This window comes from Lathyrus oleraceus, chromosome 7 (assembly GCF_024323335.1).
Source record: "Lathyrus oleraceus cultivar Zhongwan6 chromosome 7, CAAS_Psat_ZW6_1.0, whole genome shotgun sequence".
NCBI lineage: Eukaryota > Viridiplantae > Streptophyta > Magnoliopsida > Fabales > Fabaceae > Lathyrus > Lathyrus oleraceus.
The window spans coordinates 277,241,897-277,313,985 of record NC_066585.1 but is presented as its reverse complement, the minus strand read 5'-3'; positions in this window follow the sequence as shown (position 1 = coordinate 277,313,985).

Genomic DNA, 72,089 nt, shown 5'->3' with positions numbered 1-72,089 from the left:
AGGAACGTTATTGTTAGGTGTAGATGGGGTCGGCTTTTGATATCCAGGTGGTACAGCAGGAGCTTGACTGGGATCTTGACCTGGTGCGTATAAAGCGTTGTTACTTTTATACGAGAAATTAGGATGGTTCTTCCAGTTTGAGTTATAGGTATGCGAGTAAGGATTTCCTTGAACATAGTTCACCTGAAAGCCATCTTCTAGCTTTATCTCTTAACGAGAAAGGAAAGAGACGAAGTCGAATTGCCTTTGAAGTGACACCATTAGCTTTAACAGTGTCAGCATATTGGACAAATACGGATAAATGAAGGTTTGGATCCTCGGTAGGATTTCCAGAAAATTGATTCTGTTGCACTGCCTGCAACAGCGAAGGTTTAAGTTCGAAGTTGTTCGCTTCGATTGCGGGTGGAGCAATACTCGAATGCGGCTCATCCTGTGATGGAGCAGCGTAATCTCGAAGAGCACGAGCTGGTTCGGCCATCGCTGGTATCATCAAAGGGAGGAGATTTTTGAGATCAGGAACTTCGATTGGAGGAAGATTGTTTCTAGCACGATACTCTCGAATTCGTCGTAATAATCGGAGATATCGTTCAACGTCGTTGATTCGTAAGTAGTACGGCTCGCCTTGTGAGCGAGTGTGTGGCATACAAATCAACGAAAAAGGGAAAAAATAAAAATTGCCTTAGTCTCTACAGCGTAACAGAAGAGTTACGATATCGACTAAATAAAAGTCCCCGACAACGGCGCCAAAAACTTAATCGCGACTTTATGAGTCTATCGGGGTACTAACTGCAAGTGCACAGTCTAATCGCGTAGTTTTAAAAGATATCGATCCCACAGGGACTTAATGAATCGATCTACCATTTTTCTAGGGTTACTGCATAAAGCTAAGGCGGATGATACTTTAATGATTAGGGGAAAAAATAAAACTAAATTTGGATCTAGATAAAATATCAAATAACATGGATATCAGTATGTAGTTCTTCGTAATTGGGGAATCAAATCTTCGTTGGTCTTTTTCTTAATTTTAAAATAAGTCTTTTCAGTAGACACTATTAATTAAAAGTCTTTTCCTCAAACTCTCGCTCTGTTGAATTAGACTATGACTTTATATTTTAACGTCCGCTCTCACTATTTCGTTAAATCTAAAATCACTTTTGAAAATAATAGAATCTATGGAAACTCCTTTTGAGAAAATACTAACCGTTTAAACGCCCTCGTCTCAAACTCTCGCTCTGTTGACTTAGACTATATGATTAAACTTAAATGCTTAACTCTCGTCCTCACATTTAACTTTTAAAAATAATTTTTGAAAATAATTAGAATTCAATTAACCTTAAAAATTGCTTTCGCCCTGATTTAAAGTTAATGTTCAATTTACACTGTCCAGTTAAAAACTCAAACCGTCGTTCTATTGATTTTAACTTCTTTATGTCTTTTACTCTCGTACAAAAACCTTGGTATTAACTTTGTAAATTGAGACCAGAAAAAGAGTGACTATATTCTGAAATAAATTTAAACCAACTCAATTTTGATTCCTTTATTCCGCTTACTTTACATACCGATATCAAAATTAATTAGCCAGACATGATAAACATGCATAAACAATAATCATGCATAAATACGACCATATCTAACAAACAATATGTATAAACAGCGGAACAAAGCATATGTAAATTAAAACAATAAATCAATTAATTAATGAACTTGGAAAAATACTAGAAATCTGTGGTTCTATCTCCTAAGCTTCGGTGCTCGAACACTCCATCACAAGTCGGTTGAATTTGTTCTTCACAATTCTCGATCAGATAGGAAAATAAAAACAAGGAAATAAAATACTATGATCTAACGTAAGGTAAGATCTAGAAAAAATTACACAATAATTTCCGGTGTAGAAACTACCGTGAGAAAATAAATTGTATGCTTCGGAAATTAAACTAGAAAAGAAAAGAAAATAAATTGCTTGAAAAATTAGAATGCTGGAAAAATAATGCTGGAAAAATTGTACGGAGAAGAGAGAGCCCAAATTGGCTTTTGGGAGGTTTATTTATATTAACCTCCCAAGATAACCGTTTCCTCGAATGGATCTTCAGTGTGGTTCAAAACGTCTACGAGTGCAGGAGAGAATTTAGGGGAAACCGTCCACTCCGTTACGCACGTAAAGCCTAAAATATAGGATGGAATGTGTGACGTCCGTCACACTATGTGTTACGGTCGTAACACTAGGTTTTAGGACGTGACGATCGGCACGTGCTTGTTGCGGTCGTGACAGCAAATCTTTTTTTGTTCCAAGCGTGGGCTGGGCTTTGGTGCTTCAGCTTGCTGCTTTTCCTAGAAAATCCTCTTTTTGCACCCCTCTTCTTTCTTTTTCACACGTGCTTTAAATAATGATACCTGAAATAAATAATAAGAAAATACCGAGTAATATCGAACAATATAAAATAAATTGAATCAAATAACGATATAATTTAATTAAATCAAGTCTAAAAATGTGATATAGTTTCATGTTATCAAACTCCCCCACACTTAGACTTTTGCTTGTCCTCAAGCAAGATGAAATTTCCAAACACACATCAATTCGTAATAGGTTGCAAGTAAATCTCGTTTAGAAATAACCTGAGTTTAATCTTAACATCAAAACTACCGTAACAACACTAGATAACCCCACCTTATGCAAACTAGTTCGAGTCATGCTATTATAGCTCAGCCTAGTTCTTCAACTCTTATTTCACCCGTTTTCATTCGAGCGAAATCACATTAAGCCCTTTATCTTTTCACGCACATAGTGGAGTAACCGGTTAGCGATTCTGATCCCCTTTTAGTTAGAAGTTCTAGTACATAAGTTGGATAACTTCTTTATTTAGTCTATTGCAAATTGCGGGGGATCGGACCGTAGTCCGCCCTACCAAGTTCAGCACCAGAAACCGCTGAACCAACTCACAATGGATCGTTCATACCATGTTTTCGTAGGGTCCGCAACCTTTGGATTAAATGATCGGGTAAGGATCACCTAACTTAATTAGTGCATTTCCTGATTTTTAATATGTTGTTTTGGGAATCATTCACTTGTATTCATCGGCTCTCCACGTAGTTTGCTATTAAGATGGTGCCGACTTCTCGTATAAACTACTTGGGGTTACTATAAAACTAAAAGTTCAAGGAATTGGTATATAGGTACTTAAACTGATCTAACATGCTGAGGTTTTTAGAGTGTTGGGGCGGTAATAATTTTGTCTTAATTTCACTCAAGTTTTATAAAATAAGCAACCTTTATACTTATTGAGTGTGTTGAATTTTGTTATGGCTCAAGAAAATTGAGGAGAATAGATAGTAAAAATTTTCACACTAGGGACTTGACTTAAGAAGAAAAATTTTATTATTGAAACGGAAATAACATACTTGAATTGAAAGGGAAATAACATACTTGAAAGGGAAATAAACATACTGATAGGAAATCTTAACATGAATGAAACAAAGTTATCCCCCATACACTTAAATGAAACATTGTCCCCAATGTTTCAAAAAAGCGAAAAAAAAAGGAAAAGATGGTACGTAAACTGAATTCTGCCTGCGTCCTCTTGTTCTCGGACCCGGTGATCGTTCATGTACTGCCAAGTCATCAAACCTGTTAAGCAAGTCAGTGAACCTCTGGTCGGTTATTGCATTCCTCTCTTGTTGTTGTTGTTGCATCTGGCGCATCAGTTGCATTACTTCGTTATTCTGCGCATGCATGGCATCAAGCCGTTGGCCTTGATGTTCAATAGCATCCATGATGTCATCATTTGTTGCAGGCCTTCTTCTTCGACGACGTCGAGAGGATGGACCATCTACATTATCGGAAGGATTATGTGGGACAGAATGTTATTCAGGACCTTGATCACCTTGCTCCATTTCATCAAACTCGTCTGGGGGCGGGTTTGCTTGTGTAGGCATGGTAGGTTCAGGAGCATTCAAATCGTAGATGAATCTGTTGGGGTTAGTAACATCGGTGAGTGCAATGTTGGGCATAACGACGCTTGGGATTTCTTGGTTATTCACCATAAGATAATAATTTCCGCCTACCCTATTTTTGATTAAGCGGCAGGAGCGACAATAGCTGATATCCATAAACAGGGGTGGCAAAGATTGCAAATTCTGAAGTCGGCCCCCTAAATTTAAACCGAGTGCGATGGTGGTTATTAATCCTCCAATCACAAAAGGTTGATTGCCTCGAGCACAAAGGGTACGGATATGGTGAAGTAAGAAAGAGGCGGCGTTTACCTTTGTATTTGCTGAAAAGATGCAGTGTAGGAAGAATAATTCTTTCGCGTTAACTTTGCTGTTGTTGGTTCTTCCAAAGATGGTGTTTTGCAAAATACAGATAAAATACCGGATAGTGGGGTTGTGTATGTGTGAAACAAGTAATGCATCCCAATTGGTGGTTACCACACCGGATATTTTTCCAAAAAGGTCGAATGCGTTCGTGTTCCATTCTGAGTTTGGAGGATTCTTGGATGGACGCCGTCTCCTTCAGGAAAACGTAGCATGGCACTCAATTGTTCTTGAGATAGTGCGTACTCAGTGTTGAACATACAGAATTTTGCGACACCGGTTAAGTACTCGTCCTCACCGGTTGGAGTGGTGTATGAATAAGAGCTTAAAAACTCCAAGGTGAGTGATGGGTATGTTGGATGATTTTGTGTGCACAGAAAAGTTAAATCGGATAGCCTAAGCAGCCATTGCACACCTTGATGTAATCCTAATTCTTGTAAGCAATTGAAATCTGGGTACCTGGTAGATGTGACACCGCGTTGCTGGAACCGAACAAACTGCTCCCGTTGATAGTTACTATCTTCAGTTCGGAAAATAATATTTCCAAATTGCATTTCTTGATGTTGGTTCTCCGCCATTTTGATTGGTAGGTAGAGAAAAAAGGAGAAAGGAAAAGAGGATAATTTTTTTTTTGTATAGAATGGTTTTTGGAATGATGTGGTGAAGGAAGAAATGTAGTGAAGGTATTTAAAGAAAGAGTTTTGAAATTGGGAGGAGATGTTGGTGAGGAAAAAAAATTAATGGGGATAAAGAGGTGAGTTGAATGGGGATAAAGAGGTGAGATGAATAGGAGTAACGGTCATGACAACGGTCAAAAACATTTACGAGGAAGCAAGTTGTCACGTTCGTGACAGCATGCGTGACGGGCGTCATGGGGGTGTTGCGACCGTGACAGCATGCGTTACGCTCGTCACATCTTTGATCATGCAACGGTCAAAACGTTCGTGACAGCATGCGTGTTTAATTATTATTATTATTATTTTATTATTATTTTATTTATTTATTTATTTATTTATTTTTATTTTTTTGAATTGCCATGACCATAAATATCAATGCTACTTTGACTTTATAAATTGTGTCATGGATGCTACTTTACTACACCATACAATATATATATTTTTCTCTAATAAGCAAAAGTACAGGTGGTAGTATATAATATTAGGAGTAGTGTATACTTGTACGTGATCAGAAATTTAGCATGTAAGTAGTAGCATACAATATATATATCAGCATTGGTAATTTTAGACAGTGCATAAATCAAAATGAAATTTAATTTAACCAATAATGCCAGTAGCTTCATAAAAGTAAACATAATGTAATATTTGACTGAAGATAAAATAAAACATGCGAAAGAAAATCCTAAGATTAAGAATATTGTCAAACGAAACTATAAATTTCCTAAGACTAAAACTAGTTAACTGCAATTCTTCTAGCCACTTGTAGAATCTCTCGTCGGAGGAGCAAAGGAATTGACACGGTGTAGCAACTCGTGAAATTAATTTGTCATTCTACTCATGTGTTTCATAAATTCATGTCCCATCATAGTTAACTCTTCTCTAATGGCATCTTGTTCTGACATTAAAGCTTGAATAACGGTATTATAATCAGTTCCGGGCATATGATGTCTAAGATCAGGTACTGCCGATTCTGCGGACGGGATAGGATGAGGTGGAGAGGCAGCATCATGGTAACCAGTTGGTGTCTGCGGATCAGACTCAGCATTAGGAATCTGGTTGTCAAGAATCTCATAATCTTGGATGGTTTCAACAGATCTAACAGGAGAAGGTATTCCATCCAGGTTGTAGATCCAATTATTTCGTTAATGGACACTAGTCATCGGGCTAGGCATGGTGAATAGGTTAAAAGCTTGGTTGTTAATTAATAGTTCAAACTCTTCAGGTCCAAGGTTTCCTATGAACATAGTGTTGAAAAGGAAGTTTATATTCATAGGCTGAACACCGCAAAAAGGGTTCAAATCAAGCATGGGTTGGCGCAATCCAATGGCATTAGCAATCATAGTTATCAATCCCCCTATTTGAATCGGTGCACGGTCATCTTGAATAAGGAGGTCAAAACTTGCCAACATATAAGTGGCACCATTCACTGGACGATTCTGGGAAGCACAAAATATTATGAAAAGTTCATCACGTGATACTGTGGTAATGTTTGATCTTTTCCCAAAAAGAGTGTGTGCTAGGATCTTGTGGAAATAACGAAAAGCTGGGTTATGTATGTTTCCGGAAAGAAACTCATGTTCCTCAGGTTCGTCATTTCCCGTCAAACTTCCCCAAAAATGCTCAAGCTCTCGATATTCAAAGAGGTCCTCTTGGTTCATGGTGAATGTGTCAAAAGAAGTAGGGAACCCTAAGAGGTTAGTAAATTCTCTAATGTTATACTGATACTCCATATTGAACATCCTGAATTGAATGAAACCTCGGTTTATTTCTTTCCCATGGTTCGGTAAATAAATCAGGGAGCTAAGGAATTCTAGAGTTAGCCTCCGGTAAGTAACAAATTGTCTCCGAATAGGAGTGGTTTCCCACCCTATTTGATTCAGCAGATATAGGACACTATCTCTTAGCCCAAGTACGGTCATTGCACAATCATCAGCATAAAAATTTGGGTGCATCTCTCTCTCAGCAAGTTCTTCAAATTTTTGTCTCTGAGCTCTCCCTCGGAAATTAATACCCATGTGATCAATATGTGCCATCAGGTCAGTGTTAACTAAAGAAAAGAAAAACAAGAATTTTAGTCAGGATTTGGCCAGATGCCGAAAGAAGAAAAGAAGAAAAATTTAATAAACTAAAGAAAATGAAGAATGAAAACTGAATAAAATCAAAAGAATAATCAAAGAAAAATAAAAATTTGTGGGTTGCCTCCCACGAAGCGCTTTGTTTAATGTTGCAAGCTCGACAGAAAACTATTAAATGTTAATCTATTAATTTTGGAGACAATACGTCTAAGTGCAGGACTTGCGAGTCTTCATTGTTTTCAGCATAATGATAATGTTTTAGACGCTGCCCGTTTACGATAAATGATTCAATAGATTTTCCTTTAATTTCTACAACCCCACTAGTAAAGACATTAGTGACTTTGAAAGGGCCAGACCACCTAGAGCGTAGTTTTCCTGGGAATAACTTAAGTCTAGAGTTAAACAATAGGACTACATCGCCTTGTTTGAAAGTTTTCCTTGATATACGTTTATCATGCCATTTTTTCGTTCTTTCCTTGTAGATTTTGGCATTTTCGTATGCGTCTCGTCTAAGTTCCTCTAATTCGTTTATATCTAGAATTCGCTTTTCACCGGCGGCCTTATAGTTTAAATTTAAATTTTTAATAGCCCAATAGGCCTTATGTTCTAACTCCACCGGGAGGTGACACGATTTACCATAAATAAGCTTAAATGGGGTTGTTCCTATGGGAGTTTTATAAGCGGTTCGATATGCCCATAAAGCTTCGGGTAATTTTGATGACCAGTCTTTCCTCGATGTAGCGACTGTTTTTTCTAATATCTGTTTAATTTCTCTATTAGACACTTCCACTTGTCCACTAGTTTGAGGATGGTAAGGTGTTGCTACTCGATGTTTTACACCATACTTAAACAATAATTTTTCGAGTATTTTAGATATGAAATGAGATCCACCGTCACTGATGACTATTCTTGGGACACCAAATCTTGGAAAGATTATATTCTTAAAGAGTTTAATTACTACTCGTGTGTCGTTTGTTGGAGAAGCTATAGCCTCAATCCATTTTGATACGTAGTCAACCGCTACGAGTATGTACTTGTTACCAAAAGAAGGTGGAAAAGATCCCATGAAATCTATTCCCCACACATCGAAAGGGACTCTAACCCACTTAGGTGTCCACCTTTCCCCCATTTCCGCCATGGTTAGGGCTCAAACCCAATTGAGGCTTGAATCATTAGTCCCACATCCCAATGCTTATTCATCTAAGCATACCAATAGAGATGTGTACCACCACATAAAACACATATTCTGAATACATGATCGGTTCCACAATCATCGGTTCCACGAACCATGACAAATTCATCAATCATAGGTGACTTCATTCGCCATGATACACAAATAATAACATGGCATGTTCCATACAATGCGTCTCATTCTCAATCATGGCAACAATTCGTCCACGACCTCACATAAGCGTCGTACGAATGAATACCGTATTCTCATACATATATCACATATGTTCCATAACCTAGATCATATTTCTAAGTTATTAATCACGTTATTCTCCTAGGTTTCCTCACTCATCTTTGTAAAGTTTTAATCATGTTACTTCACCTTTCACATAACAACAATATTTAATTTTCATCATGATAAAATTCATGGCATTTATAAATCACATAATATTTTATAACATGGAACAATAATAATAGCCCTTTACGTTATCTTTCTAACGCATCCGTCCGTATTCAAAACGGAGACATACCATTCAATTAATTCATTAATCTATCTTAATCAAGGTTTAGATTAATATTTATTCATTGCATAAGCATTTAACAACAACCTCTCTAGCCTAGTGGTAAGGCATGTACAGTTTCAAGGAGGTTCTCGGTTCGAACCCCCTTGGTGATAAATTCTGTACAGAAATTAAATTCTTCTTTCCTTCTCTTTCTTTTCCTTTCTGATAACTCTTTCTCTCTTCTTATCCTCAATGTTACCAAAAATGTCCTCTCTTCTACTTATTAATATTGGTTTGTCTCTTTTATTAATAATTAATATCTTTAGAGTTCACTGGTTACTCTATTGGTCCCAATTGACAACATTTAGAGCACATAGGAGCTCCAATTGTTACAAATGATAATAGATAATTTACATAGGAACTCAATTGATCTCAACTGACAACTAATTGAGCATTTAAGGGAATATGGGATATTACATTCTCCCCCCCTTAAATTGAAATTCGCCCCCGAATTTCCTTCACTCAACAAACAAACAAACCTTGCATCAACATCTTAGACCAACATTTGACTTCTCTTTGATTTCAAGTCTCTGACATACTCATCCTGCTAACTTGTCTTGCTGACAAATTTCTTTCTTCATGAACTCTTGAAACTTCTTGATTTCCATCACAATCTCATTCTGATATTGGATTAACATTTAAACTTGCTTCCACTTAATTTATCTGATACACTGCTCAACATCAGTTGGTCGCTTTCCTCCCGGAAACCACAATTTCCCTTCCTTGCACTAAGTTACACAAAACATAATTACGACATCTTATCTCGACTTGGTTAATCAATACTCATTTATCCTTCATAAGAAAATTTATTGATTCCTTGACCACAAACAATATTGACTACTCTTTCCTTATTATTCCTTCAACAAGTGCGACAAACTTGTAATCCATCTATCGGTAATCTTATAAACTTCACTTGATCTAATAATGTATGCTGCAAGTCTCTACTCATATTGTTTCCCTCCTCTCGTACTACTCCAATGAGATAGCACCATTAGCGTGAGATTGTCTTACTGTCATCCTTACCTCCATCCTTACGAGTAACTATCTCCCTGATCCCCATAGACTTGATTGAGCTCTTTCTTCCATCACCTTCGATTATGCTACTCTGACTCCAACAGTGGAACACCTGGGATTCCTAGGCACTACTGTTTAGCTAACAATCTTCAAAGAAACACACTTACCCTCAGAGTGCCTATTGTCCAAAATGGTACTAGAACCTTACCGACTTCCATTAGTAGAATAACTTCCTTGATGACTCACAAAAGTGTAGAATAAAACCAACACTCTTCAGAAGGTAGGTATCCAGGAGTTACATTGCTACAACCATAAAACATATAACATCCAAATTCATCATGTGTTCGATGCAGCTAAACCAAATTAGTTTGACAACATCCGTTTCTGGTTACTATATTCCATATCAAATCCTCTTGTAGGGCTTTGATTCATTCAAGATTTCTCTCGACACATAATCTCGGCCAATAACAAGGTAACACCATCAAGGAACTTTAAATCATCAACAAAACACCACTTCTAAGGAACTTAAGCAATCTAGAACATAACTATGAGTGTCCATACACCTCATAGAGTCACACACAATACTTCACACATATCTAGAGACAACATTTCACTTCGTATCCAAAATCATTCATCTCAATCGTCTTGTCCCGTCTTCCATGATCTTAGCTCATGCTCTTACTAACATACCATCCGAGTTACATGTTTAACTTTAGGAATAAATGATTCTTGTTCCTCCTGGGAAGTATAACTCATGAATCCTTCCAATAGGGTAGAGTATCATCGTACACATCCATTACCACTCTCAGGGAGTCTACATCTAAGGCTATGAATCCAAATGAATCAATCAATTTCATACCATGACCAACCACTTCACACCTTATCAATTTATACCACATGCTTAGCTAATCTCTTCCAGATCACCACTTAGTAGGTCTCTTCCAAGTCTGTTCCGTATAGTTATTCATAATCATAATAGTGGTACTTACCAGACTTACTTAAACTGAGCATGGTCTACCAGGTTGGTTTTCCCACGCGCCTGACTTCCATGATATCTCCTCAGATGACCAACTACGCACTACACCTTCAGAAATCCCAATTTCAAAACTACCAATCTGACTTGTGGTGACTTGCAACTCCATCCTTAATTTGTACATCCGCAACGGTACACTTATGACATTTAAGACATCCTTAGCTCCAACACGGTGTGAATGTTTATACTCTGCGATTAACCAACCAACCAAATACTTCTCAAGAAGATAAATAACATTCAGACTTCCAATAAGCCAATATTACTCTTGTAATTCAAAAAATGCACTTAAGATGAACCTTATCATTGCCACACACTTATGACTGGAATTTTCTTCTAAACCAATACCTACTACACCCTTCATCATACCGGGGTTACTTGTCTCTATAACTTCCCACGAATAATCCTCATTGCCTCCCAATAAACTCTTGCAACATAAAATATTCCACATTCTACACTTAGTCCATATGCTCTAGCTTAGCTTATCATTCATTGTCTATCATCAACTCAACTTCTTAGAATACAAGACTCACTACTCAATAAAATGTGTGTTACTTCGCATCCATCTCAAGACAAGGAATCCATTACACTTACTTGTGACCATAATGCTGCTATCACATACTTCTCTTAATACCAAGGTTTAACTTCCTCCATTCCACTACATACTCTAGAAATCCTTGATGTGAACAATCATCAACTACACGCCTATAACTTCGTCTCAATGAATCTCAATGGTCCCATTGTACCTTTATCTAAAATGTACCCCATTACAACAGTTGTATTGCAACATCCACACTACTTCCACACTCGGTGTTCACTTGTCTTCCCATGGTAATTCTCCCGGTTCCAATTACAAAACCATTCTACTAGAAGTCCTTAAATCCAACTTAATTGCTCTTGTCCTCAACCAGTTCTCATACAACCAAATCCCACTGGAGCTTCCATTACTATATAATGTGTGTTATCTGTCTCCAATACAAACTCTTATAATTGATCTTTAGGTAACTCATCATTCCATAATGGTCTTTTACTAACACTGAACCGCTGACGAGCTATCTCAAATCCGATCTCCCTTCTAAGATTGCACATACTTGGTTTATCTTTTAGCTTCCATTTGGTCCATACATGTTTCACTTGGAACAGACAACCATGTCCTCGAGTCTCTCCTTAGACTTCACCACTACCTTAGGCTCCCAAAAAAACTGAACGTCCTTATCCCTCAAGTCTTTAACCACTTGCAAAATACAATTCCAAATATATATACTCTCTGAAGTTTTCTCGTTCTTCCAAAATATTTTAGTGGCCTTAGAAACTGAAACACTAGTACACTGCCTCACTTCCAGACCTTATGACTTATGCGTAACATAACCATCCTTTCTCCTTTACCATACGAAATTACTCACCGTACTATTCCATATTAGTGAGTGTATCTTATTCCACTAGCAAATTCACTCATCCCTCAAAATTCTGACAAACTCATCTGATAGAATTCCCCAATTTCTCAACTCCGTTAACACTGCAGAATCACTTGAACGATACACTACTCTTCAATTCCATAATACCCAAATCATAACGCCTCTGAAACTTCAACTAGGCCATCTAGTTCTCCTTACTTTCTAACTCTTGGCTTGAGCCTACTCTCAAAGCACAAGTTCAACCCACACTTCAGAGTCCTCGTGGTCGCTCAACCATGATCCTACCTACCATGCACATAGTATTAGGTTGATCAGGCCCAATACTACATACAGTGATATTAAGAATCATGTTGGCTAAACACACATATGAGGCAGGAATAGATTTACTTATGATGTTTCAAGGCTAGGTCGAGAATCTACCTGCTCTGATACCAACTGTAAAAACCCGTATAATATATATCTAGAATAATATCATACAAGTGTTAAATTTTGGTACTGTCACAACATAAGTGCCTAATGGCATCAATATATATATACATGTCCAAACTAAAAACATCAATGGAACATGTTATACAATAACGCCTAAACAATAAAAATCTAAGAACTATGTACAATATCTTCATTGCACACAACTCCACAACGGAAGATCATAATCAGCAGCAACCCTTGAAACATCCATAACAGTTTCTCTTAGATTCAACCTGTAAAGAATACCTGAAAAATAACAACAATAATGGGATGAGATAATAATCTCAGTGAGTTCTCATATCCTATGGGTCCACTCATCTCTACAGGGTATTCTAATCGATATTCAACTCATATCCAACTCAAGTCAACAAGGGAAAGAAGACTTGAGCGATGGGGAAACTATCTCGCAATTGTATGGCAACATGCACCTGAGTTCTCATAACTCAACCACGATCATTATTCAGATCACGACGCATGAATTCCCGGACGGACTTACGTCTAAGCCAGGCCCGGTTCATGCATGCTCGTATGATTCGACTTTCCCGGTGGATATCGGGTCCTCTATGAGGCTTAATCCCCAGTTCAAGCGACCGTCACCCGTATGGGACTCTAACCCACTTAAGGTATCTTTCACCATATGGGACTCTAACCCACTTAGGTGTCCACCTTTCCCCCATGTCCGCCATGGTTGGGGCTCAAACCCAATGGAAGCTCGAATCATTGGTCCCACATCCCAATGCTTACTTATCTAAGCATACCAATAGAGATGTGTACCACCACATAAAACACATATTCTGAATACATGATCGGTTCCACAATCATCGGTTCCACGAACCATGACAAATTCATCAATCATAGGTGACTTCATTCACCATGATACGCAAATAATAACATGGCATGTTCCAGACAATGCGTCTCATTCTCAATCATGGCAACAATTCATCCACGACCTCACATAAGCGTCGTACGAATGAATACCGTATTCTCATACATATATCACATATGTTCCATAACCTAGATCATATTTCTAAGTTATTAATCACGTTATTCTCCTAGGTTTCCTCACTCATCTTTGTAAAGTTTTAATCATGTTACTTCACCTTTCACATAACAACAATATTTAATTTTCATCATGATAAAATTCATGGCATTTATAAATCACATAATATTTTATAACATGGAACAATAATAATAGCCCTTTACGTTATCTTTCTAACGCATCCGTCCGTATTCAAAACGGAGACATACCACTCAATTAATTCATTAATCTATCTTAATCAAGGTTTAGATTAATATTTATTCATTGCATAAGCATTCAACAACAACCTCTCTAGCCTAGTGGTAAGGCATGTACAGTTTCAAGGAGGTCTTGGGTTTGAACCCCCTTGGTGACAAATTCTGTACAGAAATTAAATTTTGTTAAACTAAAAATTCCAATTTCCATCAATTCTCAGTAACTTCTTTCCTTAAATAACTCCTCTTTTATGTTCCTTTCCATCTACCATTTTCACATAACATGATTTTTCAACAACAACCAACATGATATCAACACATAGCATGGACAGGGAGTATGAACACAACAAGTTCATCACAATTTACACCGACCCTAACCCCACAAATATAGATTATTTTCCCCCAAATGCTAAAACTATCTAAGAACTCACCTAGTAGAAGAAGGAGATGAAGTTGGTGATGATGAAGATGACATGATGATGGTGGTGATGAACATGATTTCCCATCTTCTTCCTTCCTCTTCTTCCTCTTTCTTCTTTCCTTCTCTTTCTTTTCCTTTTCCTTTCTGATAACTCTTTCTCTCTTCTTATCCTTTTCTTCTTCTTTCAACCCCCACCACACAATATATATATAATATATATATATATATATATATATATATATATATATATATATATATATATATATATCAAGTAATAATAAAAATATCTCAATTGATATTTTATCTTCCAGTACCAATTGACCAATTATTAATGTTACCAAAAATGTCCTCTCTTCTACTTATTAATATTGGTCTGTCTATTTTATTAATAATTAATATCTTTAGAGTTCACTGGTTACTCTATTGGTCCCAATTGACAACATTTAGAGGACATAGGAGCTCCAATTGTTACAAATGATAATAGATAATTCACATAGGAACTCAATTGATCTCAACTGACAACTAATTGAGCATTTAAGGGAATATGGGATATTACAGATAATATTTAATACATGACTTTACCTTTATCTTAAAAGTTTTTACAATAAACTATATACGAGATAAATCAAAAACTACAATTCCTTAAATTTTTCAATTAACAAAAAAAAGTCTTCCTTGAATGTTTTAGAATACCCTACAAATATTCCTTAAATATTTCACAACATATAACAAACTTTATTTTCTTATATAAATATAGTTGTTGTGCTTACACCCAACACATTATTTTTCTAAGTTATCATATTTTATAAATCCAAAACCTTTTGCAATCCATATATAAAAATAAATAAATGTAGTGAGATTTCAAAAGGTTTGGATTTATAAAGTGTTTGACCTAGATGATTATAAATGTATTGTTGAGGATAAAAATGAGTCATGGTTTGTAAGTTATTATTTGCAAAATTTGTACTTTTTTATTGTTTATTTATGCACCATTTTTGCTATATTTTTTTGAAAGTGTATGTTCAGAAACTAAATCTAAACTAATTATGGTTTTTACCATAAGTTAAAATAGAAAAGATAATTATAATTGCACAGTTATTAATTATAATGGCTTAACTAGAAGAAATCGATATATAAATATTAATATCTAAATTAATATGTACCATGTATTCATTTCTACATTAAAAATATAAAAATTTACAAAATGTATATGCATGATGCATTGATGGTTATTTTTAAGTTCTTAATTCTTAAAGTTATGTGTTAAATTTTCTTTTTGATTCAACCACAGTCCTATGTTAAACTTAATACTTTGATTATAACAATAAATACCTTATAACCATGTTTCTAAGTTGTTTCCTTGTAAATGTGCTCAACAAAAAAAATCGCTTTTGTTTTCTTTTTCCATACACACTCAAGTATCTAAAATCAAAGCCTATGTTTCCATTGACTCTATGTAACTCCGAAGATATTAACAGTGCAATAACCTTGCCTAACTAAATAAGTTTATGAATCCAATCATTGCTTGTATCCACTAACCTTTGTTTCTTCATAATGCACCGATCATTCCTATAGAATCTCATCAAACATCACAAAATCCTTGGACACACATCCCTTGACATCTAATTCTAATCCATTTTAAAGGTGTACTCAATTCATATTTTTTAAAATTTTATTAACTTTAAATTCTAGAATTATATAAATTAAATTGTTTTTAAAATTGCTTTAGAAATGGATGATTTTTTTAATACTGTTTATTAATTGGAATATTTTTTGAATAATGATTATTAAGATAATAATAATTTTTTCTTTTGAGGGATTTCAAACAAAAAAATTAATTAGGAGAATTTCGTGAAGATGACACATTAGTATGAAGCTAGGATTTTGTTTAGGGTTACCATCATGACAACCTTAAATTTATATTAAGTAGATAATATTTAATATATGTGAAGGCAAGCCTCTAAATGGTTTTGATGAAGACAACATTATTCATTCAAGATGTTATGCATGCTCAAAAAGGAAATGGATCAAGACATTGAAGCAAGAACAAGATTTCATATTTTTTAAAGTCTTGAAGATTTATCTTGGATTGATCAAAGAAAAGAGCTTCAAAGATAATTCAAGCATCAAAGTGATCAAGCCACATATGCATGAGGAACTTTTGATCAAGCTTCATTTTCAAGTCAACCGTTTGCAAGATTGTTGATTCACTTCTTAGGTATATCTAACTCACTCGTAGATTAGTATACAAGTGTTCAACAATCATGATCTGCATTTGCATTTTTAAACATAACCATTTGTTAACAGATTGAAATGCAAGACACAATTTTCTTAAAGTATTTTTCTGCATTTCAACAGTGTTAACCGGTTAACCATATGGGTTAACCGGTTAACAGCCCAGTTTTTAAAATTCCCTGTTAACGTTAATATGCGTTAATCGGTTAACCCATTTGGTTAACCGGTTAACATTGTTCATTACAGTGAAAATGTTTTTGAAAAATTATATCTTTTCATCAATGTTTATGGATAAAATGATACCTCTTTGAAAAGGTGTTTTGGCAATATAAATTCTTAATTTTTCAAAATGAATTTTCACCTCCAAGAATTTTCATACAAACTTCAAATAATCACTCTCTCATATTTTCCTTCAATATTTTTCAAAAGTGTTCATAATAAAACTTTCATCTCATTCTATTTTTGAACACTTGTATATTATCTTTTGAGTGAATTATTTATCTAAGGAGAAGATCAATCAAGAGAAGATTGATAATACTACACTTTGTTAAAATCATTCATAGGAATTATTTCTGTTTGACTTGTGATCCAGGACTGTTGGACACAAGGGTTGGTGTTGAAGAGGATTGTTCTTCATACACTTGTTTACCTATAGGTTAGATAGTAGGCATCACCGTGTGTGTGAATAGGCTGTACCATAACTCTAACTATAGTGAAATCTCTTTCGTGTGGAACGGGGAGTGGATGTACCTTCGGATTGTGAAGGGAACCACTATAATTTCCGGTGTCTTTTTACTTTCCGCAATTTATCTTTCCGCACTTAAACGTAAAATAACCCAAAAACGGAAACAAGTTCGAAGAATTTTTAACCACCTAATTCACCCCCCCCCCCCCCTCTTAGGCGCATTTACAACTTACAATATATGTATTTACCTTTAACTTAAAAGTTATAACAATAAACTATATACGAGATAAATCAAAAACTACAATTCCTTAAATTTTTCATTAACACAAAAAAGTCTTCCTTGAATGTTTCAAAATACCCTACAAATATTCCTTAAATACTTCACAACATATAACAAACTTTATTTTCTTAAATAAATATAGTTGTTGTGCTTACACCCAACACATTCTTTTTCTAAGTTATCATATTTTATAAATCCAAAACCTTTTGCAATCCATATATAAAAATAAATAAATGTAGTGAGATTTCAAAAGGTTTGGATCTATAAAGTATTTGACCTAGATGATTATAAATGTATTGTTGAGGATACAAATGAGTCACGGTTTGTAAGTTATTTTTTGCAAAATTTGTACTTTTTTATTGTTTATTTATGCACCATTTTTGCTCTATTTTTTCGAAAGTGTATGTTCAGAAACTAAATCTACATTAATTATGGTTTTTACCATAAGTTAAAATAGAAAAGATAATTATAATTGCACAGTTATTAATTATAATGGCTTAACTAGAAGAAATCGATATATAAATATTAATATCTAAATTAATATGTACCATGTATTCATTTCTACATTAAAAATATAAAAATTTACAAAATGTATATGCATGATGCATTGATGGTTATTTTTAAGTTCTTAATTCTTAAAGTTATGTGTTAAATTTTCTTTTTGATTCAACCGCAGTCCTATGTTATACTTAATACCTTGATTATAACAATAAATACCTTATAACCATGTTTCTAAGTTGTTTCCTTGTAAATGTGCTCAACAAAAAAAATCGCTTTTGTTTTCTTTTTCCATACACACTCAAGTATCTAAAATCAAAGCCTATGTTTCCATTGACTCTATGTAACTCCGAAGATATTAACAGTGCAATAACCTTGCCTAACTAAATAAGTTTATGAATCCAATCATTGCTTGTATCCACTAACCTTTGTTTCTTCATAATGCACCGATCATTCCTATAGAATCTCATCAAACATCACAAAATCCTTGGACACACATCCCTTGACATCTAATTCTAATCCATTTTAAAGGTGTACTCAATCCATATTTTTTAAAATTTTATTAATTTTAAATTCTAGAATTATATAAATTAAATTGCTTTTAAAATTGTTTTAGAAATGGATGATTTTTTTAATATTGTTTATTAATTGGAATATTTTTTGAATAATGATTATTAAGATAATAATAATTTTTTCTTTTGAGAGATTTCAAACAAAAAAATTAATTAGGAGAATTTCGTGAAGATGACACATTAGTATGAAGCTAGGATTTTGTTTAGGGTTACCATCTTGACAACCTTAAATTTATATTAAGTAGATAATATTTAATATATGTATTTACCTTTAACTTAAAAGTTATAACAATAAACTATATACGAGATAAATCAAAAACTACAATTCCTTAAATTTTTCAATTAACACAAAAAAGTCTTCCTTGAATGTTTCAAAATACCCTACAAATATTCCTTAAATATTTCACAGCATATAACAAACTTTATTTTCTTATATAAATATAGTTGTTGTGCTTACACCCAACACATTCTTTTTCAAAGTTATCATATTTTAAAATCCAAAACCTTTTGCAATCCATATATTAAAATAAATAAATGTAGTGAGATTTCAAAAGGTTTGGATCTATAAAGTATTTGACCTAGATGATTATAAATGTATTGTTGAGGATACAAATGAGTCACGGTTTGTAAATTATTTTTTGCAAAATTTGTACTTTTTTATTGTTTATTTATGCACCATTTTTGCTCTATTTTTTCGAAAGTGTATGTTCAGAAACTAAATCTACATTAATTATGGTTTTTACCATAAGTTAAAATAGAAAAGATAATTATAATTGCACAGTTATTAATTATAATGGCTTAACTAGAAGAAATCGATATATAAATATTAATATCTAAATTAATATGTACCATGTATTCATTTCTACATTAAAAATATAAAAATTTACAAAATGTATATGCATGATGCATTGATGGTTATTTTTAAGTTCTTAATTCTTAAAGTTATGTGTTAAATTTTCTTTTTGATTCAACCGCAGTCCTATGTTATACTTAATACCTTGATTATAACAATAAATACCTTATAACCATGTTTCTAAGTTGTTTCCTTGTAAATGTGCTCAACAAAAAAAATCGCTTTTGTTTTCTTTTTCCATACACACTCAAGTATCTAAAATCAAAGCCTATGTTTCCATTGACTCTATGTAACTCCGAAGATATTAACAGTGCAATAACCTTGCCTAACTAAATAAGTTTATGAATCCAATCATTGCTTGTATCCACTAACCTTTGTTTCTTCATAATGCACCGATCATTCCTATAGAATCTCATCAAACATCACAAAATCCTTGGACACACATCCCTTGACATCTAATTCTAATCCATTATAAAGGTGTACTCAATCCATATTTTTTAAAATTTTATTAATTTTAAATTCTAGAATTATATAAATTAAATTGCTTTTAAAATTGTTTTAGAAATGGATGATTTTTTTAATATTGTTTATTAATTGGAATATTTTTTGAATAATGATTATTAAGATAATAATAATTTTTTCTTTTGAGAGATTTCAAACAAAAAAATTAATTAGGAGAATTTCGTGAAGATGACACATTAGTATGAAGCTAGGATTTTGTTTAGGGTTACCATCTTGACAACCTTAAATTTATATTAAGTAGATAATATTTAATATATGTATTTACCTTTAACTTAAAAGTTATAACAATAAACTATATACGAGATAAATCAAAAACTACAATTCCTTAAATTTTTCAATTAACACAAAAAAGTCTTCCTTGAATGTTTCAAAATACCCTACAAATATTCCTTAAATATTTCACAGCATATAACAAACTTTATTTTCTTATATAAATATAGTTGTTGTGCTTACACCCAACACATTCTTTTTCAAAGTTATCATATTTTAAAATCCAAAACCTTTTGCAATCCATATATTAAAATAAATAAATGTAGTGAGATTTCAAAAGGTTTGGATCTATAAAGTATTTGACCTAGATGATTATAAATGTATTGTTGAGGATACAAATGAGTCACGGTTTGTAAATTATTTTTTGCAAAATTTGTACTTTTTTATTGTTTATTTATGCACCATTTTTGCTCTATTTTTTCGAAAGTGTATGTTCAGAAACTAAATCTACATTAATTATGGTTTTTACCATAAGTTAAAATAGAAAAGATAATTATAATTGCACAGTTATTAATTATAATGGCTTAACTAGAAGAAATCGATATATAAATATTAATATCCAAATTAATATGTACCATGTATTCATTTCTACATTAAAAATATAAAAATTTACAAAATGTATATGCATGATGCATTGATGGTTATTTTTAAGTTCTTAATTATTAAAGTTATGTGTCAAATTTTCTTTTTGATTCAACCGTAGTCCTATGTTAAACTTAATACCTTGATTATAACAATAAATACCTTATAACCATGTTTCTAAGTTGTTTCCTTGTAAATGTGCTCAACAAAAAAATCGCTTTTGTTTTCTTTTTCCATACACACTCAAGTATCTAAAATCGAAGCCTATGTTTCCATTGACTCTATGTAACTCCGAAGATATTAACAGTGCAATAACCTTGATTAGCTAAATAAGTTTATGAATCCAATCATTGCTTGTATCCACTAACCTTTGTTTCTTCATCATGCACCGATCATTCCTATAGAATCTCATCAAACATCACAAAATCCTTGGACACACATCCCTTGACATCTAATTCTAATCCATTTTGAAGGTGTACTCAATTCATATTTTTTAAAATTTTATTAATTTTAAATTCTAGAATTATATAAATTAAATTGTTTTTAAAATTGTTTTAGACATGGATGATTTTTTTAATATTGTTTATTAATTGGAATATTTTTTCAATAATTACTATTAAGATAATTATAATTTTTTCTATTGAGAGATTTCAAACAAAAAAATTAATTAGGAGAATTTCGTGAAGATGACACATTAGTATAATGCTAGGATTTTGTTTAGGGTTACCATCATGACAACCTTAAATTTATATTAAGTAGATAATATTTAATATATGTATTTACCTTTAACTTAAAAGTTATAATAAATAAACTATATACGAGATAAATCAAAAACTACAACTCCTTAAATTTTTCAATTAACACAAAAAAGTCTTCCTTGAATGTTTCAAAATACCCTACAAATATTCCTTAAATATTTCACAACATATAACAAACTTTATATTCTTATATAAGTATAGTTGTTGTGCTTACACCCAACACATTCATTTTCTAAGTTATCATATTTTATAAATCCAAAACCTTTTGCAATCCATATATAAAAATAAATAAATGTAGTGAGATTTCAAAAGGTTTCGATTTATAAAGTGTTTGACCTAGATGATTATAAATGTATTGTTGAGGATACAAATGAGTCATGGTTTGTAAGTTATTTTTTGCAAAATTTGTACTTTTTTATTGTTTATTTATGCACCATTTTTGCTCTAGTTTTTTGAAAGTGTATGTTCAGAAACTAAATCTACATTAATTATGGCTTTTACCATAAGTTAAAATAGAAAAGATAATTATAATTGCATAGTTATTAATTATAATGGATTAACTAGAAGAAATTGATATATAAATAATAATATCTAAATTAATATGAACCATGTATTCATTTCTACATTAAAAATATAAAAATTTACAAAATGTATATGCATGATGCATAGATGGTTATTTTTAAGTTCTTAATTCTTAAAGTTGTGTGTTAAATTTTCTTTTTGCTTCAACCGCAGTCCTATGTTAAACTTAATACCTTGATTTTAACAATAAATACGTTATAACCATGTTTCTAAGTTGTTTCTTTGCAAATGTGCTCAACAAAAAAAATAGCTTTTGTTTTCTTTTTCCATACACACTCAAGTATCTAAAATCAAAGCCTATGTTTCCATTGACTCTATGTTACTCCGAAGATATAAACAGTGCAATAACCTTGCTTAACTAAATAAGTTTATGAATCCAATCATTGCTTGTATCCACTAACCTTTGTTTCTTCATCATTCACCGATCATTCCTATAGAATCTCATCAAACATCACAAAATCCTTGGACACACATCCCTTGACATCTAATTTTAATCCATTTTGAAGGTGTATTCAATTCATATTTTTTAAAATTTTATTAATTTTAAATTCTAGAATTATATAAATTAAAGTGTTTTTAAAATTGTTTTAGAAATGGATGATTTTTTTAATATTGTTTGTTTATTAATTGGAATATTTTTTCAATAATGATTATTAAGATAATAATAATTTTTTCTATTGAGAGATTTCAAACAAAAAAATTAATTAGGAGAATTTCGTGAAGATGACACATTAGTATGAAGCTAGGATTTTGTTTAGGGTTACCATCATGACAACCTTAAATTTATATTAAGTAGATAATGTAACAACCCGTATAATATATATCTAGAAAAATATCATACAAGTGTTAAATTTTGGTACTGTCACAACATAAGTGCCTAATGGCATCAATATATATACATGTCCAAACTAAAAACATCAATGGAACATGTTATACAATAACGCCTAAACAATAAAAATCTAAGAACTGATCGCGACTTTATGAGTATATCGGGGTACTAACTGCAAGTGCACAGTCTAATCGTGTAGTTTTAAAATATATTGATCCCACAGGGACTTAATGAATCGATCTACCGTTTTTCTAGGGTTACTGCGTAAAGCTAAGGCGGATGATACTTTAATGATTAGGGGAAAAAATAAAACTAAATTTGGATCTAGATAAAATATCAAATAACATGGATATCAGTATGTAGTTCATCGTAATTGGGGAATCAAATCTTCGTTGGTCTTTTTCTTAATTTTAAAATAAGTCTTTTCAGTAAACACTATTAATTAAAAGTCTTTTCCTCAAACTCTCGCTCTGTTGAATTAGACTATGACTTTATATTTTAACGTACGCTCTCACTATTTCGTTAAATCTAATATCACTTTTGAAAATAATAGTATCTATGGAAACTCCTTTTGAGAAAATACTAACCGTTTAAACGCCCTCGTCTCAAACTCTCGCTCTGTTGACTTAGACTATATGATTAAACTTAAATGCTTAACTCTCGTCCTCACATTTAACTTTTAAAAATAATTTTTGAAAATAATTAGAATTCAATTAACCTTAAAAATTGCTTTCTCCCTGATTTAAAGTTAATGTTCAATTTACACTGTCCATTTAAAAACTCAAATCGTCGTTCTATTGATTTTAACTTCTTTATGTCTTTTACTTTCGTACAAAAACCTTGGTATTAACTTTGTAAATTGAGACCAGAAAAAGAGTGACTATATTCTGAAATAAATTTAAACCAACTCAATTTTGATTCCTTTATTCCGCTTACTTTACATACCGATATCTAAATTAATTAGCCAGACATGATAAACATGCATAAACAATAATCATGCATAAATACGGCCATATCTAACAAACAATATGTATAAACAGCGGAACAAAGCATATGTAAATTAAAACAATAAATCAATTAATTAATGAACCTGGAAAAATACTAGAAATCTGTGGTTCTATCTCCTACGCTTCGGTGCTCAAACACTCCACCACAAGTCGGTTGGATTTGTTCTTCACAATTCTCGATCAGATAGGAAAATAAAAACAAGGAAATAAAATACTATGATCTAACGTAAGGTTAGATCCAGTAAAAATTACACAATAATTTCCGGTGTAGAAACTATCGTGAGAAAATAAATTGTATGCTTCGGAAATTAAACTAGAAAAGAGAAGAAAATAAATTGCTTGAAAAATTAGAATGCTGGAAAAGTAATGCTGGAAAAATTGTACGGAGAAGAGAGAGCCCAAATTGGCTTTTGTGAGGTTTATTTATATTAACCTCCCAAGATAACCGTTTCCTCGAATGGGTCTTCAGTGTGGTTCAAAACGTCTACGAGTGCAGGAGAGAATTTAGGGGAAACCGTCCACTCCGTTACGCACGTAAAGCCTAAAATATAGGATGGAATGTGTGACGTCCATCACACTATGTGTTACGGTCGTAACACTAGGTTTTAGCACGTGGCGATCGGCACGTGCTTGTTGCGGTCGTGACAGCAAATCGTTTTTTGTTCCAAGCGTGGGCTGGGCTTTGGTGCTTCAGCTCGCTGCTTTTCCTAGAAAATCCTCTTTTTGCACCCCTCTTCTTTCTTTTTCACACGTGCTTTAAATACTGATACCTGAAATAAATAATAAGAAAATACCGAGTAATATCGAATAATATAAAATAAATTGAATCAAATAACGATATAATTTAATTAAATCAAGTCTAAAAATGTGATATAGTTTCATGTTATCAAACTCCCCCACACTTAGACTTTTGCTTGTCCTCAAGCAAGATGAAATTTCCAAACACACATCAATTCGTAATAGGTTGCAAGTAAATCTCGTTTAGAAATAACCTGAGTTTAATCTTAACATCAAAACTACCGTAACAACACTAGATAACCCCACCTTATGCAAACCAGTTCGAGTCATGCTATTATAGCTCAGCCTAGTTCTTCTACTCTTATTTCACCCGTTTTCATTCGAGCGAAATCACATTAAGCCCTTTATCTTTTCGCGCACATAGTGGAGTAGCCGGTTAGCGATTCTGATCCCCTTTTAGTTAGAAGTTCTGGTACATAAGTTGGATAACTTATTTATTTAGTCTATTGCAAATTGCGGGGGATCGGACCGTAGTCCGCCCTACCAAGTTTAGCAACAGAAACCGTTGAACCAACTCACAATGGATCGTTCATACCATGTTTTTGTAGGGTCTGCAACCTTTGGATTAAATGATCGGGTAAGGATCACCTAACTTAATTAGTGCATTTCCTAATTTTTAATATGTTGTTTTGGGAATCATTCACTTGTATTCATCGGCTCTCCACGTAGTTTGCTATTAAGATGGTGCCGACTTCTCGTATAAACTACTCGGGGTTACTATAAAACTAAAAGTTCAAGGAATTGGTATAATAGGTACTTAAACTGATCTAACATGCTGAGGTTTTTAGAGTGTTGGGGCGGCAATAATTTTGTCTTAATTTCACTCAAGTTTTATAAAATAAGCAACCTTTATACTTATTGAGTGTGTTGAATTTTGTTATGGCTCAAGAAAATTGAGGAGAATAGATAATAAAAAATTTCACACTAGGGACTTGACTTAAGAAGAAAAAATTTATTATTGAAAGGGAAATAACATACTTGAATTGAAAGGGAAATAACATACTTGAAAGGGAAATAAACATACTGATAGGAAATCTTAACATGAATGAAACAAAGTTATCCCCCCTACACTTAAATGAAACATTGTCCCCAATGTTTCAAAAAAGCGAAAAAAAAGGAAAAGATGGTACGTAAACTCAATTCTACCTGTGTCCTCTTGTTCTCGGACCCGGTGATCGTTCATGTACTGCCAAGTCATCAAACCTGTTAAGCAAGTCAGTGAACCTCTGGTCGGTTATTGCATTCCTCTCTTGTTGTTTTTGTTGCATCTGGCGCATCAGTTGCATTACTTTGTTATTCTGCGCATGCATGGCATCAAGCCGTTGGCCTTGATGTTCAATAGCATCCATGATGTCATCATTTGTTGCAGGCCTTCTTCTTCGACGACGTCGAGAGGATGGACCATCTACATTATCGGAAGGATTATGTGGGACATGTAAGACCCCAATTTTGGCCCTAAGATCCCTCATGGCCCATATCATATCATATCATGGCCTCAAGGATCATTGCATGCCCTAGGTTCTCTCCTAGTGGGTGGGTTATCTTGTGAGTGTGGTTCTTGACCACCAAACATGTATTGCCTTTGTATATCATTGCATTTCATATGTTTACTAACCAAAAGTACAAAAATATTGTCATCTAACCATGTTACTTGCAGATGAAGCAATCAGCAGTCAAAACTGTTAAATCATTCATTGGGCAATAGATGGTGGCCATTCTTGCAGAATTTGGGCACCATGATCATTCATCAAGGGTTCATATGAGTTGTGACATCATTTTGGATCAAGATATCAAGGGATTAGGGTTTGGAATTCATCAGAACATGGTTCAGTCAAGCAAAACCCTAGCACAGTCAACTGAAGTCAACCTTGGTCAACTGTGCATTTAATCAGTGGTTTGATGGTGGGAATTGGTTTGAGAGGTCTCATTCATGTCCATATAAGCCTCATATAACATGTCAAACATCCCCAGTGAAGAATTTGAAGTCAGACAAGAAGTTGCCAAAAATAGAAAGTTGACCTGTAATTGGAATTTGCCAAAAATGGAAACTTCTTCTCCTCAAAATTACATCATCATACAAGCTTCAAATGATTTTTTTCCCAACATGAAAGTTGAAGATCTTGTTCTCCCATTTCCAAAAAGTCCAAGAACACTCAATTCCCATTTATGGTTGGCAAGTTATGATCAAATCATTCTCAAAAAAATTTGAACTTCAAAAGGCCATATCTTCCAAACCATTCGGCCAAATTGGGTGGGGTTTTTTGCTACAAGTCATATTTGATGCCCTCTTTCCAAATCTTCCATCATAATTCACCAAAAGTTCACCAATCAAAATGGAATTTTTAAAGTGGCTTGAATTTAATTAAGTGAGGTGGAAAAATGACTTTTCAAAATAACCATTTCCAACCATTTCTACCAATTGAAAGAGTTCTGAAATGATGTTTGGAAGTTGTCTAGGGCCCAATTTCGTGCAATCTCCTACACCCCATGCAACTTGAGTTGGTTTTTAGCAAATTTCCAAAACATGTCATTTTAGCAAATTGTGATTACCACTCACTAACCAAACACTTAGTAACTAAACACAGAATATATATGGAACATTTTCTGCAAAACCCTAGCAGCCACAACTCTCACAAACAGACCAAAACTCTCTTGTTCTCAAAAACATCCATTCCTTCATTTTGAAAATTCTGCTGAAAACCTCAAAGAACTCGTGCATTGCTTGTTGGTGCCATCACATACAAACCATTTGGAACCATTTGCCAGCCTCACATCTCAACTGTAAAGCCTTTTTCATGGACTGTTTTGAAGAAGCTCTCCCATGGCAAATCTCGATTTGAGCAAAACCCAAGGTAGCTGAGCCAAATTCCTTCACTCATTCATCATCTGGAAGCTTGTAGAGCACCTGTTTCAGCTTTACACCACCAAATCATCACTGTTTCATCATTACCTTCCAAATCAAGTAAGAATTCGACTCTCTTATTTCACTAAATCATGATATGCTTTAGCTAGATCTTACTTTGCTGGTCATTTTAAGCTTTGAATCAATGAAAATGGTTGAGTAATTTGAAAGTTATGTTGACATGAAGTTTCACATGTGAATATGTTTTGGTTTAGTTCTCTTTTGTTAGCATGAGATAATGAAAATTATGGTTGGATTTGTGATGTACATTGTCTGCTGATTCGATTGGTATGCTTGTTTTCAAAAACTGTGACCAAAAATTTTTCATGATTTGTTGATGAAGATGAAGGTCCACTGTAGCTCGAAACCCTAGTTCTTCATGAACCCAGAATTTGTGTTGAACGCGTTTGCATGTTTGTTCTACTGTACCATTGCCATGCACGAATGGCTGAGTGACACGCCTCTGTTCGATACGCTGCGTTTCATTAACATGAACGCGTATTTACTAAAATGCCACTGCCGTGCCTAATTGTCCCATTAAATCATGTTATTCCACAATATTTATTTCATTTTGAACACAAACTTACAAAAATCATAGCACATCCATTTTTGATCCAAAATTCATGGGACTTTTTGCAAATTGTTCATCTTGATCTCTAGTTTTTTAACATGATTTTTTGGATGAGTGGATTTTTAATTGTGCTAGGGTTTTGTTCATGTGCTCATTTTATGTATGTTTTGCCAAATCAATTGTGAAATGATGATACTTTATCCAATGCCTTTGAAATTTTTTGAGCTTAAACTAGACACATTCATGGTGATTTTGGTGTAGAGTTTGTGAATTTATCATTGCTGGTTTGTGAGTTATGATTTTTTGAATTAGGGTGTGACAATTTGTGTCACACCATTGATGTCCAACTTCATGATTTTATTTACTATGCTTCTTGAACTCAAATGGGCTTGAATTTTTGCATGAATGTACTTGTGGATGTCTATTTTACATGTGAATTTTCTTGGAATTATTGATGGCATTTCCTAATTGTTTGGGATTTTCTCCCCTGTTTGATCATATGTTGACTTTTTGTGACACATCATCTCATATTGTTTGTGAAATTCTCATACTTAATTGGATGAACTTGAAATTTGACATGTGATTAGTAGACATCTTAAGGTTTATCATGGTTTTGATCCCATTCATTTCTCATATGTTGTCATTGATTTATGATTTATTGAAGTTGGTGTATGTTTGGTTGACTTCTTTGAGCATGCTTGAACTTGCTTTGACTTTCTGATTTTCATTGACCAACTTCCCTTGATCCAAATGAGCTGAAATTTGATATGCTTACCATGTTATTGATTATGATTGATCATGAATTATTTGGTGATTTATTGAATTGTTTATGATTGGTTTTGAGTTGAGTCTTGCTGTTGACTTCTATGAGCTTCCATATGCCATGCTTTGACCTAATTTGCTTATGAAATCATAATGATGAATGATATGAACATGGAACCACTTGAGTTTGCTTCTTGATTGTTTGAATATGATTTTGATTGGATTTCACTTGCTGTTTTGACTTTCTCATCCCCTTTTGACCCTAGGCTTGTCCTAGTGGTCATGTTGCTCATGTTTGAGTTCATGTTTTCAGGTTAAGAAGCAATTGCCCTAAAGAAACTTATACAAGTTGAATGAGTTTGATTTGATTATCATGACTAACTTGTTTGTTTTGTAGGTTGTTTGGCTCACATGCTTTGAGCCTTGTGCATTGCACATTTAACTGATTGTGTTGACTTTTGATTCCTATCTCATTTTGATTTAAACTTTGAGTTGTGTACTGATTCTGTTTGACTGGTTTCAGGTACCTTTAGTTGCTTAGTTCTTTTAAGAACTTGCTTTGCTTTGCTTTAATAGCAATTTGCATTGAGGTATAATTTCTTATCTTCATGTAGTCTGGAAGACCTGGCCTGTTACTTGGCCAGGAAACTGTCTGAAGTCCTCCTTAAGAGGCAATGCTTGTGTGTGTTTACATTTGTCCTAAGCAGGAAAAGTCCTTCAAATAAGGCAATTGGTGGATATAAGAGATATGTAGTCTATCTCCCACTATTCTGTGAGTCTTCTCCTTGCTCCCATTACATGGTTGTAGTATTGAGATCCAAACCCAAGATCTATTGAGTCAATAATTTGTGGAGAGAGTTCCTACTTTCTGAACTCCCACACCTTCTGATATTCAAATGCTCTCCCTGGCCAGGGATAAGAGCAATGAGGCACACCCCTCATATCCTTTCATCTGCTTCACCTTAGCCCCTCAATGGCAAGGTTAAGAGCACCATTAACCCTATTCCAGTTGGCTTCAATGCCTAACCCTTTTGTGTGAGCCTGATTGTTTGGTTATAGTGTGTGCTGATTGATTCTAATTGATTGATTGCTCACCTCATATGCACATGTTTGCTTGTATGCTCTATGCATTTATCATCATTAATTGCTCATTAGTGCATGATCATTTCATTTGTCTCTGTGACATATCTTTGTTGTTTGCCCATTGAGGACAATTGTAAGACCATCCATTGGCCATTGTTCCTATGATATGGAAGTGAGTATAAGACCATCTCATTGGCCACTCATCTTCTCTTTGCTTGATGCAATTGCATTTGTTGTATGTGAGGATGCAATTGTAAGTCCCTGCAAGTTGGCATTTGCTTTCCTATGATCATATTTTGGAGATTGGTATAAGCCCAGACAGATTGGCATCCGGTATCCAAGTTTCATTTTGTTTTAGGAGATTGGAATAAGTCCATCTATTGGCTTCCGACATCCTTGTTTCTTTGTTTAGGAGATTGGTGTAAATCCATCTATTGGTATCCGGTATCCACTTTTGTTTGTGAGATTGGAGTAAGACCATTGAGTGGCATCCGGTATCATTTGCTTGCTTATTTTGTTATTGCTCATTGCCAATTCCAAATGACACACTTGAATCATCTTCTATATGATTTCAAGAAGTGAACCTTCTAAGAAGTTTTACACTCCATCTTCATCCATGCATCCCCATTATGTCCTAAACCTTTTCACACCTTACTTTCAAAACTTGAGATAGATATTGTGCAAACATCTTCATGTTTTCAAATTAAAAACCTGGACCCCAAGTCCTTGACTTTTTTCAAACTCCATTTCATAATACTTCTTTTGAATCAATCTTAATCATACTTTGACCCTACTTTCATAATCACAATCAATTAACTTCACCCATTCAATTGTTTTGGCTTTGTCCATTGTTAATCTTTTCACACATTAGCCATAGGTTTCAATTATCATTGTGGTTGATGTAAACCTCACCCTATCCTTAGTGAGTCGACAGTAAGACTTCCGTACTGAAAACAGGGTTAACCCCTCTAGTACGTCGAAGCTATCCTTGCATGGTGGATGTTGGTCTTGGTCGAGTTTTCTCCCATTAATAATGAAAAGCCTCAGTGCTATTGTTTAAAATTGAACTCACAAACTTTTGGAAATCTTTTAGCCGAACTACGGCGTTTTGATCCTTACCTTTGATGGAAGGTACGTAGGCAACGGGTTCATCCGTTCGAACACAAAAACAATAAAAATTGTATATTCTTTTCTCATCATCCCAATCATGTTTGCACAATACTTATGTCATAACAAATAACAATTTTATACAACAAGTGTGAAAAGGGCTCCCTAGGAGTACCTAGGACGTAGTGGGTGCCTAACACCTTCCCATTGCGTAATTTACCCCTTACCCAGACTCTCTGATCTTTTTATTAGTTTTCTACGCGTAAAACTTCTTAGGCTTTTGTTCGCTTTTTAGCCAGTCCTTTGGATAAATAAAAGTGCGGTGGCGACTCGAATTCATTGTATGCTTTGCTTATGGTTTAATCAATAGATCATATAGCGACGAATACACCGCTACAGAAAAGTGGCGACTCTGCTGGGGAAAAACTCGATCCTTGGTGGTATTGCCTACTTTTCACCCTTGTTGTGCTATATTGTTATTTATGACATATTTTTGTACCATTTGGGATAACTGTATTGATTGTAATGTTTGAATTGCTTGATATACAATTGCTGTTTGCTTTGGTGATCTGTGAGATGAGTTCTATACCCGAACTCGAGTGCACTCTAGGATAGGAGAATGGCATAGTCTTGTTGACTGGTGTGGAGTATTCCTTAGCTAGTTGACTTGCGAGCCCATTCACTTGGTGGAGGTCATGTTGGACTAATAATGTCACACAAGTTATTTGTGGTTAGGCATTATTCTTTCAATCATGTTCCGCAGAAGCCAAGGACCGTAGTTTACCCAAACCCATCTTGGCCTATTTTTTAGGACGTAGTGCGGAGGTCGTTCAGATGTAAGTTCTGATGCGATTGTCACGCGATACTACACTCATGAGAGTTTCTCTTAAGAATATTCTTGGAATACGAGTATTCGCTCCTCCGATAATATTCGAAAGATGGAACGATGATTATGGGAACCTCTGGTAGAACATGTCTGGCAGGTTTAAACCCTAGTACACTCCCTTTGGGTGGTCCTTAACCGAGACTCCATGCTCGTGACTCTCAACAAACCCGTGATTCGTGGTTGAGTCGTTCAGACAACCTTAATATCAATGGAACCTGGGTGTTGATCAGGTGTAAAACCTAAATCCCCCAAAAAGGATGGTTGATATTAAGGATGTTTGAGCCGGTTCGTGTACCGTTAATATCAATGGAACTTGGGTGTCGATAAGGTGAAAACCTAAATCCACCAAAATGGATGATTGATATTAGGGATACAATGAGCTTTCCCATGACCTTTGTTTGGTGTGACTTGCTTGATCCTTGAGTGTGATTGTTGCATCCATGCATTCATGCATTCATCTGCACTTCATGTCATCAGAAAAAGAAAATTTTCAAGGAACTTAAAAGGGTTTATTTGCAAAATTTTCAGACATGGAAAGACCAAAAAGGCATACAAAGAAGTACAGCTTTAGACAGCCCGATGTAAAAGAGTTAAGGAATCTGACATCGTATGTATTAGATCCCTTGGGTTTCAAAGCTCGCTATGGGAAGCTTCTACCTCTGCTGACTACTCAGGTTGACGAAGGGCTGATGAGTACTCTGGCTCAGTTTTACGATCCGTTGTATCACTGCTTCTTATTTCCGGACTTCCAGCTGTTGCCGACTTTGGAGGAGTATTCTCACCTCATTGGGATCCCGATTCTGGATCAAGTGCCGTTCAGTGGCCTAGAGAGTATTCCGACTGCTCGAGAGATTTCCAGCTTGTTGCACATAGATGAAGAGTTGATTAGGGCTAATCTGACTACCAAAGGCGGAATTCAGGGTTTTCCTTCCGAGTTCCTCATTGATCAAGCTACCTTTTATGGGAAGGCCATGAGTGAGGATGCCTTTGAGGCTCTATTTGTGCTGCTCATATATGGATTAATGCTGTTTCCCAACTTCGACAAGTTCGTGGACATGAATGCTATTAGGATCTTCTCAGTCCTCAATCCAGTTCCGACTTTGTTGGGTGATGCTTATGTCTCTTTGCACTCCCGGAACGCAAAGGGCGGAGGAGTTATTGTCTGTTGTCTACCCCTGCTGTACAAGTGGTTTATTTCGCACTTGCCGTAGACAGTTGCTTTCAAGGAGAACAAGGGATGTCTACGGTGGTCTCAGAGACTCATGTCTCTCACCAATGATGATATTACCTGGTATGATCGCGTGTATGATACCGTCTAGATCATCGACTATTGTGGTGAATTCCCTAATGTGCCTCTTCTTGGCACATGTGGTGGGATCAGCTACAATCCCATTCTTGCACGTCGTCAGCTTGGGTTCCCCCTAAAGGATAAACCCCATAACATTCTGTTAGAAGGTGTGTTCTTTCTGGAGGGTAAAGATCCCCAAGGCCTGAAAGCCAGATTTGTCCGTGCTTGGCGCAGTATTCGCAAGAAGAGTAGGAACGAGTTGGGTCCAAAGAACTGCATTGCTTTGGAGCCATACACCTCTTGGGTCAGACAGAGAGCTGCCACGTACTTGATGCCATACGATCATTCGAGACCTACACCGTTGGATGTGGCTGGGCCTTCAACCCTCCCTACCCAACGTGTAGAGGATTTGAGAGAAGAAGACCTTTCACGTGCTTGGATCCGTGAAAGAGAAGAATTGTTGCAGCAGCTCAAGGAGAAGGACGCTATGATTGAATTCCTCGAGCATCGAGTGATCGACGATCCGAACGATGCTTGGACTTCTCTGCTTCCTCAGTCTTCCAAATTCTGGAAGAGGAAGTATGATCGACTTGCAAAGGAGAAAGCAGACATGGAGGCGGCCTATGAGAGGGAGATCAAGAAGTTGTGCACTTCTCGTCTTCCGGCATCCCGAGCTTCTAGGGATCCATAGGATGTTATTTGCCTTTTCTCTTTGTAATAATCAAAAATGATGTACTTCTTTGTCTTGCTATATTGAATGAAATATTTTCCATGAGTAATTAAAATGCTTTAACTATTCAAAATATTGCAAACAATACCCTAAGGGTTCCTTGAAAATAAACAAAGCACCTACACAAGCATTTCATGCATCATTTTTGCATAAGCAGGTACCCTTTATTTCTGGTCTTCTTGTCCTAACCTCTGTTCTTCATTTATTTTGAAGACAAGCTGACTCACCGGTATTATACGCGAGTCAATTCTGCAAGAGTTATGGAGCAACTAGAACAAGAGAACAGAGAATTGAAGGAAGAGGTCGCCAGACTGGGCGCTTTGATGGAGCAACTCCTCGCTGCTCAGAATCAACCTGCTCCGCCGCCCGCAACTCCTGCTCAGAGGACAGTCATCTCAGAAGTCTCCACTTCGACTGTGCCAGTCAGTGCTCAAGTGCCCAATGCTATGCCGCCCGGGTTCCCTTGGGGGATGCCTCCAGGCTTTATGCCAGATATTCCTGCGCCAACCTTTGCTCATATGCCGGCATCTAGCCCGGTCCCTGTTCCCGCTCCTCCTGTCGTGCATACCATGCCAAGGGTAGACGACACCATCTATCACTCCGAGCCATCTGAGGGCTCAGACGTTCATGAAAAGATGGATGCCATGAACGACCAATTCCTCGAGCTGAGAAAGGAATTGAGGACTCTCCGTGGTAAAGATTTGTTCGGCAAGTCTGCAGCCGAGCTCTGCCTTGTTCCCGGTGTGAAGATACCGATCAAATTCAAAATACCTGACTTTGAAAAGTACAAAGGGAACACCTGTCCACTTGCTCACCTGGTCATGTACGCCAGGAAGATGTCCACTCAGACGGATAATGATCAGCTTCTGATTCATTATTTTCAAGACAGCTTGTCCGGTGCAGCGCTCAGATGGTATATGAGCTTGGACAGTGCCAATATCAGATCCTTCAATGACCTTGGCGAAGCTTTCGTCAAGCAATATAAGTACAACGTCGATATGGCGCCTGATCAAGATCAACTCAGGTCCATGTCACAGAAGGACAAGGAATCGTTCAAGGAGTACGCCCAGAGGTGGCGAGAGCTGGCAACTCAAATCACTCCACCGCTAGAAGAGAAGGAAATGACCAAGATCTTTCTGAAGACTCTTGGCTCATTCTATTATGAGCGGATGGTAGCAAGCGCTCCCTCTGATTTCACCGAGATGGTGAATATGGGGATGCGTCTCGAAGAAGGTGTCCGTGAAGGACGGTTGGCAAAGGATGATAGCTCTTCTTCTAAACGGTATGGGGCGTTTAAGAGGAAAGAAGGCGAAGCCCATGCTGTGCAATCTCAGCCCAAGCATAGAAGACCCTCTGTTCAGAGGAAGCCCGCACGTCGTGCCGGACATCAGCACCAGGTGGCTCATATAGCACCTTGTCGCATCACGCGAAAAACCGGCGGGAAAACGAGAACAACAGAGCCGCCACCGTGCGTTATTTATCCCAAAAGAGGGAAAGGAAACGCTCAGAGTAAACCTGGAAAAGAACATGGTCTCGCGACCAAAGAGAATGGGTTCGGGAGTCGGTTATGCGAAGGGAAGGTATTAGCACCCCTACGCATCCGTAGTACTCTACGGGATCCACGCACAATAGGAAGGAAAATGGTTGCTAAGAATACTGCTCAAACACACACACACTGGCTGAAAAAGACAAAAGAAACTGACTGAAACTGACTCGGCAGGATGTCGCATCCTGGGCCTATTTAGTCTATCAGGCATAGACATCAGAGTCGAAGTAGTTCGGACTGGGGAAACGACACATGCTCGCTAGGATATCGCATCCCATGCATACGTATCTTCTCGGACGAGAGAAGAATCAGAGCATTCGTAGCTCGGCTGACACGCACACACACACAAGACACAGGCAAACGTGGAGCCCGACTGCCAATCGCTGGACTTACATCAGCATCCGAACCAAAACACACACAAAGAGGCAAGCGTGGAGCCTGAATGCCAATCACTGGACTTACACCAGCATCCGAACCACACAAACCCACACTGGAACCCGAACGCCACTCGATGGACTTACATCAGCTTCCAAGCACACAACAAGACAAAACAAAGACACAGGCGCCCGGAGAGATCTGCTCATCTCCTGCCTACGTACCTCATCTGGTATGAGGATCAGGGCGACATAGTTCCCCTACGCAGGGATACAGGACTAGCCTAACCAGATAACAGAGGGAGACACAACTAGGGAGACTACGACTCGAGCCTAGATGTTATCATGCAAAATCAACCCTAAGTTAAGGTTTCTAGCTAACTGGCACAGGGAGCCAGCCTATCCTAATCATGACTTGCACAGGAAGCAAGCCACACACATACTTAACTTGCACAGGAAGCAAGCCAAGCAAAACCTAACTTGCATAGGAAGCAAGTCTAAACTAACCCTAACTTGCACAGGAAGCAAGTCAAACAAACATACAAGCACAGATAGCACACACTATACACAAACAAGTGGCTCAAACAAGGGTTAGGTTTTAATCGAGGGGTCATATCAACCTCAACAAACAAACCTCTGGAACTGGGTGATGGTGCTCTTAACCTTGCCATTGAGGGGCTAAGGTGAAGCAGATGAAAGGTGAGTGAAGATAAGACTTCACAGCTCTTATCCCTGGCCTGGGAGAGCTTAAGACAAGAATGTGTGGGTTCAGAAAGTGGGAACCCTTCTACACATTTGATACTGACTCAACTGTACAATTGTACAAGATCTTGGGTTTGTATCTGCAATGCATCAACACAGTGGTGTGAGCAAAGCAGATGACACACAGAATAGCAGGGGATAGGTTGCTTATCCCTTGGGTTCTGCCAATTGCCTCTTCACTTAGGAGGACTTTGGATATACAAGGACAAATGTAAACAGTCATAAACATTGCCTCTTAAGGAGGACTTCAGACAGTTGCTTGGCCAAGTAACAGGCCAGGTCTTCCAGACTACATGGAGATTAGAAATATACCTCAATGCAAATTTCTTATACAAGCAAAGCAAAGCAAAAGTTCACAAGGAACTGAGCAACTAAAAGCACCTGAAATAGTCAGGCAGACATTAGTATACAACTTCAAACAAAGCAAAAAGAAACAGACATCAACAGTTAATCAGAAGCAAATGGATGTGCAAGGCATAAGGCTTAAGGCATGTGAGCCAAGCCACCTACAAAATAAACAAGTTAGACAATGATATTCAAGCAAACTCAATCAAAAAGAACTGGTCTCATTGGTCATTTGTTGGTCATCCTGAAAACATGAACTCAAAGGTGAGTAACAAGACCACTAGGGCAAGCCTAGGGTCAAAAGGGAATGAAAAAGTCAAAACAGCAAAGGGAAAGCATCCAAAATCATGTTCAAACAATCAAGAAGCAAACCCAATTGGTTTCATGTCTATATCAATCATCATCCTCATTTCATGAACAGATTAGGTCAAAGCATGGCATTTAGAAGCCCATAGAAGTCAACAGCAAGACTTGAATCAAAACCAATCTCAAACATTTCCAAAAATCATCAAATAAATCATGATCAAACACAATCCATAGCATGGTAAGCACACCAAATTTCAGCTCATTTGGATCATGGGAAGATAGTCAATGAAAATCAGAAAGTCAAAGAAATTTTGAACATGTTCAATGAAGTCAACCAAACATGCATCAACTTAGAAAAATCATAAATCAGAGATGGTGTATGAGAAATGAATGGGACTAAAACCATGGCAAAGATGAGGATGTCTAGTTATCTCATGTAAAATTTCATGTCCATCTAATAAAGTATGAGAATTTCACAAATGAAATGGCAACATGCATCACATGAGGTCAACATTTTGGTCAAACAGGGGAGAAAATCTCAAACAATTAGGAAATGCCTCAAATAATTCCTCAAAAACTCACATGCCAACTAGACATATAAGAGCTCAATCATGCAAAAAATCAATTCATTCGGAGGTCAAGAAGCATGGATACAAAAATCATGAAGTTAGACATCATTGGTGTGACACAAATTGTCACACCCTAATTCAAAAAATCATAACTCACAAACCAGCAATGATAAATTCACAAACTCTACAGCAAAATCACCATGAGTGTGTCTAGTTTAAGCACAAAAAGTTTGGGGTCATTGGATAAAGTATCATCATTTCACAAATGTTTTGGCAAAAGGTACAAAATATGAGCACATGTCACAAACCCTAATACCAATTAAAATCCACTCATCAAAAAAATCAATAAAAATCATGATAAAAAAGTAGAGATTCAGATGAACACAATGCAAAAATTCCCATGAAATTTGGATTTGAAATGAAGATGTTATGATTTTTGTAAGATGGAGCAATCAAATGAAATAAATAAATAAAACAACATGAATTTAATGGGGCATGGGGGCACGGGAATGGCAAACTTGAAATTACTTGGGCAAGTTAATGAAACGATGCGTTTTGGGCCAGGGAATAAAATAATTTGATTGGCTCATGGGGGCTGGAACAGTACCACGACATGCACACGCGAAGAAGAATCTGGGCAGCGCTTTAGGGTTCTTGCTACAGTGATGTTCATCATCAATGATGAACAAAAATCCCAGAAATGGGAATTAAACATAACATTAGAATCGTCTAACATCACACAATCCAAATCCAGGCTTGGTTTTCAGTAATTTGAGCTAAACATCAAGAATCGAATCAAAACATATTCAATTATCAAACTTTAGATCCATGTAACTTTCAGCATACTTAACCATTTTTAGTGGTTTAAGCTTCAGAATGACCAGCACAACAAGACCTAGCTGAAGCACCTAATAGTTTAAAGAAACAAGGAGGTCGAAATTTTACCAAGTTGGAAGAGCAGTGTCGATACAGTTGTTATTTGGCCATGTTAAAGTGAAACAGATGCTCCTTAAGCTCCCTAAGGTTGAATGATGAAGTTAGCTTGGCTCGAAATAGCTTGGAATGGCTTCAACCTTGGACTGCCATTGATGATGCTTGAAGAAAAACAGTCGTGGAAATGGCCTTCCAGCTGGAGAATGATGGTGAAAACAAACTCAAGATGGTGTATGGATGTTGTTTTAGGCAAGGCAATGTCAAGCTCTTTGAGTTTCTTTGACAGATTTTGAAAATGGCCAAAGATGAAGTTTTGAGAGAATGGGAGAACAAGAGTTTGTCTGCTGTAAAATGGTGGCTGCTAGGGTTTCCTTCAGCAGGAAAATGATGGATATATACCCTGTTTTGTGGTACTGATTAGGGTTCATGAAAAGGTGGGATGGAGTTGGTGAAAAATGTACTTTTGGCCAATTTTCAAGCAAGTTAGGAATGGCTATGTGTACTGCACGAAAATGACTTTGTAACATGACCAAAATATGATTTCTGAACATATTTGAATGGCCAAATTGATTAGAAATGGCTATCTCAAAAATTCACTTTTGTACCACACTTGAAATCAATTCATGCAAGTCCAAAAATGCCATTTTGATTGGTGAAGTTTTGGTGAATGGTGATGACATTTTTGGGAAGATGGCATCAAATGTGACTTGTAGCAAAAAACCCCACCCAATTTGGCCAAATGGTTTGAGAGATATGGCCTTTTGAAGTTCAAAAATTTCTGAGAATGATTCGATCATAACTTGCCAACCATACATGGGAATTGAGTGTTCTTGGACTTTTTGGAAATGGGAGAACAAGATCTTCAACTTTCATGTTGGGAAAAAATTCATTTGAAGCTTGTATCATGATGTAAGTTTGAGGATCAAGACTTTCCATTTTTGGCAGGTTTCAATTACAGGTCCAGTTTCTATTTTTGGAAATTTCTGATCTGGCCTCAAATTCTTCCATGATGGTATTTGACATGATATATGAGGCCTATATGGACATGAATGAGCTCTCTCAAACCAAATTCAACCATCAAAACCATAAAATCAGACACAGTTGACCAAGTTTGACTTTTTAGGGTTTCTGACTGACTGTGCATTGACTGATGACTTCTGAACATCCAATCCTTGACCAAAACACTTCAAATGGATCCCCAAGTCATGTGAACATGTTGGACCAACCCTAGGGCCTTGGCTCCTTGAGAATTGTGCTTGCTTGCTTGACTGACTGATCTCCTGACCAGTTTGACCTAATTTCTTGATTGGCTTGCACTTGAGGCAAATGGGACAATGCAATGTTATGCAGTGGACCATGTTATGCTATGACCTAATGTGAGAATGTATGTACAATGATAGGTGCAAATTTGAGGTGCTACAGCTGCCCCTATTCAATCAGCTGGGAACCCGAATGGATGAGAGCAACGGCTGTCAGACTTTCAGGGTAAACAGGGATTGAATACCAAGAACCGTAGAAATTTGCACTCTGCCGGATATGACACAAGGAGAACCACGTCATTTACCGATGACGCCCGCAATTGACATCTTCAGAAAGGCGAAACCATTTACCGATGGTTAGAAACTGGTAACTCGATATTTACCGATATCAACTTTAGCAAGACCATTTACCGATGGCCGTTGGGAAACAACTCTGATGTAAAAGGAAGCAAGACCATTTACCGATGGTGGCTTCAAAGAAACTTGACATTTACCGATATCAACTTCAGCTCGACCATTTACCGATGGCTACTGCAACTGGGGATCCGATATTTACCGATATCGAAGAAAACGGGGCCATTTACCGATGGCGGATAAAACTGGGCATTCAATATTTACCGATATCGAAGCATACGGGGCCATTTACCGATGGCGGATAAAACTGGGCATTCAATATTTACCGATATCGAAGCATACGGGGCCATTTACCGATGGCTTCTCCATTTGGGGAGGAACAAAATCTTTGTGGTGTAATCAGACAAGACGTTTACCGACGACTTCTGGGGGTCTTGATTTTAGCAACAAGGAAACAAAGCATGACCAGACATTTACCGATGACCAGGGAACACTTCACTAAGGGAAAAGACAAGTATTTGCAACTGGAGACCAGATAGGACATTTACCGATGACTCTACTGGGGATCTCTAGCTGGGGATTACCAGACATTTACCGATGACTGAGGGAAAGACTCGATGTTTACCGACATCAAAAAAATGACCAGACATTTACCAATGACTGGGAAGAAAACCCGATGTTTGCAGACACCGAAACAATGGTGTTTACCGACACTAAAAAATGATGACCAGACATTTACTGATGACTGGGGAGAACACCCGATGTTTACGGACACCGAAACAATGGTGTTTACCGACACCAAACAAAGAAACACAAGCGAGTGCTAGTATGACACTTACCGGTATCACAAGAACGACATCTTAGATATGTCAAGGCAAGGTTGACCACTTGCTGGGGGTCTCACTGGGGAGAAACAAACTTTCTGTCACCAACGGGTGAGGTAATAAACCTCTGTGGGGATATCAATCCTGAATGCTGTCAAGAGCAACTGTATCAGACTTGCTGTGCTGATGTTGAATGAAATGATCCGCCTCTGCCGGGGATACGGTCTGGTGAGGTCAACACATGAATGCATATGTTTGAATTTTTCTATGGCGTAATGCTCCATATTGAATGGGAATGCTACGCAGTTTGAGGATGCAATGATCACTAAAATGCAAAAATGCAAAAATGATGAAAAACTCCGGCTGGGGAGCCAAAACTGATCGGGTACTCCAACTCTGCAGGGAGAGCAACGACTTCTCACTCATGTTGGAGAATAGCACTGCTGCTGGGGGAAGGTAAACTCCGCTGGGGATATCCTTCAGTCCATAGATAGGATAAATGCTGGAGATAAATTTCAATGAGCTTGCCTCGCTCGGGAGGAAATCGGCAAATATAGGCCTGCTGGGGATAGGCAATCCTTAGACCTGTTGGGGAATAGAAGGCACTATCCACAGACGTCTCCGCAGGGGAACATAGCTCTGATAGCTTCCATACTTGCTTGGGGAAAATATCTGCTGAGGAAACGTCCTCACAGATGCCAATCCTGAAAAACAGCACAACAAAATGCCCCCAGGGGATACATGGACAAGATACGCTCAAGTGTCCTCAACATTCAAAAATGATTTTCAAATGTTTCATCTTTCTGCACATTATTGTATAGCCTTCATGTTCTTATATGCAATGCTTATCAAAAATTCGGACATTTTTGCAAACAAAACAGTAAAAATAAAAACAAACGAGCCATTTATCTGAATAACGACTTTTATTGATTGAAAATGTGCCTGAAGAGGCAAATACATTGGGAAGCAATTCCTAGAAAGAGGTAATTGCGCATAAAAGGAAAATCTATCCTAATGGCAATGTGAACACGACATCCACTATTTCCCAATTCTGTTATAACTCACAGATCATCAGTTTTCCTCCCAACTCTTTGCTTTCTGAGAAGAATGACTGGACGGATCACATCTTTCGAGATGGCAGACGACAAAGCTTGATGAAGTACAGACAACTCAGACTGTAGTCTTCGCTTTAATCCCTCTTTTGGCTGGATCGCCCTTTCGGGTTTTCAATCCACCGGGATACCCATTTTTGCCTAAGCCGCCCTTGCGGGTTTTCGACTTACCGGGTGTACAAATTCTTTTCATTTTATCCCTAATTTTTGCCCGAACCTTTTCTTTCTGTTTTTTGGTTCGCCGGGATGCCCATTTTTGCCTGGACTCTTTTTTTCTTTTTGTCCAGCGGGTCAATTTATGCGAAGTATTTTTTGACTACATCTGAGTTAACAGGAGACGGAAAGTCTTCACCATCCATAGTTGTAAGCATCAAGGCTCCACCGGAGAATACCTTTTTCACAACATATGGACCTTCATAATTAGGAGTCCACTTGCCCCTGTTATCTGCACCGGGAGGGAGGATCCTCTTCAAAACTAGATCACCGATCTGATAGCTTCGAGGACGCACTTTCTGATCAAAGGCTCTCTTCATCCTTCTATGATACAACTGTCCATGGCATACAGCTGCTAGCCGTCTCTCCTCGATAAGGCTCAACTCGTTAAACCTTGTTCGAATCCACTCGGCTTCGTCCAGCTTGACATCCAATAAAACTCTCAGAGAAGGAATCTCCACTTCAACAGGTAGGACAACTTCCATACCATACACAAGGGAGTAAGGGGTTGCCCCGGTCGACGTACGTACTGAGGTACGGTACCCATGCAAAGCGAAAGGCAGCATCTCATGCCAATCCTTGTACGTAACGACCATCTTCTGCACAATCTTCTTGATATTCTTGTTCGCCGCTTCTACAGCACCATTCATCTTCGGTCTGTAAGGAGAAGAATTGTGATGTTCAATCTTGAAATCTTTACAAAGCTCTTTCATCATCTTGTTATTGAGATTCGAACCATTGTCAGTGATGATTCTCTCAGGAACTCCATAACGACAGATGATTTCTTTCTTGATGAACCGGGTAACCACTTGTTTGGTAACGTTAGCATAGGAAGCTGCTTCCACCCATTTGGTGAAATAGTCAATCGCAACCAAGATGAAGCGATGTCCATTCGAAGCAGTAGGCTCAATCTTCCCAATCATATCAATGCCCCACATGGCAAACGGCCAAGGCGAATTCATGACATTCAGAGGGCTTGGTGGTACATGCACCTTATCAGCATAAATTTGACACTTATGGCACTTCCGAGCATACTTGAAACAATCGGATTCCATAGTCATCCAGTAATAACCCGCTCTCAACAATTTCTTAGCCATTGCATGTCCGCCGGCATGAGTACCGAAGGAACCTTCATGAACTTCCTGCATTAACATGTCCGCCTCGGGTCTGTCCACGCATCTGAGCAAGACCATGTCAAAGTTTCTCTTATACAGCACATCATCCTGATTCAAATAGAAGCTTCCAGCTAGCCTCCTCAGGGTTTTCTTGTCATTCTTCGACGCACCTTCAGGATACTCCTGAGTCTTGAGGAAGTTCTTGATGTCATAATACCACGGCTTCTCATCAATCACAACAGACTCGGCTGCAAACACATACGCAGGCCTCTCAAGTCGATTCACCGCAACATGTGGCACATGATTCCACCAATGAACTTTGATCATAGACGACAAAGTAGCCAAGGCATCAGCCATTTGATTCTCATCCCGGGGGACATGATACAACTTCACCTTCTTGAAGAACGTCAGTATTCTTCTGGTGTAATCTCTATACGGAATCAAATGCGGCTGATTCGTATTCCAATCTCCATTGACTTGATTGACCACTAGAGCGGAATCTCCATATATATCAAGGTTTTGATCCTCAGATCAATGGCTTCTTCTATCCCCATGATACAAGCCTCATACTCAGCTTCGTTGTTGGTGACGTCAAACGTCAATCTGGCAGAAAAAGGTATATGAGCACCTTTAGGATTGATCAATACTGCACCCACACCGTTACCGTTCATATTCACAGCCCCATCAAACATCAGTGTCCATTTGTCATCCGGATCCGGTCCTTCCTCGACAAGAGGCTCTTCGCAATCTTTCATCTTAAGATACATGATGTCTTCATCAGGGAATTCAAACATCATAGGCTGATAATCTTCAATCGGTTGCTCGGCGAGGTAGTCTGACAGAATACTACCTTTGATGGCCTTTTGTGACGTGTACTGAATATCATATTCTGTTAGAATCATCTGCCAACGAGCAACGCGTCCGGTGAGAGCCGGTTTCTCAAAGATGTACTTCACTGGATCCATCTTAGAAATCAATAAGGTAGTATGGTTCAACATATACTGCCTCAGTCGGCGAGCAGCCCAGGCCAAAGCACAGCAAGTTTTCTCGAGCAGTGAATATCTTGTTTCACAGTCGGTAAACTTTTTGCTAAGGTAGTATATGGCATGCTCTTTTCGACCAGACTCGTCATGCTGTCCCAATACACACCCCATCGAGTTCTCAGTCACTGACAGGTACATTATCAGAGGTCTCCCTGGAACTGGAGGTATAAGGATTGGAGGTTTCTGTAAATACTCTTTAATCTTGTCAAAAGCTTTCTGACAATCATCATTCCACTTGATCGCCTGATTCTTTCTTAGCAATTTGAAAATTGGTTCACATGTGGCAGTTAGGTGAGATATGAACCTTGCAATGTAGTTCAATCTCCCTAAAAACCCACGGACTTGCTTTCCGTTTTTGGTTCAGGCATCTCTTGAATAGCTTTGACTTTCGCTGGATCAACCTCAATCCCTTTCTCACTGACAATGAAGCCTAAAAGCTTCCCTGATCTCACCCCAAACGTACACTTGTTCGGATTCAACCTCAGCTTGAACTTTCTCAACCGGTCAAACAGCTTCTGCAAATTAACCAGGTGCTCCTCTTCTGTCTGCGACTTCGCAATCATATCATCTACGTACACTTCAATTTCTTTGTGCATCATGTCATGAAAAAGAGTCGTCATTGCCCTCTGATAGGTAGCACCAGCATTCTTTAGCCCAAATGGCATCACCTTATAGCAGAACGTGCCCCAAGGTGTAATGAATGTCGTCTTTTCCATGTCCTCTGGCGCCATCTTGATCTGATTATATCCAGAGAAACCATCCATGAAAGAGAATACCGAGGATTGAGCCGTATTATCAACCAATACATCAATGTGAGGTAATGGGAAATCATCTTTCGGACTCGCTCTATTCAAATCCCGGTAATCGACACACATTCTGACTTTGCCATCCTTCTTCGGCACAGGAACGATGTTGGCCACCCATGGGGGATAACTTGTAACAGCCAAAAAACCTGCATCCCACTGCTTCTGAACCTCTTCCTTGATCTTAGTTGCCATATCAGGACTCGTTCTACGAAGCTTCTGCTTGACCGAAGGACATCCTTCTCTAAGAGGTAATCGATGCACCACAATGTCTGTATCTAACCCAGGCATATCTTGATATGACCAGGCGAATATCTCCACATATTCTCTCAGCATCTCAATCAGCCTCCTCTTGACAGAGTCCTCTAAAGCAGCCCCAATCTTGATTTCTCTTTTGGCGTCCTCAGTACCCAAATTAACAACCTCCAACTCCTCCTGATGAGGTTGGATGACCCTTTCCTCCTGCTTCAGCAATCTGACCAATTCTGCAGGAAGTTCACAGTCTTCCTCACTCTCCTCTTCAGCTTGGTAGATGGGATTGTCGAAATCATACTGAGCCATAACAGAACTGTTCATAGTGAATGCCATAAGATCGCTTCTGCATGTTTAATGCTTTGTTTTAGAAAAAGAGTTCAATAAAGTCACAAAAAAAAAAAAACATTGCCATTTTTATTGTTTTTGAAAAAGGATGAAAACAAAAAATAGAAAGACAGGGATCACAAAGTTTGATTTCAAAAAATGTCCTTCATTAATGATAATCATTAAAACATGATGAGGCCCTACAATGAATCACTACGCCTTGGGCAGAACGTAGGATTTTCATGCAAAATGACAAAACAACAGAAAATTACTCTGTCAGAAGAGTAACTTGAACCACTTCTTCAGCCGTCCAGTTGTTGATAGACCCCCCTGGTGCACACGGGCGAACCCAGTTGTCCAAATCACAATCACTGTCACAGTCTTCACTACCGGTTGCAGAGACGTCGCCATGATTCATCAGCCCAGCGCTGGTAAAGGTACTCGGACCCGCTTGACCATTCTGCTCTGCTTGGAGAGGCTCATAACCAACACCAAATTTGTCTTCTTTGACAGGCAAGTCCACCATCTTGCCCCAGCCTTCAGCTTTGCCAGAATCAACAACCTCCTTAGCCTGCTTGTAAGAAGTAATTGAAGCACCTGGCTTCCTCTGCTCAGCGTACGCCACTTTCTCAAGAGCCACAGTCTCAAACGCCTGACATAAGGTTTCGTGGATCTCGCCATCCACCTCAACATACTTGAACGAGGATAGATGACTCACCAGAATCTCTTCTTCACCGCACACAGTCACAATCTGACCGTTCCAGACATACTTGAGTTTTTGATGGAGAGTCGACGAGACTGCCCCTGCTGCATGAATCCATGGACGCCCCAATAAACAACTATAGGCGGGCTGGATGTCCATAACATAGAAGATGATATCGAATACCTCAGGACCTATCTTCACAGGCAAGGTAACTTCCCCACACACAGAACGTTTGGATCCGTCGAAAGCACGAACGATCAGGTCACTGGGAGTAAGCACAAACCCTTCCACATCAATCTTCTTCAGAATCTGCTTAGGCAGCACATTCAGCGACGACCCGGTGTCTACCAATACGTGAGACAACACTGCCCCCTTGCACTCCATGGTGATGTGCAAGGCTTTGTTATGGTTTCGCCCTTCAGGCGGTAAGTCCAGGTTGGTGAAACCTACACCATGCCTGGTGCTCACATTGGCCATCACACCCTCCAGTTGATTGACAGAAATCTCCTGAGGCACGTAAGCCAGATTCAACATCTTCAGCAAGGCATTACGGTGTGCCTCAGAGCACAACAACAGTGAAAGTATAGAAATCTTGGACGGAGTTTGATTCAACTGATCTACAATCTTGTAGTCACTCTTCTTGATTATTTTCATAAACTCCTCCACGTCCTTCTCAAATGACCCCTCGGGCGCTTCCTTCTGGACAGGCTCTTCCTCAACCACAGCTTGCTTACCCTTTGCTTTGGCGAGAGCCTCAGCATTATTGTCCCTCAAAGGCTGCGGTGCGAACAGACGACCGCTTCTGGTAAAACCTCCTGGACCCCCTACATTATCCACAGCCGGACCAACAGTTGCAGGAACTCTATTCGGTAAACCAATTGTCACTGGAGCTTGATTCACTGGTCTCGTCTGACTTTCAGCCCTTCTGTAACTGCGGTGAGCATTATCATACTTCCACGGCACGGCTCTACTATTCTCAACAGCCCTTCTTCCAGACGCGGCGATAGTAGTTGGAGCACTGATGGTTACAGGCACGGAAATGGTAACTGGGGTACCATTTGTTGCAGGTGCACTAACGACCCTTTGTCCACGTCCTTCAGACGGTTTAAAGTAAATGGTGATAGTTGACACTGTTCCACGATCTTTTACAGCCCTACTGAATTGCAAACAACCCTCATCCATCATACCCTGGATACCGGCCTTAGCTGGTCGCAACCATTCTCAGATTCTGCACAGCCCAAACAATCCTCATCACAGCCCGAGTAGACACCCCCATTCAGCAGACGGCCCTTCACAACTAGCAGAGAAGTCTGAACATCATCAACATTAACAACCAGATCTTCAGCTTCCTTCCCCTCAATATTGTTCACTCTATGCCCACCATGCTGAGGCATAGGGTTGTTTACGACGTTAGGCACTGGAGCGAAGTTGATCGCCTTGGCATCGATCAAATCTTGGACCTTGTGCTGGAGAGCCCGACACTTCTCAGTATGATGCCCTGGTGCCCCAGAGTGAAAGTCACAACGGACGTTGGCGTCGTACCCAGGAGGCAATACTGTAGGCGGAGCCATTGTACGCAACTCAACCAACCCCAACCTGAGTAGTTCGGGCAGCAGTTCGGCGTATGACATGGGTAGCGAATCAAAACGTCGATCAGGCATCCTTTGTCTGGGCTGATACGGACGTTGCTGTTGTTGTTGTTGAACTCTTTGTTGTTGTTGTTGACGAGGTTGAGGTGCCGGAATGGTCACTGCAGCAGCTTGACGGTATTCAATTCTGTTCTGATCTCTGCGGTGTTGAACAGCATTAGTTTCACCCTCTCTTCGACGAGGTGCCCCAGCAAATGGCTTCTTAGAAGAAGAGGAACCAGCATCTTGGATCTTCCCAGTTTTAATCAAACTCTCAGTCCTCTCTCCACAAATGACAACATCAGAAAAACTACCGAATGGGCAGCTCCCCATCCGGTCCATAAACACACCCTGAAGAGTACCGATAAACATATCTGTCAACTCCCTCTCCAGCATAGGGGGTTGAACTCTAGCAGCCAGTTCACGCCACCTCTGGGCGTACTCCTTGAAGCTCTCATTGGATTTCTGACAAAGACTCTGCAGCTGAGTCCGGCTCGGTGCCATGTCCATGTTGTGTTTGTATTGCCTCAAAAAGGCCTCACCCAGATCCCTCCAACAGCGGATAGAATCTCTCTTCAATTCCATGTACCAGTCCAAAGAAGCCCCAGATAGACTATCTTGGAAAAAATACATCCACATCTTTTCATCATCGGTATACGCAGAGATTTTTCGATAATAAGCCTGCACATGGGTGCGAGGGCAAGAAGTACCGTTGTATTTATCGAAGGACGGTGCTTTGAACTTGTAAGGGATTCTCAAACCTTCCACCAACCCCATATTGGTAACATCGAAACCGAGAGAATTCTGACATTCCATAGCTCTAATTTTCTCAGCAAGGGCATCAACTTTACGATCCCTCTCATCAACCCTTCCCAGAACGTCTTCGTCTTCACTGAGCAGAGTGAACATATCCTCTTGTCTGTCAACAATCGGAACAGGATTACGGGCCGGGGCACGGACTGCTCTGGCATTAGCGGCATCTGGAACAATAGGTTGACCGTTGATTCGAATACCCCCCAACTCATCACCTGTAGCATAGTTGTTGATGGGTACAGCAGCAGCAACATTATTATCATTGACCGGGCCTCCCTCTGGCGGAGCATGGTTGACCGGTGGAATTGCAGCCTCTTGTCTCTGAACCATGGCTCGAAGTTCTTCTTGACCTTGTGCAACCCCTTGCATCATATTCATAAACTGGGCCATGTTAGCCTTCATCTCAGCCAACTCAGCTTGAACTTGATCCATACCTCTCTGTTGATTCAGTCTTGTTGAGTAGCGGTGCGGACGTTGATCAGCTATCCTGCCTGAACAGGAACCAAGAGTGAGAAGTCACGACCAAGAACACCTGTTATGCAGAATTATATGAGTATGGTGCTAATGATGCGTATGATGCACATGATATGTTCATTCCTCAGGCATTCAAAGAGCCTGAGTCATCCTCAAAAGATGGCAACCTGCAGCAAGAACAACATAGAAGCACAGAAACGACATACACAAGAGTGATGAGTACAATGTGAAACCAACAACCTCATCTATATGAGTAACAGGATCATACAACAAAGTCGACAAAGAAAATCCAAACAATCGGAGTACAACAATGAATCCCATCCAACAAGCCTGGAGGTGATTCTCAACATACATATCAAAGATACAAGCTAAGACAAATGGCCTCCCGGAATGAGAGTCTTCAAGTACTGACACTGGTCTATCAACAGGTCACATTCTGAACATTCTGGCAAAAGAGTGATCTTCTCCTTCAGTTGTCGCCTAAGCTCTACCACTTCTCCTTCAAGGTGGTTCTCTGATGCCTGTCTCAAGTCTACTTCCTTCTTCAACTGGATGTCTTTATCTCTGAGTTGCTTCTCCAAGTCTCTGATCTTCTTCTGATAGCTGGCCTCAACCCTCTGCAACCTCAAGCACTCCCGGTGTTCTGCATCTAACATGCTCTCCACCTCCTCGTAGGATCTCTTCTTGCTTCTCAGTCTGTTAGCATCCTCTTCTCGCACTCCTCTGAGTTGATGAGCCAAATTCAACCTATCAGCTTTGGCCTTATACAGCTCCATCTGGGTATCTTGCTCCTTCTCTCTCAAACGGCGATTCTCCATCAAGGCTTGCTTGTAGTGCTCCGCAGGCACACTCTCAGCAAGGATCAAAGGTGGTTGCTCCTGCAACGGCTCCATCCTATTGTAGGGTAACAACAAAGTTTCTACTCTCTCCTTGACCCAATCAGTGTAATCAGGCATAGCAACGGCAAACTTCTTCCCTAAGACAGATCCATCCTTCACACCAATAGACTTCCAATCTTTCCCTATCTGCTCCAATCTATCCGGGTCACTCTGCTTCTCAAAACACACACTTTCAGCTACCTCAGCCTCAAGTGGTCTTCCCTTCATCACAAACCCCAACTGGCGAAGAGAAAGAACCGGGTTGTAATTGATGCAACCCCTAGTCCCTACGAGTGGCACATTACGGAATCCTCCACAGCTCATAATGACGTTACGCACATCCATCCGGTAAGATTGCCATCTGATATCATAGGAGGTAAGAGACATAACCCTCTGAGTCCACTTATGCGTGCTCTGAGCATCCACAAAAGGTCCACTGACTGGCAGAAGAGACAAGAACCATCTGAGCAAAAGCGGGAGACAACACCTGATAGCCCCACCCTTACCATGCCTACTGTGAATAGCATAGTAAGTGTCAGCTAATAGAGTAGGAACTGGATTTCCTCCAATGAAAATACTGACTGCAGCATAGTCAACAAAATTGGGCATACTCGGAAACAGGACGATCCCATAGATCATGACGGCCAACTGAGCATGAAAGGCTTCCCAACTTCCCTTCTCTGCTTCTTCTCTAGCTACCCTCAACAGAAACTTCAAAGGCAAGCCTACAACATCCCCACTGGACTTCCAACTATCACTGACTTCCTTGATACCCAAATGGAGAGCTCTGGCAACAACTCTGAAATCAACCTCCTTGGGCACATCCAAGAAAGGAACCTGATACCGGACCGGGACACTCAGCAGAATGGAATACTCCTCAAGAGTAGGCGCCAACTGATAATCTTGAAAGGTGAAATAATGAAGCTCTGGGTCGTAGAACTGTAGAAGAGTCTGCAACGGTACCGAATCGACTACCATCTTCAACAGTGTCAGAATATCTCCATACTGGTCAACAAACCCCTTCTGGTTACCACTGGCCATAAGGTTGCTCAACTCAATCAGAGACGTCAAAGGTTCACGGTGAAAGCTGTAGGAACAAGTCTTCCGCTTCAACTCTGGGACTGTTGCCATCTCTATCAGTGAACAAGCTCTGGAATGTACCTGAGAAATGATATGCATGCAGGGATTAGCCCCTTTTTTTTTCTTTCCTTTTCTCTTTTTTTTTTTATTGCGTCTCTTTTGAAAAATAAATATGCTATGATGCAAATGATGCAGACTGGACTGGTTGGCTGTGTCTCTCGGAACACAGGATCAAAGCTTCGGCTTGAACTCGGAACCACAAATTCATCTGAAATCCAAAGTCATCTGAGACCCCCAACCTCTGAACCAATAGTCACCAACAGGATCACAAGTCACCAACAAGTCACCAACAAGTCACCAACTGTACCTGTAATAATGATCATTCCCTCCCCACTCACGGGTGTCATCTAGGCCAGGGTAAGGTCGAGAGAAACGCAGCATAAATAACCTTTCGCAGAACATCATCATATACACACCCGAAGTATGTAACGATAATATCCCACCAGGGTCTGAACTGCTCGTGATATCAATGTTCCGCTAAGTGGCGCAATACCACCCGCTTCCCATGAATCACTCTATTCCTAAGTATCCTAGATTTCACTCATGGCCTGGGTATTGGGCCTTTTACCTCATGTAACTCCCACCCCAACAGAGAGAAACAGACAACCAGCCAGATGAATAATGAATGTGAATGAATGCAAACATAAGTGCAAACATAAATGCAAACAATAAATGCACATATATACAAATGAATGCAATAGATAACAGCCAACAGCAACCAAAACCCTAACCTAGAGAGCGCTAGGAGAGACTCGCTTAGGGAAGATGGACCAGCACAGGTCAACCTCTCTAGAGTCCCCAGCAGAGTCGCCAGCTGTCGCATCACGCGAAAAACCGGCGGGAAAACGAGAACAACAGAGCCGCCACCGTGCGTTATTTATCCCAAAAGAGGGAAAGGAAACGCTCAGAGTAAACCTGGAAAAGAACATGGTCTCGCGACCAAAGAGAATGGGTTCGGGAGTCGGTTATGCGAAGGGAAGGTATTAGCACCCCTACGCATCCGTAGTACTCTACGGGATCCACGCACAATAGGAAGGAAAATGGTTGCTAAGAATACTGCTCAAACACACACACACTGGCTGAAAAAGACAAAAGAAACTGACTGAAACTGACTCGGCAGGATGTCGCATCCTGGGCCTATTTAGTCTATCAGGCATAGACATCAGAGTCGAAGTAGTTCGGACTGGGGAAACGACACATGCTCGCTAGGATATCGCATCCCATGCATACGTATCTTCTCGGACGAGAGAAGAATCAGAGCATTCGTAGCTCGGCTGACACGCACACACACACAAGACACAGGCAAACGTGGAGCCCGACTGCCAATCGCTGGACTTACATCAGCATCCGAACCAAAACACACACAAAGAGGCAAGCGTGGAGCCTGAATGCCAATCACTGGACTTACACCAGCATCCGAACCACACAAACCCACACTGGAACCCGAACGCCACTCGATGGACTTACATCAGCTTCCAAGCACACAACAAGACAAAACAAAGACACAGGCGCCCGGAGAGATCTGCTCATCTCCTGCCTACGTACCTCATCTGGTATGAGGATCAGGGCGACGTAGTTCCCCTACGCAGGGATACAGGACTAGCCTAACCAGATAACAGAGGGAGACACAACTAGGGAGACTACGACTCGAGCCTAGATGTTATCATGCAAAATCAACCCTAAGTTAAGGTTTCTAGCTAACTGGCACAGGGAGCCAGCCTATCCTAATCATGACTTGCACAGGAAGCAAGCCACACACATACTTAACTTGCACAGGAAGCAAGCCAAGCAAAACCTAACTTGCACAGGAAGCAAGTCTAAACTAACCCTAACTTGCACAGGAAGCAAGTCAAACAAACATACAAGCACAGATAGCACACACTATACACAAACAAGTGGCTCAAACAAGGGTTAGGTTTTAATCGAGGGGTCATATCAACCTCAACAAACAAACCTCTGGAACTGGGTGATGGTGCTCTTAACCTTGCCATTGAGGGGCTAAGGTGAAGCAGATGAAAGGTGAGTGAAGATAAGACTTCACAGCTCTTATCCCTGGCCTGGGAGAGCTTAAGACAAGAATGTGTGGGTTCAGAAAGTGGGAACCCTTCTACACATTTGATACTGACTCAACTGTACAATTGTACAAGATCTTGGGTTTGTATCTGCAATGCATCAACACAGTGGTGTGAGCAAAGCAGATGACACACAGAATAGCAGGGGATAGGTTGCTTATCCCTTGGGTTCTGCCAATTGCCTCTTCACTTAGGAGGACTTTGGATATACAAGGACAAATGTAAACAGTCACAAACATTGCCTCTTAAGGAGGACTTCAGACAGTTGCCTGGCCAAGTAACAGGCCAGGTCTTCCAGACTACATGGAGATTAGAAATATACCTCAATGCAAATTGCTTATACAAGCAAAGCAAATCAAAAGTTCACAAGGAACTGAGCAACTAAAAGCACCTGAAATAGTCAGGCAGACATTAGTATACAACTTCAAACAAAGCAAAAAGAAACAGACATCAACAGTTAATCAGAAGCAAATGGATGTGCAAGGCATAAGGCTTAAGGCATGTGAGCCAAGCCACCTACAAAATAAACAAGTTAGACAATGATATTCAAGCAAACTCAATCAAAAAGAACTGGTCTCATTGGTCATTTGTTGGTCATCCTGAAAACATGAACTCAAAGGTGAGTAACAAGACCACTAGGGCAAGCCTAGGGTCAAAAGGGAATGAAAAAGTCAAAACAGCAAAGGGCAAGCATCCAAAATCATGTTCAAACAATCAAGAAGCAAACCCAATTGGTTTCATGTCTATATCAATCATCATCCTCATTTCATGAACAGATTAGGTCAAAGCATGGCATTTAGAAGCCCATAGAAGTCAACAGCAAGACTTGAATCAAAACCAATCTCAAACATTTCCAAAAATCATAAAATAAATCATGATTAAACATAATCCATATCATGGTAAGCACACCAAATTTCAGCTCATTTGGATCATGGGAAGATAGTCAATGAAAATCAGAAAGTCAAAGCAATTTTGAACATGTTCAATGAAGTCAACCAAACATGCATCAACTTAGAAAAATCATAAATCAGAGATGGTGTATGAGAAATGAATGGGACTAAAACCATGGTAAAGATGAGGATGTCTAGTTATCTCATGTAAAATTTCATGTCCATCTAATAAAGTATGAGAATTTCACAAATGAAATGGCAACATGCATCACATGAGGTCAACATTTTGGTCAAACAGAGGAGAAAATCTCAAACAATTAGGAAATGCCTCAAATAATTCCTCAAAAACTCACATGCCAACTAGACATATAAGAGCTCAATCATGCAAAAAATCAATTCATTTGGAGGTCAAGAAGCATGGATACAAAAATCATGAAGTTAGACATTATTGGTGTGACACAAATTGTCACACCCTAATTCAAAAAATCATAACTCACAAACCAGCAATGATAAATTCACAAACTCTACACCAAAATCACTATGAGTGTGTCTAGTTTAAGCACAAAAAGTTTGGGGGTCATTGGATAAAGTATCATCATTTCACAAATGTTTTGGCAAAAGGTACAAAATATGAGCACATGTCACAAACCCTAATACCCATTAAAATCCACTCATCAAAAAAATCAATAAAAATCATGATAAAAAAGTAGAGATTCAGATGAACACAATGCAAAAATTCCCATGAAATTTGGATTTGAAATGAAGATGTTATGATTTTTGTAAGATGGAGCAATCAAATGAAATAAATAAATAAAACAACATGAATTTAATGGGGCATGGGGGCACGGGAATGGCAAACTTGAAATTACTTGGGCAAGTTAATGAAACGATGCGTTTTGGGCCAGGGAATAAAATAATTTGATTGGCTCATGGGGGCTGGAACAGTACCACGACATGCACACGCGAAGAAGAATCTGGGCAGCGCTTTAGGGTTCTTGCTACAGTGATGTTCATCATCAATGATGAACAAAAATCCCAGAAATGGGAATTAAACATAACATTAGAATCGTCTAACATCACACAATCCAAATCCAGGCTTGGTTTTCAGTAATTTGAGCTAAACATCAAGAATCGAATCAAAACATATTCAATTATCAAACTTTAGATCCATGTAACTTTCAGCATACTTAACCATTTTTAGTGGTTTAAGCTTCAGAATGACCAGCACAACAAGACCTAGCTGAAGCACCTAATAGTTTAAAGAAACAAGGAGGTCGAAATTTTACCAAGTTGGAAGAGCAGTGTCGATACAGTTGTTATTTGGCCATGTTAAAGTGAAACAGATGCTCCTTAAGCTCCCTAAGGTTGAATGATGAAGTTAGCTTGGCTCGAAATAGCTTGGAATGGCTTCAACCTTGGACTGCCATTGATGATGCTTGAAGAAAAACAGTCATGGAAATGGCCTTCCAGCTGGAGAATGATGGTGAAAACAAACTCAAGATGGTGTATGGATGTTGTTTTAGGCAAGGCAATGTCAAGCTCTTTGAGTTTCTTTGACAGATTTTGAAAATGGCCAAAGATGAAGTTTTGAGAGAATGGGAGAACAAGAGTTTGTCTGCTGTAAAATGGTGGCTGCTAGGGTTTCCTTCAGCAGGAAAATGATGGATATATACCCTGTTTTGTGGTACTGATTAGGGTTCATGAAAAGGTGGGATGGAGTTGGTGAAAAATGTACTTTTGGCCAATTTTCAAGCAAGTTAGGAATGGCTATGTGTACTGCACGAAAATGACTTTGTAACATGACCAAAATATGATTTCTGAACATATTTGAATGGCCAAATTGATTAGAAATGGCTATCTCAAAAATTCACTTTTGTACCACACTTGAAATCAATTCATGCAAGTCCAAAAATGCCATTTTGATTGGTGAAGTTTTGGTGAATGGTGATGACATTTTTGGGAAGATGGCATCAAATGTGACTTGTAGCAAAAAACCCCACCCAATTTGGCCAAATGGTTTGAGAGATATGGCCTTTTGAAGTTCAAAAATTTCTGAGAATGATTCGATCATAACTTGCCAACCATACATGGGAATTGAGTGTTCTTGGACTTTTTGGAAATGGGAGAACAAGATCTTCAACTTTCATGTTGGGAAAAAATTCATTTGAAGCTTGTATCATGATGTAAGTTTGAGGATCAAGACTTTCCATTTTTGGCAGGTTTCAATTACAGGTCCAGTTTCTATTTTTGGAAATTTCTGATCTGGCCTCAAATTCTTCCATGATGGTATTTGACATGATATATGAGGCCTATATGGACATGAATGAGCTCTCTCAAACCAAATTCAACCATCAAAACCATAAAATCAGACACAGTTGACCAAGTTTGACTTTTTAGGGTTTCTGACTGACTGTGCATTGACTGATGACTTCTGAACATCCAATCCTTGACCAAAACACTTCAAATGGATCCCCAAGTCATGTGAACATGTTGGACCAACCCTAGGGCCTTGGCTCCTTGAGAATTGTGCTTGCTTGCTTGACTGACTGATCTCCTGACCAGTTTGACCTAATTTCTTGATTGGCTTGCACTTGAGGCAAATGGGACAATGCAATGCTATGCAGTGGACCATGTTATGCTATGACCTAATGTGAGAATGTATGTACAATGATAGGTGCAAATTTGAGGTGCTACACACCTGTCTTCAAGGACAATGCTCACCAACATCAACAATATCAACATCAACAATATCAACATCAACAATATCAACATTAGCAACAATATCAACAGCCGCAGTACCAACAACAACAGTCTCGTCCACAGCAACAGGCTTACCAGCCTCGTGGTAGTACAAGTAATCAAGCGAACATGAGTTATGATAGGAAGAAGATCAGTTTTGATCTGATTCCCATGTCTTACGCAGAGTCGTATCCCTCTCTAATAGAGCGGAAGCTGATTACTCCAAGAGATCCTCCGGCTATACCGGCCAACCCTCAGTGGTGGTATAAGCCTGACCTACACTGTGTCTATCATTCTGGCGCTCCGGGCCACGATATAGAGAATTGTTTTCAGCTGAAGACCAAGGTTCAGGACCTTGTGAGATGTGGTATTCTGAGTTTTGAGGACTCAAGCCCGAACGTCACCAAGAACCCATTGCCTTCGCATGGGAAGTCTGTTAATATGATTCAGGAATGCCTTGGGAAGTACAAGGTCAGATATATAAGCCACATCAGGCAGTCGTTGGTTGAATTACACCGTTTGTTGTGTCAGTACAGCTACTTGGAGCATAACCACGACAAGTGTCGGGTCTGTTCGGTTAACCGCTTGGGTTGCGACCAAGTACGCAGAGAGCTTCAAAAGCTGTTGAATGAGGGTATCATTGAGATTCTGCAGAATCGCAATGTTGATGAAGTTGAGCCTGAAGTGAATGTCATTTCACCAGTGTTCAAGCTGCCTGAGCCCGTTGTTATTCGTTACAATAGCAACAAGCCGAAGGCTTCTCCTTCCTTGGTCATTAAACCCGCAGGCCCTATGCCCTACTCCTCAGACCGAGTTGTGCCATTCCGATACAATCCTGTTGCTGTGCAGGATGGGGTCGAAGTGCCTTTGCCTTCCACTTCCGTGACCACTATTGCTGATGTCAGTGGGTTGACCCGAAGTGGTCGTGTATTTTCTGCGCCTCCTAAGGCTGTTTCTTCTGAATCTGTTGAATGTCCGGTTGGGACAGCTGTGAAAGTTCAGAATCCGGCACTTGATGTTGCCAAACCATCCTCCTCCGTACAAAAGACTCCTGTTTCTTCAGTTGGCCCGAGTGGCATTGTAGATGAAGAATCTGATGAGATGCTGAGGCTCATCAGAAAGAGTGAGTACAACATTGTAGACCAGCTTTTACAAACACCATCCAAGATTTCCATTCTTTCTTTGCTGCTGAATTCAGAACCCCATAGGGAGGCTCTGCAGAAAGTCTTGGACCTGGTGTATGTTGATCACGACGTCACCATCGAGCAGTTTAATAGTATAGTTGCAAACATTACCGCTTGCAACACTTTGAGCTTTTGTGACGCTGATCTCCCTGAGGAGGGAAGAGACCACAACATGGCTTTACATATCTCCATGAATTGCAAATCAGATGCAATGTCCAATGTGCTGGTGGACACTGGATCTTCTCTAAATGTATTGCCAAAATCCACACTCTCTCAATTGTCGTATCAAGGTCCTCCTATGAGGCAGAGTGGAGTCGTTGTGAAAGCATTCGATGGGTCGCGTAAGACCGTGATTGGGGAAGTTGATCTCCCAATCAAAATTGGACCAAGTGATTTCCAAGTTACCTTCCAAGTAATGGATATCCACCCATCTTATAGCTGTCTCTTGGGCAGACCATGGATTCACGAGGCTGGCGCCGTGACATCCACCCTACACCAGAAGCTGAAATTTGTCAAAAACAAGAAACTGGTTGTAGTAGGGGGAGAAAAGGCTCTCCTGGTTAGCCATCTATCTTCTTTCTCGTACATTGACGCTGAGGATGAAGTTGGAACTCCGTTCCAAGCTTTATCTATTGATGAACCAATCAAGAAGAAGTCTCCTTCATTCACTTCCTACCGTGATGCAAAGCTGGCCATTGAGTGTGGCGCAGTTGCTGGATTAGGGAAGGTGCTTGAACTTGAAGATAACAGATCCCGGGCTGGCATTGGCTACTGTTCTGGGGCATGCAATGAGCAAGGTTTGTTCACAAGTGGAGGATTCATCCATGCTGATCAACCAGAAGAGGAAGTTGTTGCTTTCTTGGAAGAGGACACAGAGGACGTGAACAATTTTGTTATTCCTGGTGGTGTCTGCCACAATTGGGTCGCTGTAGATGTTCCTACAGTCATCCATAGATCAGAGTAAATTGTTCACTTTGTTTAAAACCCTTCTCCCATGCCAAAAGGAGAAGTGATGACATTGTTGGCAAAGCATATATACAATGATGTTTTCATTCAAATAATGCATTGTTTAACATTTGTTTTTCCTTTGTTTTCACTTTTTGCTTTTGCATGAAATCAGTGATCACAAAAAACCCATGAAAACAAAAATAAAAGCAATCTCTTTCATCTGCATAATGGTTTGCTTGTTTAAATTCTAAAGTTTTTCCTTAACCCAAATCATTATGCAGGTTGATCCTAAAACCCATTGAACATAATGATCCAACGCCATCTCCCAATTTTGAATTCCCTGTATTTGAGGCAGAGGAAGATGATGTTGAAGAGATTCCTGATGAGATCACCCGTCTCCTTGAGCACGAAGAGAAGATCATTCAGCCGCATCTCGAAGACTTGGAAACAGTCAACTTGGGGTCTGAGGAGTGTGTTCGCCTGGTGAAGATTGGGGCACTTCTTGAGGGGTCTGTCAAGGAAGATTTGATCAGCTTGCTACGAGAATATTCAGATATCTTTGCTTGGTCCTATGAAGACATGCCGGGTTTAGATACAGATATTGTGCAACATTTCCTGCCTTTGAAGCCTGAGTGCGTGCCTGTGAAGCAGAAGCTCAGAAGAACTCATCCAGATATGGCAGTGAAGATCAAAGAGGAAGTTTAGAAGCAAATTGACGCGGGGTTTCTGGTGACTTCTACATATCCTCAATGGGTGGCCAACATTGTGCCTGTTCCTAAGAAGGACGGAAAAATCCGTATGTGCGTTGACTACAGAGATTTGAATAAAGCTAGCCCAAAAGATGATTTTCCTCTACCACACATCGACATGTTGGTAGACCAAAGGATATGGAGAAGACAACATTCATCACACCTTGGGGAACATTCTGTTATCGAGTGATGCCTTTCGGTTTGAAGAACGCCGGAGCCACGTATCAACGAGCTATGACTACCTTGTTTCATGACATGATGCACAAGGAGATAGAAGTCTATGTTGATGATATGATTGCTAAGTCCCGAACGGAAGTTGAACATGTTGAGCATTTGTTGAAGCTTTTTCAGCGTCTGAGGAAGTTCAAACTTCGTTTGAATCCGAACAAATGTACATTTGGAGCCCGTTCCGGCAAGTTGTTCGGTTTTGTGGTAAGTGAAAGAGGTATTGAGGTTGATCCTGCAAAGGTCAAAGCAATACAAGAGATGCCCGCACCCAAAACTGAGAAGCAAGTCCGAGGTTTTCTTGGCCGCTTGAACTACATTTCTAGATTTATATCCCACATGACTGCCACATGTGCGCCGATATTAAAGCTCCTCCGGAAAGATCAGTCTCATGATTGGACCGAGGATTTCCAGAAAGCTTTCGACAGTATCAAAGATTATCTGTCTGAACCTCCGATCTTGTCTCCGCCTGTGGAAGGAAGACCTCTGATTATGTACTTGACAGTTCTTGAAGACTCGATGGGTTGTGTACTCGGTCAACAAGATGAATCAGGGAAGAAGGAATTTGCTATATACTACCTCAGTAAGAAGTTTACTGATTGTGAGTCTCGGTACTCTACGCTTGAGAAGACGTGCTGTGCTTTGGCTTGGGCTGCTAAGCGTTTGCGCCAGTACATGATAAATCATACAACTTGGTTGATATCCAGAATGGATTCAATTAAGTATATCTTCGAGAAGCCTGCTTTAACTGGGAGGATTGCCCGTTGGCAGATGTTGTTATCTGAGTATGATATTGAGTATCGAGCTCAGAAAGCTATCAAAGGTAGTATCTTGGCTGACCATTTAGCGCACCAGCCGATTGAAGATCATCAATCTGTTCAGTATGACTTCCCTGACGAGGAAATTCTGTATTTGAAGATGAAAGATTACGATGAGCCTACACTTGATGAAGGTCCGGAACCTGGTTCTAGATGGACGATGGTGTTCGATGGCGCTGTTAATCAATATGGGAATGGAATTGGGGCAGTGATCATTACTCCTCAAGGTTCACACATTCCGTTTACAGCAAGGCTAACTTTCAAATGCACGAATAATATGGCGGAGTATGAAGCCTGTATTATGGGACTTGAAGAATGCATTGATTTGAGAATCAAGTATCTTGATGTGTATGGTGATTCGGCCTTGGTTGTCAATCAGATCAAGGGTGAATGGGAGACGAATCAGCCAGGTCTCATCCCATACAGAGATTATGCAAGGAGAATTTCAACCTTCTTCACAGAAGTTGAATTTTATCACATTCCTCGAGAGGATAATCGGATGGCAGATGCCCTTGCTACGCTTGCTTCCATGATTGTGGTCAGGTGGTGGAATGATGTTCTCAACATTACTGTGATGCGCTTGGACAGACCCGCTCACATATTTGCAATCGAAGAAGTAAAAGATGACAAGCCTTGGTACTTTGATATCAAGAATTTCCTCCAGAACCAGGTCTACCCGCCTGGGGCATCTGTGAAAGATAGGAAAACTTTGAGAAGGTTGTCAGGCAGTTTCTACCTCAGTGGTGAAGTGCTGTACAAAAGAAATTTTGATATGGTTTTGCTCAGATGCGTGGATAGACACGAAGCAAACCTATTGATGACTGAGGTCCATGAGGGTTCATTTGGTACTCATTCCAATGGACATGCCATGGCTAAGAAGATGTTGAGAGCAGGCTCCTATTGGCTGACAATGGAGTCTGACTGTTGCAAGTATGTGAAGAAATGTCACAAGTGTCAAATTTATGCAGATAAGATTCATATTCCTCCGACACTCCTGAATGTGATTTCATCACCATTGTAACACCCTTCTAAAATACCCCAATTATTCAATTAAAATAATAAACATATAACAATTCAGAGTAATAATGCCCTTCAAGGGTGTCACACATAATATTCACACCATTCAACAATATAACGGTCATGCCCTTTTATTAATTTCAAACTTAAACAATTGCATAAAACACAGCGGATATAATTTCATCAATCATGTAAAACATTACATGGAAAATGGTTCTCAACCAGCAATAAAACATTCGAAACAAGTTAAGACAACTCATCCCGATGTTACATCTATCAGAGCACGACCCCCTACGGAGACTACACTAGACTCCAATAATTAGCTTCTACTCAACTCATTTCTCGTTACCTGAAAAATAGTTGTAAGGGTGAGTTCCTCAATCAATATAATGAGTATTATAAAATATCATGTTATGTTAAGTGATTCAACACACTTCATCACCCTAATCAAAACACACATTCAGGAACAGCATATTAATTCAACATCATACTCAATAACAACACAACAATACCAACACAATTACACGTGTAATATTGGAATACATCCATTCATATTACACGCCATAAATATATTATGCAATGAGACTCCATGCATGCGGTACCGACTATTTGTGAACATATAGTTCAACCTCACCGTCCAAATCCAGGCACGGCTACCAAGCTCACTAGTCCCACTCATTTGAGACATAGTGACTCACTCACTAATTCCTCACCATGGGAACTAGCTACCACCCCAAATGGGCCATGCTATGCACGCTAATCACCTAGCATGCAAACATCAACAACAATCAAAATGATTTACTCACTAATTCCTCACCATGGGAATTAGCTACCACCCCAAATGGGCCACAATATGCATGCTAATCACCTAGCAATGCAACAACAACAACAACTCAAGAATAGACACATGCTCACACTCTAAGCCATAAAGCAGTCTATTCACAAATGCATACATAACTGATACATTCACAGCATCATGCATACCATCACACATCATCAACACATTTTATCACAAAAGCATATCATATCATGCCGCATAATCAAACACAGTATTAGCACACTCTACTAATACCTATACTACTCAAACAACGGGAAATGATCCCTACTACGTCATACATCAGCTAAGTTACATCACTCAGCCTAAACAACCAAAAACTGCACAACAACAGTGCAGAAAACCACAAGTCTGCCCATACGCGTATCGCCTATGCCCATACGTGTATGGCGCATTTCCTCGCCCATCCCATACGCGTAACGCCCACGCCCATACGCGTATGCTACGCGTACCACATCCTCATACGCGTACCAACAGAGACGCTTTCACGTCCAAAACGTCATCTCTTTCACTCATACGCGTATAGCATACACCATACGCGTACCACTCCAGGGATACGCGTATCACATGCGTATGGCGCGTACCAGCGCCAAAACCCCCATTTTCAAGCCATCCCATACGCGTATTGCCTAGTGCCATACGCGTATGACCAGAATCCAGTTTTCCAGATCTGCTATGGGTTTCTCTGCTACGAGATCTATCCAATTCCAACCTTCTACAGTCAAATTTTCATACATGTTCGTTCGTTTTATCAATTACAACTCAGATACATTCAACTTCTCAAATCGCTAACCTTACTACATCTAATTCCTACAATTTCATCAATTATCATCCAATTTCGTTCATCAATATTTCACAATTTCAGCATGCATCATTCAAATCAGAGTCGAAATCCATGGTTTCTTACTACCCATCACATATTATCCCATAATACCCATTAATCGATGATAAACCCCCCTTACCTGAGTAAATCCGGCAGTCTCTGAGCTCCAAGCTTTCCCTTCCTTCAACCTTCGTTCTTTGGCTTTTTGCCCTTTTCCCTTTTCTGCCTCTTTTTCCCCTTTTCACGTGAAATTAACCTTTTTACCAAAAATGAGATTTTTTCTAAATTCCAACTTATATATTTTCCGAATAATAATAATAATCCAGAAATAATAATAATAAAATTTCCAATTATTTAATTAAATTAATAAATAAATTATTAACTCAATTTAAATAATTATTTTATTATTATCGGGGCGTTACAACTCTCCCCCACTAAAAGAGTTTTCGTCCTCGAAAACATACCTCAATCGAATAACTCCGGATAAGACTCCTTCATCTGACTCTCAAGTTCCCAAGTCACATTGCCACCTGCTGGTCCTCCCCAAGCTACCTTCACCAAGGCAATCTCTTTACCCCGCAACTGCTTCAACTCCCGATCCTCGATCCTCATAGGTGATGTTTCAACAGTCAGGTTATCTCTCACCTGTACATCATCTACTTGGACTACATGCGACGGATCATGAATGTACCTCCTCAACTGAGACACATGAAAAACTTCATGCAAATTCGCAAGCGACGGCGGTAAAGCGATACGATAGGCTACCTCCCCTATCCTCTCCAAAATCTGATAAGGACCAATAAAACGAGGCGTCAACTTCTTCGACTTCAAAGCTCGACCAACTCCAGTTATCGGAGTAACACGAAGAAACACATGATCTCCCTCTTGGAACTCAAGTGACTTCCTCCTCTTATCATGATAACTCTTCTGACGACTCTGAGCAATTCTCATCTTCTCCTGGATCATCTTAATCTTTTCTATAGTCTGTTGAACAATCTCCGGTCCAACCACAGCACTCTCACCGGACTCATACCAACATAACGGTGTCCGACATCTCCTACCATACAAAGCTTCAAACGGTGCCATACCAATGCTCGAATGAAAACTATTGTTGTAGGTAAACTCAATCAAAGGCAAATAACAATCCCAAGCACCTCCCTTCTCCAAAACACAAGCTCTCAGAAGATCCTCTAATGACTGAATCGTCCTCTCAGTCTGACCATCAGTCTGCGGATGATATGCAGAACTCAATCTCAGCTTAGTTCCCAAAGCCTTCTGCAAACCTTCCCAAAACTTCGATGTAAATCGAGGATCTCTGTCCGAAACGATACTCGACGGAATACCATGCAAACTTACAATCTTCTCAATATACAACTCGGCTAATCTTTCTAACGGATAATCCATTCTGATCGGAATGAAATGAGCCGACTTCGTCAATCTATCCACAATCACCCAAATAGCTTCAAAATTCCTACTTGTCCTCGGTAAACCCGAAACAAAATCCATACTGATACTATCCCACTTCCACTCTGGAATAGCCAACGGTTGCATTAGCCCAGACGGCTTCTGATGCTCAATCTTCGACTTCTGACAAGTCAAACAGGAATAAACAAAACTCGCAATTTCTCTTTTCATTCCCGGCCACCAAAATAGCTTTTTCAAATCATGATACATTTTCGTAGCTCCAGGATGAATACTCAAGCCACTACGATGTCCTTCCTCCAGGATACTCTTCTTAAGTTCGGTAACATCCGGAATACACACCCGATTACCAAATTTCAAAACACCATTCTCATCAACTCTGAATTCACCACCTTGACCTCGATTCACTAGAGTCAACTTATCAACCAAAAGCATATCGGATTTCTGACCCTCTCTGATCTCATCCAAAATATTACTCGTTAACTTCAACATTCCCAATTTAACACTATTGTGAGTACTCTCACACACCAAACTCAAATCTCTAAACTGCTCAATTAAATCCAATTCTTTAACCATTAGCATAGACATATGCAATGATTTCCGACTCAATGCATCAGCCACTACGTTTGCTTTACCCGGATGGTAATTCAAACCAAAGTCATAATCCTTCAGAAATTCTAACCATCTCCTCTGTCTCATATTCAGCTCTTTCTGATCAAATAAATACTTTAAACTTTTATGGTCACTGAAAACCTCAAATCTCGATCCGTACAAATAATGCCTCCATAGTTTCAGAACAAATACCACAGCTGCCAACTCTAAATCATGTGTCGGATAGTTCCTTTCATGAATCCTCAGTTGTCTCGAAGCATAAGCTATAACCTGCTTGTTCTGCATCAACACACCACCCAAACCCAACAATGAAGCATCACAGAAAACCTCAAATGATTCCGACGGACTCGGTAGTATCAGAATAGGAGCAGTAGTCAACCTTCTCTTTAACTCTTGGAAACCTTCTTCACATTTCGAATCCCAAACAAACGCTTGCCCCTTTCTAGTCAGCATCGTCAACGGTAACGCCAACTTAGAAAATCCCTCAATGAACTTCCTATAATAACCAGCCAAACCAAGAAAACTTCGAATCTCAGCAACAGACTTCGGAGCTTCCCACTGAGATACCGCTTCTATCTTAGAAGGATCAACAGCAACACCGCCTCTTGAAATCACATGACCAAGAAAACTAACCTCTTCTAACCAAAATTCACACTTAGACAGTTTAGCAAATAACTTCTTTTCTCGGAGAACTTCTAAAACCACTCTCAAATGCTCCGCATGTTCTTCTTCAGATTTCGAATACACCAAAATGTCATCAATAAACACCACAACAAACTGATCTAGATACGGATGGAAAATCCTATTCATATACTCCATAAATACACCAGGCGCATTAGTCACACCAAAAGGCATCACAGAATACTCATAATGTCCATACCTTGTTCTGAAAGCAGTCTTCTGAATATCCTCAGTTTTCACACGTATCTGATGATACCCAGATCTCAAATCTATCTTGCTGAACACACTCGCACCAACCAATTGATCCATCAAATCATCAATCCTCGGCAAAGGATATCGATTCTTGATCGTTACTTTATTCAGTTGCCTGTAGTCCACACACAACCTCATAGTACCTTCTTTCTTCTTGACCAATAACACTGGTGCACCCCACGGTGACACACTCGGACGAATAAATTTCTTATCCAACAGATCTTCCAGCTGACTCTTCAATTCAGCTAACTCAACAGCAGACATACGATATGGAGCCATCGATATCGGTCTAGTACCAGGTACCAAATCAATCGAGAACTCAACTTCACGCTCTGGCGGCAATTCATTCACCTCTTCCGGAAACACATCAGGAAAATCACGCACCACAGCTAGATCACCAATCACCAGTTTATCTTTAGCCTCCAAAGTCGCTAACAGCATAAACAACTCTGCCCCATCTACTACTGCCTCATTCACCTGCCTTGCAGATAGAAACAAATTCTTTCCTTCCTCAATCTCAGGAAAAATCACAGTCTTATCAAAACAGTTGATATAGACTCGGTTAAACACCAACCAGTTCATACCCAGGATAACATCAACCTGTACTAGTGGAAGACACACAAGGTCCATCCCAAAGTCTCTACCAAAAATACTCAAAGGACAATTCAAACAAACTGAAGTAGTAGTCACTGAACCCTTTGCAGGAGTATCAATCACCATACTACCACGCATCTCAGATATCTCTAACTTAAGTTTCACAGCACAATCCAAGGATATAAAGGAATGAGTAGCACCTGTGTCAATAATAGCTACAAGAGGAAAGCCATTAATATAACACGTACCTCGGATCAAACGATCATCTGCAGAAGTCTCAGAACCTGATAAAGCAAAGACCTTGCCTCCTGACTGATTCTCTTTCTTCGGCTTAGGACACGGTGGACTGATATGACCCAACTCTCCACAGTTGAAACAAGTCACAGTCTTCAACCGGCAGTCTGCAGCCAAGTGCCCACCTTTTCCACACTTGAAACATTTCTTCTCATTACTGGTACACTCATGGATACGATGCCCAGCCTGACCGCATCTATAACACTTAGCAGGAGCACTAGAGTCTCCCCCACTAGGCCTCTTCATCCCACTCTGTCTCTGAAAACCCTTGCCAGCTGCATACGGTTTTCCACGATCATTCTGACTCTTACCTTTCCTATCAACCCTTTGCTGATAGCTCTCTGCTCTGGCTTTGGAATCCTGTTCAAAAATCCTACAACAGTCAACCAAGTCAGAAAACACTCTGATCCGCTGATATCCAATAGACTGTTTGATCTCGGGACGCAGCCCGTTCTCAAACTTTACACACTTCGAAAATTCTCCAGCAGCCTCACTATAGGGAGTGTAATACTTCGACAGTTCTGTGAACTTAGCAGCATACTCTGTAACAGACTTGTTACCCTGCTTCAATTCCAAGAACTCTATCTCTTTCTTCCCTCTAACATCCTCTGGAAAATACTTCCTCAAGAATCTCTCTCTGAACACAGCCCAAGTGATTTCAGCATTCCCAGCAGTTTCCAACTCAGTGCGGGTAGCAACCCACCAATCATCAGCTTCTTCTGACAGCATATGCGTACCGAACCTGACCTTCTGGTTATCGGCACACTCAGTCACTCGGAAGATCCTCTCAATCTCCTTCAACCACTTCTGAGCACCATCTGGATCGTATGCTCCCTTGAACATTGGAGGATTGTTCTTCTGGAACTCACTCAGTTGACGAGCAGCTCCCATTCCCACAACATTCGGATTTCCTCCAAGTACTCCAGCTAGCATACCCAGAGCCTCAGCAATCGCAGCATCATCTCTACCTCTTCCAGCCATCTCTGTTCTGAAACCCAAACAACTAAAACAATGAGTACTGATAGGTTACACAACACCTATACCGTACAGGGGAAACAGAATAATTACGACTCGACTCGACCGACTATGCTCTGATACCACTAATGTAACACCCTTCTAAAATACCCCAATTATTCAATTAAAATAATAAACATATAACAATTCAGAGTAATTATGCCCTTCAAGGGTGTCACACATAATATTCACACCATTCAACAATATAACGGTCATGCCCTTTTATTAATTTCAAACTTAAACAATTGCATAAAACACAGCGGATATAATTTCATCAATCATGTAAAACATTACATGGAAAATGGTTCTCAACCAGCAATAAAACATTCGAAACAAGTTAAGACAACTCATCCCGATGTTACATCTATCAGAGCACGACCCCCTACGGAGACTACACTAGACTCCAATAATTAGCTTCTACTCAACTCATTTCTCGTTACCTGAAAAATAGTTGTAAGGGTGAGTTCCTCAATCAATATAATGAGTATTATAAAATATCATGTTATGTTAAGTGATTCAACACACTTCATCACCCTAATCAAAACACACATTCAGGAACAGCATATTAATTCAACATCATACTCAATAACAACACAACAATACCAACACAATTACACGTGTAATATTGGAATACATCCATTCATATTACACGCCATAAATATATTATGCAATGAGACTCCATGCATGCGGTACCGACTATTTGTGAACATATAGTTCAACCTCACCGTCCAAATCCAGGCACGGCTACCAAGCTCACTAGTCCCACTCATTTGAGACATAGTGACTCACTCACTAATTCCTCACCATGGGAACTAGCTACCACCCCAAATGGGCCATGCTATGCACGCTAATCACCTAGCATGCAAACATCAACAACAATCAAAATGATTTACTCACTAATTCCTCACCATGGGAATTAGCTACCACCCCAAATGGGCCACAATATGCATGCTAATCACCTAGCAATGCAACAACAACAACAACTCAAGAATAGACACATGCTCACACTCTAAGCCATAAAGCAGTCTATTCACAAATGCATACATAACTGATACATTCACAGCATCATGCATACCATCACACATCATCAACACATTTTATCACAAAAGCATATCATATCATGCCGCATAATCAAACACAGTATTAGCACACTCTACTAATACCTATACTACTCAAACAACGGGAAATGATCCCTACTACGTCATACATCAGCTAAGTTACATCACTCAGCCTAAACAACCAAAAACTGCACAACAACAGTGCAGAAAACCACAAGTCTGCCCATACGCGTATCGCCTATGCCCATACGCGTATGGCGCATTTCCTCGCCCATCCCATACGCGTAACGCCCACGCCCATACGCGTATGCTACGCGTACCACATCCTCATACGCGTACCAACAGAGACGCTTTCACGTCCAAAACGTCATCTCTTTCACTCATACGCGTATAGCATACACCATACGCGTACCACTCCAGGGATACGCGTATCACATGCGTATGGCGCGTACCAGCGCCAAAACCCCCATTTTCAAGCCATCCCATACGCGTATTGCCTAGTGCCATACGCGTATGACCAGAATCCAGTTTTCCAGATCTGCTATGGGTTTCTCTGCTACGAGATCTATCCAATTCCAACCTTCTACAGTCAAATTTTCATACATGTTCGTTCGTTTTATCAATTACAACTCAGATACATTCAACTTCTCAAATCGCTAACCTTACTACATCTAATTCCTACAATTTCATCAATTATCATCCAATTTCGTTCATCAATATTTCACAATTTCAGCATGCATCATTCAAATCAGAGTCGAAATCCATGGTTTCTTACTACCCATCACATATTATCCCATAATACCCATTAATCGATGATAAACCCCCCTTACCTGAGTAAATCCGGCAGTCTCTGAGCTCCAAGCTTTCCCTTCCTTCAACCTTCGTTCTTTGGCTTTTTGCCCTTTTCCCTTTTCTGCCTCTTTTTCCCCTTTTCACGTGAAATTAACCTTTTTACCAAAAATGAGATTTTTTCTAAATTCCAACTTATATATTTTCCGAATAATAATAATAATCCAGAAATAATAATAATAAAATTTCCAATTATTTAATTAAATTAATAAATAAATTATTAACTCAATTTAAATAATTATTTTATTATTATCGGGGCGTTACAACCATGGCCTTTCTCTATGTGGGGAATCGACATGATCAGCATGATTGAACCGAAAGCGTCCAACGGACACAGGTTTATTCTCGTAGCAATTGATTACTTCACCAAATGGGTTGAAGCCGCTTCGTACGCGAATGTAACCAGGCAGGTGGTTGTGAAGTTTATCAAGAATCAGCTGATTTGCCGTTATGGTGTGCCAGAGAGGATCATTACTGATAATGGATCCAATCTGAATAACAAGATGATGGATGAGTTGTGCGCTGAATTCAAGATTGCACACCATAATTCCTCTCCCTACAGACCTAAGATGAATGGGGCTGTTGAAGCTGCTAATAAGAATATCAAGAGGATTATCCAGAAAATGACTGTCACGTACAAAGATTGGCATGAGATGCTGCCATCTGCTTTGCATGGATATCGTACGTCTGTACGTACTTCAACAGGGGCAACCCCTTTCTCTCTTGTTTATGGCATGGAAGTCGTTCTCCCAATAGAGGTGGAGATCCCATCAATACGAGTCTTGATGGAAGCCAAGTTGACTGATGCTGAATGGATTCAGAGTCGTTATGACCAGCTGAATTTGATTGAAGAGAAGCGGTTAACTGCCATGTGTCATGGTCAGTTATATCAGCAGAGAATGAAGAAAGCATTCGATAAGAAGGTCAAGCCTCGTGTGTTCCGAGAAGGTGACCTCGTGCTCAAGAAAGTTTTGTCTTTCGCGCCCGATTCCAGGGGCAAGTGGACTCCAAACTACAAGGGTCCATATGTTGTTAAGAGAGCCTTTTCAGGCGGTGCTTTGATGCT